Genomic DNA, 57,685 nt, shown 5'->3' on the forward strand with positions numbered 1-57,685 from the left:
ATCCATCTAAAGACTTTACGTTAATGGCTACTGGTGAGGAGATGTCTTCTGACCTCCACATGTGTGTAATGGCATGTGTACCCACAGGCAATGCACACGCGAACACCATACATGCAGCACCCCCCATGCACACACATAGTGCACATATCACATCATATTATGTCACAGAAATTTAAAACATCCCAAGTTAGCTGAGAAGTTTGAACATTTCCTTTGTGCCCTTCACAGTCTTTGGATAAACAGCTACTGTTGGGGATGGGGGAGGGGACGGACTCCTGGCCTGCCCCATGCAGCCTAACACCACAGCATCTCCATTTAGTAAACAAAAGACATCAGAGATTAAAGTACTAAAAAAACCTAAAACACCAACTGTCTTGACTCTACTGCCCCTGCCCCCAGATAGTCTAAAAACCCCACCCACGTCCCATTTCACCATCAGCTGAAACTGGACAGCATGGCCAAGCCTGCATCAGGACAATGGCTTTGGCTGAAGTTTCTTACCTCAGCCAAAAGTCAGAGAAGTGCTACCAGATTCCACGCAGAGTCTACGTGACCCAAACTCAACTCTGCTGCTCAGAAGAGAAAACCAAAGACAGGATGATCTGTTTTTATTGTAAGTCTGAGAATCTTGATCTTCACCGCCATGGTCCCATTCAATAGACTTTTCTCTGCGTGTGCTAGGAAAGCAGATTTTCATTTGACACAAGGACCAACCACAGCTTTGGGAAATTAAGGTTTAGACTGGTAATGTTTTTCATATGCTCTTCATTGTATTCTTTACATTTACACGGGAAAAGAATCTTAGTCTAGGCATCCATTATTATTCTACAGTACAGCGTACGTTTAAAAAAAATGGTTATTTGGGTAAATACATTAAGGTCTCTCTATCGCTTCCATTCTCTCTCTCGTTCTCTCTCTTATCGCCACTCTCAATTTCACAAGTAGATTGTGTAACTGCTCTTCTAATTCTGGGGGTGTAATCCTGAGGAGTGTTGCAGAGCCAGGGACTGGGAGACGACATTCGAGGGCGGCCCCGGGATCAGATTCTTGTCATTTCCTTCCACCAGGTAGTCCCACTGATTGAAGTCTTTTTGGAGTCCTATATATATATATAAAACAGGCTGTCAAGACTCTTAAACAGTTGGGTGCCGCTAGGTGGCACCATCAAATCACCAGTTACAGAACGATTACAGTGCGAACAGAACACTGGGTAGCCAGGAGTTCTGTCTGAGGTCACCAGGTTGCATTATTAGCAAATGCAGACTCTCCAGAGGGGCTTAGAGAAAAGCAAGGGGCTGTCAGCATCCCTGACATGTAAATTCACCCCACGTTCCACAGAAGGAATGTTAGGTTCAACAAGTATATATACCTATATCTACATAGATATAGATACATATATGAATGCATATATATACTAAAGATAATATACACATATTAAAGAATGCAAGGCACCATAATTCACTTTTTGAAGTGTTCCTTTTTAAGTTAATTTACTGCTTTGTCTACTAAAAACCGAATGGAAAAGCTACACTAAGGCTCAGACTGAATAAATATAAATTGAATTTGCCATGAGAATCAAGCGACTCAAGTCACAGAGGAAGGCCGTTTCTTACCTAAATGCTTCTGGAGGAAAGCTAGCGAGGCTTTATTGATGAGGTCCATGGCCACACCAGAGTCTATTTCTCCTTTTAACGTCAGCTTGTTTCCAATTATTTTGCCAGTTACAAAAGTAAAGTCGGCAAAATTCTGGTGCACCGAGCCCCTAAAAGAGAAAGATATCTATAATTCCTGTTGCTCGAAAAAAAAAATATTTTTACAAAAGTACAAAATGATTCTGGCCCAGCTAGACAATTCTCTGCAAAACAAAGAAACAGAATGTGGAATCTGGTCATTTTCGAGAGACATGAGGGTCAAAAGATGTCATTTAAGGATCCTGAACTACAATTCCTCTTCCTGCTAGGGGGGAAAATTGTGCCCTAGTTTTTACATTTCTTGTTCTGATAGACACCATAACCAAAAGCAGCTTGGGGAGGGAAGGGTTTAGCTCACTTCCGGATTATATATAGTCCTTCACTGAGTCAAGGCAAGAACAAGGCAGGAACCCAGAGGCAGGAATTGAAACAGAGACTGTGAAGGGGTGCTGCCTACTGGCTTTTTCTTATGACTTGCTCAGCCTTGGGAAGATGTAGCATCTTCCTAGGTGGGCTGGGTCCTCCCACACCAGTCATTAGAAAATGCCCCCAAAGGCAAGTCCACAGGCCAATCTGATGGAGGTAAAATCTCAGCTGAGGCTCCCTCTTCCCAGATGACTCCAGTTTGTATAAAGCTGGCAAAAATTGGCGCAACCTGCGTCTTAATTTTAGAAGAAATAAGTTACAGTCTTCCATTGACCAGAAAACTTCTGAGAAGATGGAACGTAGTGCGTGTTCAAAGTATCATCAACTCATACAGAGCCTACCACCTACCCCTGTCCCTTAGCATCCCATTATTTAATGCCAGTCAGAACAGCAAGGATTAGAGATGTTAGAAGAACGGTCCCTGTCTTTCACTGTAAGCCGCTTACACCACTTCCACGGCTCTCTAATTTACCGGCAGCAGATTACATCAGCCAGGTCAGCCATTCCGAGGGTTTGCGTCTTCATTTTCTACTCTGAAACATCAGATACTTCTTGTGTCTGCTGCACTTTGGTGTTTCCTCCACACTTGTGCCTTCCCTTCCGACCCGACACCCTGGCTCGCCACTCTCCTCCCTCTACTACCGGCATTCCTTGAGAGCCTGTTCTGAGAGCAGCTCTTCCCTCTTCAATCCCAAATAGTTACAAGAGGTGTCATGAGCCACTTGACTTGGGTGCCGGGAACCAAACTCTGGCGCCCGGCAGCAGCAAGTGCTCTCCGTTACTGAGCCATCTCCAGTGCAGGGCTCTCACAGAGAAAGAAAGATAAAGGTTAAGAGGTGAGTTCAGAAAGGAAACAAAGAGAAATCGCAGCAGGCACAGCTGAAGACCCACCCATTGCAAGACAGCATGGGATAGGGGCCCCAACCTGTGTAAGAAAGATACAGGGAGCTGGACACAAGCGTTCCCCCACCTCTGCCTCCAGACTGCTGATGGAGGCGGCGCCCGAGGGTTGAGTGCTCTGTAAGACTTCCCGTTAAGAAATAGAGACTCATACACATGCATTAACATCAAGTTTTAAACTGCCTGTGCCTCACCGGCTGTCTAAACTCTCAGTTCTATAGGACCTACTGTAGAGCCCCTTCTCCCAACAACCGGTTTCAGCTGGAAATGACTCCGCCCATTCGTTAACCTGGTTGGGGAGAGGGCTAAAGCCCTCCGGTTTCCCTTATGAGGCAGGAGAAAGTGAAACCAAAGATAGAGCCATCCCTGGGTTTTGTTTGTTTGTTTCTCTTTTTTCCTGTTCTGTCCACCTATGAAAAGTTTAATTTATGAATCAGAATAATTAAACTTTCTTTGAGACAATGTCTTAGACTAGAACTCAAGGTCCTCCTACCTCAGTCTCCCAAGTGCTGGAACTACATCTTGAAATATACAGAAAGCCTAATGCATTATAATAAAAATAATCTATGTGGGTCTGGGAGTGGTGATGTGTTTGATCCCCGAACTCAGGAGGCAGAGGCAGGCAGATCTCTATGAGTTGAGGCCAGACAGGGCTAAGAAAAGACAGAGGAAGAGCCTGTCTAGAAACAAAAACAAATCTCCGTTGTCACCATTATATGATGTGGAATCACCCAGAGACACGTGTGATCACAGACAGACAGACCCCATGTATATACTGTGGAATCACCGACAGACAGACCCTATGTATATACTGTGTGATCACCGACAGACAGACCCCATGTTTATACTATGTGATCACCGACAGACAGACCCCATGTATACACTGTGGAATCACCGACAGACAGACCCTATGTATATACTGTGTGATCACCGACAGACAGACCCCATGTTTATACTGTGTGATCACCGACAGACAGACCCCATGTATACACTGTGGAATCACCGACAGACAGACCCCATGTTTATACTGTGTGATTACCCAGAGACAGACCCCATGTATATATGTGGAATTCCCGACAGACAGGCCCCATGCATGCCTGTGGGGATTTCTCTGATGCTCCGTGACACTGACAGACTGTCACCTTGAACTGTGAGCTAACTCTTCTCAGAGTAGTTTTCTCTTTCATTTCCCTTTTAGTAGTGAGTGCTCTTTTTAACTGTTTTGATAATTTATTCATTTTCATTTTATGTGTATGAGTGTTTGCTTGAATGTGTCTGTGCACCACATGTACAGTAAGTACCCATGGAAGTCAGAATGAGGTTTCCAATGTCCACTGGAGCTGCAGATGGTTGGGAGCTGCCATGGGGGTGCTGGGAAGATCACCCAGATGCCCCAGCAGAGCAGCGGGTGCTTTTAACCGCTGAGCCTTCTCTCCAGCCCACAGAGAATCGTGTTGTTGTTGTTGTTGTCTTTAACACTAAAACAGGAAAAGTAACCAAAACAATACATTTTTTTTTTAAAAAAAAAAGGAGAAGAGAAAGGGGAAAAATGGAAATGTAATTACCTTTCTCTTTCCCTTCCTCATCATTTTACTGAACTGCACTGGATGAAGGGATGGTTCCCATCAAGCTGGGATAATACAAGATTTCACTATATTATAGAGAGCTGCTCACACTTTTAAAAGGTGGATTGTTACTTCTAGAATTTCCCGATTAATATTCCCTGACCACAACTGGCCATGGGTCACTAGAGCTGTGGAAATGGAAGCTGGAAAGTCAAAGTATGGGTAGGTGGAACTATTCTAGGAACATCCTTCCTGCCTTTTCCCCCTCCTGAATTAACCGGAGTTCAGAGAATAGAAAGGCGAGCTCTATTTCTGCATGAAAGTCTTTTTTTAAAAAAAATATTTCTTTTTATTTTTCTGTGTGTGTACGTGTTTATGTGTGTGTGTTTGTGTGCACTTGCTGACAGAGATCAGAAAAAGTCATGGAATCCCTTGGAGCTGGAGATGCAGGCATTTATTTGTGAGAGGCCTGGCATGGGAGCTAACTTTCACTAAAATTCACTCCTCTGCAAGAGCAGCAACCACTCTTACTTAACTGCTGGGCATTTCTCTAGCCCCAGTTTGAATAATATTTTTGTGATTCTAAAACCACATCAGGATATAAGCATATGGCTATCACTCAAGGGCATCTTTTTGAGCTTGGCAAAGTTCGTAAACTCACACGTTGTTCCAACAGATAAACTCAATAGATGCTCTCGCTTTTTCTTTAAAGACTTCCGTACATGGCCTAAGGATGAACTGCCGTCCCTCACTCCTACCCCCCATATATGTTGGTATGTTCAAGCCTTCAGATGAATGTAGTCAATATCTAATATATAGACTAAACTGCCAATATAAGAACTAAAAAGATTTTCATTTAAGTTTAGGGCTGAAGAGATGGCTCCATGGTTAAGGGCACTGGCCGCTCTTGCAGAGGACCTGGGTTTGGCTCTCAGTACCCAAAGCTCACAACTGTGTGCAACACCAGTTCTGGGGGATCTGATGCCCTCTGTTGGCCTCTGCAGACACTGCACACACTTGGTGCACAGACAGACAGACAGGCAGGCAAAACACATTCATCACATCAAAAAAGAAAGAGTAAGTCAGCTGTGCTAGTGAACACCTTAAATCCCAGCACCCAGGAGGCAGAGGCAGGCAGATCTCTGAGTTCGAGGCTAACCTGGTCTACAAAGTGAATTCCAGGACAGTCAGGGCTACACAGAGAAACCCTGTCCCAGGAAAAAAGAATGAGAAAAAGTCTAAGAGTACTGGAGGTGACAGAGTATATTCTCTATATTAAAATCTAACCAGCAGCACAGTCATTTTGCAAAGACTCCCCAGTGATGATATCCACTCTACCGATTTTCAAGTCTAGCATCTAGCAAGTGAGCACTCACCTGATTGTAATCATTTTTCTTTCCTTGCCAGGTTGGTAGAACTTTTTCATTTTCTCGATGGCTTTAGAAGACTGGAATTGCGCAGAGTTGATGAAGAAGAGGGGCTGGAAGATTTTGGAGTGCAGCTCCTCACTCACTGGATACATCCATGGATCGAGAGCGATCCCGCATCTGCAGACACGATAGTGATGGAGAATGTAGGCTGGCTGGCCAGCAGAGACCTTCCTACCCTACCAACCTACAATATGGCTCTCGGGAGCTACAGTCGGCTTTGGAACACTGCTGACTTGGCATTGCCAGCAGAGACCTTCCTACCCCAGCAACTTACTACACGGCTCCCGGCCATTTTCTTAAGTTTTCTATATTAATTTTTGTCACAAGGTTTCCAAAATACCTGTAAATCAGCTGCAATTACTTCAAAACCATATGAAAAATAACCATTTGCCTTACTTCTTCTGTTTTTCGTAAGTTTTTTGTTTGCTTGTCTGTTTTGTGTGTGTGTGTGTGTGTGTGTGTGTCTCTGTGTGTGTGTCTGTGTGTCTGTGTGAACATAAGGAGACAGTATATGCAGATTTCCAGAAAAGCCAGCAGATGGCACCAGATCTCCTAGAGCTGGAGTTGAGGTGGCTATGCACTGCCTGACATAGGGCTGGGAATTGATTAACCGCATGCTCTCACCTGCTGAATAATCTCTCCAGCCCATTTCCAAAGACTTAGGCGTTCCACGGTGTGTCTGCTACACTATTTCAGAGTAACAAGATACCCAGACACAGAGGACTGTGTTTACAGGGTAAAACACATGAAGTAACCCTTGAGAAAATATAACTTTGGGGACTGGAGAGATGGCTCAATGGTTAAGAGTCTTTACTGCTCTTTCAGAGGTCCACACTAGGTGGCTCACAACTACCTGTAACTCTATAATCTGACACCTCTAGCCTCCTTGTGCACTTGCACTCACACGTACACAGACACACACACACACACACACAGATACACACACACAATTTAAAATTGTGAAAATAAAATGTACAACATTAAAAATCAAGCGTTCTTCTTCCCACTCAGTTTGATCCTGCTCCCTGGCCTTTTTGGAAATCCACCATATCTAAGTAGATGACAGCAGAACATGCCCTTCTGTTGAGGGGAAACATCTCAAATGGTCCAGACCACTCCCTAGACAGCTGGGTCCATGTGAGTCTAGGATGAGTCGTTCAAGAAAGAAAATGTTTCTATATGTTAGAAAACTGGGCTCTTGTCTGGCTCTAGTCCCAATAACCATGATTTTAGATTTAGCCTCATTTTAAAGACAAAAGAAAAGAAAAGCTCATAGTAAAATTCAAAACCCAGAGTCTTAGGTAAAATGGTGGCAATACTATCACAAGCATGTCACAGTAAAAACATAAAGATAAATTTCCAAGTGAACATGTGAAGCCCTTTATAGAGAAATGAGGACAATGGGGGATGGGTAAGGGCGGGAAAACTGATTTTAAAATCAGCTTGCCAAGTGGCAGCTTTCTTCCCGGCACGCTCTGCTTACTTAGTCTGGGCTGCCCCTCCCTCCGCCCACTCAGTCTGCATGCACACATCCCACTTAAACCCTTCATGTCACGTGTGTTCTGTTACGTCCCCCACTCTCCCTCACAGCCTCTGTTCCCACTGCTCGTGAGACCCTTTCTAGTTTCCTGGTCTCTACACACATTCACCCCAACCCAGCTAAGATCCACACATGAGGAAGACATGAATATATAAGAAATGTACAAAGGACTCAGAACAACTAAACAGCAACAGGAGAAGATTGGGCCAAAATGCACCAAGTCACGAGTGCTTTGAAAGGAAAACAAATGACAAACACATATTTTGAAGAGTGCAACATTCTTAGCCAAAAGGGAGGTGCAGACTAAAACTATTTAGGGAGACAATCTCATCTCAGTGAGAATCAACAAATGCCAGCAAGGACACGGGGAAAGAGGCAGCCTTGTTTCACTGTTGGGAGGGGTGTGAACTGCTGCAGGCACTTTGGCGATCAATGTGGAGGCTTTCAGCAAGCTAGCATAGAGCTGTGTTGTGCCAGGCATCCACCCAAAGGACTGCATGTCCTACTGCAGACATGGCAGTGCATCCGTGCGCATTGCTGCTCTACTACAACGGCAAGGGAAAGGTGTTGGTAACGGGACAATAAATGGTTTCTTCCTAGGGAAATGTACAAACTTGATGAAGCAAAGAGCAACGGTAAAGCTTCAGCTGGAGAGACAGAGAGCTCAGTGGTTGAGAGCAACTGTTTCTCTGGCCAAGAATGTAGGTTCAATTCCCAGCACCCACATGGCAGCTCACAGCTATTGGTAATTACAGTTCTAGGGCCTCTGCCCTCTTCTGACCTCTTTCAACACAAAGCATGCACACAGGGCGCAGTATACATACAGGCAGGCAAAGCATCTATACATGTAAAATGAAACAAATATGGAAAAATAAAATGTACAAACCCAAAGATCCCTTAATTGGTAGAATTTCAGTTATATATATTCTCTCTTCTGTGTATTACCCTGCCTTCAATTCCAGTCATTTTGGTTATCTTGTTTTGTCTCTTACTTGAATCTCTGGTCTTCACTGAGGGTTTGAATAACTGTAGCTCCTCCAAAAGAATGTCCAATCACTGCTATTTTATCCCCATCAATAGCGCCCTGGGTGAAAACAGCAGAACAGCAAGTTACCATCTCACCTGGTGTTAGAAGATTTCATTAAACAGCTCTGTCCGTCATACAATCATTACTCACTTCAGGTCTGTTAGTACCTTGATGACATAATAGAGCACACACACATAGGCACATATGTTTTACACATACACACACACACAGAGAAAGAGAGAGAGAGGGAGACAGAGAGAGACAGAGAGAGATTTTCAGAGGTAAACTAACAGGTTTTTATCATCTACAATGAAATTGGGCCTCTCTGATTTCTGTCTTACCTCATCCCATGTTTATCAGTTTATTCAATCTAAGTATTTATTGAATGTCCCCCATGTCAGACATTGTAGTCTCATTTTCAGTGAGCACACAGCTTACCACGGAAGAACCAGATAGAGACTTTCAATACAGTAAAATGCAGCCCAGCATTTGAGGCCCTGAGGCCCAGGCGCACATATGGTAGTGTAGGAGCTAACCCAGGCTCTGCAAAAGTTCTGGAGTCCCCAGGAGCTTCTCAAAGGAGGTGATGCCTGACTTGAGTGTTGAAGATTAGACAGGAGTTAGAAAAAAAAAAAAAGGTGTTTGTGTCAGGCCAAGGGATCATGTAAGGTGGCACGAAGACAGAAGAAGGTGGCTCTTGGTTGGATCTAGAGAAGAGATCAGTATTTTATCCTCAAACTAAACAACTTCTAGTTCCTTCTACATCCTGTCCTCTCCACCCGGCAGCTCAAACCATTCACACTTGAACCACCCCAAGAAATGTCATTCAAAACATTTGGCTAAGTCTTCAAGATCAAGCTAATATGAAGCCATTCCTAACCAACTAATTATCTCCTGTGAAAGTCTGGAGCTGAACCATACGGAACTACTGTTTTCAGTTCAAAGAGGCAGTTTTATCCATAATTCATCCTGATGCAGGTTTCACTGGTGCCTATGTTGTGTGCGTGTGCACATGAGGGTATGGGGGTATGTGTACATGTACACACACATGCACACATGCACGCATGCACGCATGCAGGTTCTGGTCTAGTTTTATTTCTACTGATGTGATAAAATACTTTGGGGGAAAAAAGGGCAGCTTCGATGAGAAAGGATTTATTCTAGCTCACAGTTCCATGTTTATAGTTCACGAAGGCGTGGAAGTCAAGATGGCAGGAATTTCAAACAGCCAGTCATAGTATATCAACAATCAAGCACAGAGAGAAAAGGATGTATGCATGGTTTACTTGCTTGCTAGCTTACTCATTTGCTGGGTTTAGGTAGAGTTCTCCACTCTTCCACAGTTCAGGACCCCCTGCCTAGGGATTAGTGCTGCCCCCAGTGGACTTCCCAAGTCAATTAATTAAAACAATCCCCTACAAACATATCCACAGGCCAACCCAACATAGACCATCCCTCATTGAGTCTCTCGTGCCCGGTGATTCTAGATTGTGTCACGCTGACAACCCTAGCCATCTATCACAAAGTTTCTGATCACATACCTTGCGATGTAGCAGAAAAACAGCCAACAAGGAACAATACAAAATCACAGTCCTAGAAAGAAAGAACTCTACCATACGCCCACCTTCAGCTTCTCCAAATCAAAATCCGAATCCAGGATGTTCTCTTTTGGGTTTCCATATGCAATGTCAAGAATTGCACTGAGAGCCTGGGAGCATTCTTTCGCTCTCTGCCGCACCTAAAACAATAATCAGGGGGGGGGGGGGAAAGGATAATGAAAGACATGGTAGTGCAATAATGTTTGAGTAGGGTTGCCTGTGGGAAAATGGTTAGACACTACAAATACCTCAGGGGAAAACGACAGGATTAAAAGCAAGTGATGTGGACGGCAGTTGCAGCGAGGCTCAGCTCACCTCTTGCTTCCCTGAGGGGTGACTTGTTTGCGTTTCTAGTTATTGTATACTAATGTATACAATATGTGAACATAAAGTGTATAGCATGTGAACAAAGTCTATCCACTCCCAGAGAAGACGCCAACAGGCCAAAGAAATGAGTTCACCAAGGTCACTTCCTTGCATGGTGACACACAAAAGCCATCTCCCCCAAGCAGTAGAACAGTCAGCTAAATCCTAGCTGTGAAACCTCGGGGAGGGACCTTGTGAATCATGTAGCTTTCTGGGCTTCCTGGAAAGGAAGATTCCATAGTGATGTAGTCTACTTCAATGAAATGTGTGTGGGTCTAAGTACCATGCCACACTGAACACACCCGAGATAAAGAAGCAGTCAGTATACTTTATCTCAAGAAATGATTCCAATGACCACAACAGACAGATATTATCATTCACTATTTTGTAACACATCAAAGCACAAGGTTTACTTGCTCAGCATCTTTCTACTGTGATGGAGCCAGCATTCACAGACAGGTGCATTTTAAGGCCTGTACATTTTTTGTGGGGGTGGGGTGGGGTAGGGGAACAGGGTCTCATTATGTAGCTCTGGATGACCTGGAACTCAATAAGTAGATTAAAATGGTCTCAAACACACAGGGGTCTGCCTGCTTCTGCCTCCTGAGTTCTAGGCAAGACCTGTACATTTAGACTGCTGTAATAGGAAGAGTGGGCTGCTTGTTGTCCCGGTTAGCTTACACCTGAAATACACCCCAAATAATCACACAGAAGCTGTATCAATTAAATCACTGCCTGGCCCATTATCTCTAGCTTCTTATTGGCTAACTCTCACATCTTGATTTAACCCGATTCTGTTAATCTATAGTTTACCACGTGGTAGTGGCCTACCAGGAAAGATTCGGCATGTCTCTCTCTGCCAGCTCCATGGCAACTGAGCTCTCTTCTCTCTCTCTCTCTCTCTCTCTCTCTCTCTCTCTCTCTCTCTCTCTCTCTGTTTTCTTTCTCCCAGAATTTAGTTCTGTCTTCTCCACCTACCTAAGTTCTGCCCTATCAGGCCAAGCAGTTTCTTTATTAATTAACCAATGAAAGCAACACACAAACAGAAGGACCTCCTACACCAGACTGCTATATGCAACCTCTCCAGAACCTTTATAACAATGCTTCTAGGGTTGAAGATCTAGTTACCTTTTTTTTTTAATCAGTTTTGAGATATAAAATCCAGATACCTTAACATAAAGTAATTCTGAATGCCATTGTCATTTCTCAGAGTAATTTTGCTTGTTTTTCTGTGAAACAGACATTTTAATAAAAAGAGTTTTCTCCCCCTGGAGAGCCTCCTGACAGACCCTTGGGCAAGTGGGAGAGCTAGCAGCTAACATTAACAGACACATGCTTTCAAGGCCGCAGCACCTCTTCTCTCCCTGAACTGTACCTGCTCTTTCCGAACTCTCTCCTCCTCCTCTTGCTTTAGCATTTTCAGGTAAAGCCAAGACTTGTTGTCTGTTTTTGCAGCCATCTGGTCATCAAAATAGTAAGTTGCGGATGCGGATCCATCTCTATGACACATACAGATTAGATTATGAGTTGCGGATGCGGATCCATCTCTATGACACACACAGATTAGATATGCTCCATTCATCGGATGGTCTCCTGCAGCTCCATCCTTGCTCAGGTTTCCTCTCATCTGTTGACTTCCTGTCCCTCTTCTGCTCTACTTTCTCCCCTCCACAAACACAAGAGGACTCCAAGGGAATGCTCGGGAAAGGATCTAACCATCCACTGTCTAGAAACATGCGAATAACCCCTCTGCTTTCACAATCCTAGAAGGCAACATTGGGACCATGCCGAAAGCCATTCTTATGAGCTGAGGACAGAGCTCAGTGGTAAAGTGTTTACCTAACACACACGATGACCTGTTTCCAACACCCTGTACTACAAAAATAACACAACACAATACAAAACTCTCTGAAATTGAATTACAGCATTGGCATCTAATAACTTTAGATATTTTGGGCAAAATGACTTTGGCTAAATTGCCTCCATTTCTAGTTCGTGTGAAATGAATGAAACAACCATCACATAGAATTGTTACAAATTCTAAAGGACCAAGATAGCACCAGAAATACTGCAACTTAGTCCGGCAGACCTTTACTGTTCTCAGGGCATGAACTCTTTTGAAAGTCTTGACAATGTAATTCATTCTCTTTTTGTTCTCATCATGCAATATTCTACCCATGGCTTTTATGAGCTTATAGAATAGTTATAGGTATAGTTAAGTATGCTAACACGTTTTTTGTTTTGTTTTGTTCTTTTAATTTGACATATAAAAGAACATACCTGTGCTCTACAGCAGCTACTATGAACCCATAAGATGCCAGGCCAATGCCAATAGCAGAATAAATTGTTCTAGAAAACAAAAAAGAGGGAAGCATTACAATTACCAACAGCAATTACAAACCCAAGTCCACTAAGAAAATGAAGAACATGGAGCCCGTTACACCCTGCACCCACACATTGGGCAGCTCTGGTCTTCAAAGAGCTTACCCCTTGGGAGGCATGTGGCAGTGTCTGGAGGTGTTTTACTTCCTCTGGAGAAAGGAGGCTAGTGGCATCTATTGAGCAGAGGGACACTGCCAAGCATCCTACAGGACATAGGATAGGACCTCTAAAACAAGCCAAAATTATGTGGTCTAAACTGTCAAGAATTCTGAATTAATGAAACTCCGAGTTAATGTCACAGTGATTACAAATAATGGCTTTTGGAGTTGATGCAGATCCATGTCTATAGCGCATGCACACATACACATGCACACACATACATGAACATGTACACACACGTGCACACACACACATACACACAGAGGTTTAATTATTTTTTTCACTTCTCATTCCTCCCCTGACGGTCTTCTTCAGTTCATCCTTGACTCAATTTTCTCCTTATCTAATGACTTCCCTTTCCTCTTAGGAAGTGCTCAGAAAAGGATCTGATTGTCTATTGTCTACTGACATGCAATATACTATCTAATTATCAAAGGCAAATATGGGGGCCATATTGAAAAGCCATTCTCACAAGTTGGGGACACAGCTCAGTGCTGAAGTGAGCTGAACTTAAGCTTGAAGTTTTGAAATCTTTGTCATTTAGCAGCTATCTGATTTTTAGATTGTTACCCAATTTTGTTAACACTTAAGAAACAGAGCTAAGAACAAAGGCTTTTAGGGTTAGAGGTAAGGTTTTCTTTTTTATTTATTTATTTACTTATCTATTTATTTATTTAATTTTGGTTTTTTGAGACAGGGTTTCTCTGTAGCTTTTAGAGCCTACCCTGGAACTAGCTCTTGTAGACCAGGCTGGCCTTGAACTCATAGAGATCCACCTGCCTCTGCCTCCTGAGTGATGGGATTAAAGGTTTTCTTTTTCAAAGATTTAATTTTTTAATTTGTGTATGTGCACACATGTGCAGGTGCATGTGGAGGCCAGAAGAGGGCATTGTATCCCTTGGAGCTGGAGTCATCTGTAGCTGAGGGCTACCTGACAGGGGCTCTGGTATATGAGCTTGGGTTCTCTGAAAGAACAGGAAGTGAACCTTCTTCACAACTTTTGGCAAGGCACACTGGGAGGCTGTACATAGGAAGGTAGGTCAGGTTCCATCACTTCCTAGCTGCTTGGCCTGCTTCAGGCCCTTGAGTCTTTTCAGCTGTGGTCAAGTGAGCGTGTGTACCTTTGGTGCCTTGAGCAGTGTTACTACTTAGCACGTCTAGTGTTCCGGAAATGATCAGACTATGAGAAGAGGGCACATAACTCAGTCACAGCTACACTCTGCCACATCTCCATTTTCTATGATCTCTTTCCCATGTCCGCAGAAATAGAAAAGGGATGTTTGGGAACTGTGTTTTCCACTACTGAGGCACAGGAAGTGATGTAGTCGACGGTATAGACTTGAAGCCCCCCTTCTTCAGGTCAGAGTAGCTACTTCTGGCTGTGTGAGAAAGACATCCCAATCCCGCTGTGGCAACCATTGACAATGTGAAAGCATTGCTCCTAGACAGTTCTGCTCCTAGACAGCTGGCTAAATCGGTTTCTTGAATTCCCATCTGCCAATCACTACTGCAGCAGAAATCAAATAATTTTCTAGACTATGATTACAGTGCTGAGAAGAGATTCTACCCAACTTTCGACCAGTCCCACAGTCCGTGGGAACCCCAAGTGTCCAACATGGGTCAACATTACATTCTGAAATCTGATCCTTTGTTTGTTTGCTTGTTTTTAAAGAAATAAATCTAGGCAGTGATGGCTCGGAACTAAAACTGTCTGGTCTCCCAAGCATTACCTGAAGCCTCCAAGACCATGAGAAAAGACAATTAGTGGATATTTTTCGCCAGTCCTCAGAGGAGAATTCCAGCTTGCAGGCGTTTTCATTGAACCTGGACAACAGTAGGAGGGAAATCAGTATTTCCTCTGGCTTGAATGCTGCTAGTTAATTAATTTCTACCTTCTGGGTACAAATCCCCAACCCATAAAGTCTTAACAATGATTTTAAAAATTGGTACGCTCACTTAAAAAGCCAGATACTAGACACTCACCAACCAGGGACCTCAGTGTGTCTTTTCCCCCATGAGTACATTACTGGTCACTGTCACTGACCCCACGGGGAGAAGTTTTCCTACCTACAGTATATTCTGCAAGGACACTGCTTGCTTCTATTTTGAGGTTTTGAAATAATGTTGAACATTTAATTTAAAACTAACCATGCAGGAGACCTTAGACCATCGTACTGATAGCCAGGACCTGAGACCCAGAGACTCCTCTCATGGTGCTTCACAGTCCAGAGAAAGATGGGAGATATGGGGAATTCACACGCCAGAGTGAGCTTTGCATGAGACGGCCACTGGCTAGTTACTGACCACAGGCATGGTCCTCAGCTTCAGATTCCTCTTCGACAAAATGGTGGGAGTGATTATGATCTTAGACACTTTTAATGAAACTCGTTATCTAATTAGTTTTTTATATTAAGCACCCATTTTCTGTATATAAAATACTAGTAAAAAGCTCGAAACTGGAAAGTACCACCTCCCTTCCTTCACATCTTAGTGTTTTTATCATTCGTGTTATGATCGTTTGGATGTCATTTTCTTACAAACAAATATGTGATCATGAAGATTGAATGTGATGGCTGCTATGCTGTGCAGTAGTATTTTCTAGTTTAAGGTATCTTCCTGCTTTAAAGCAATTTCTGTGAAAACCTGAAGATAAGCTTCGAGAGAATTCCCAAAGCTGAGAAACCTGAAGTGTGAGAGTCTCCTCTGCGTGCTATGATTACTATTAATGAGTAAAGAAACTGCCTTGGCCTGTTGATAGGGCAGAATTTAGGTAGGCGGGGAGGACTGGACTGAATGCTGGGAGGAAGAAGGGTGGAATCAGAGGGAAGCCATGGAGCCTCCAGAGGCAAACATGCCGAATCTTTGCCCATAAGCCACTGTCATGTGGCAATATACAAATTAATCGAAATCGGTTAAATTAATATAAGAGTTAGCCAATAAGAAGCTAGAGCCAAGCATTGTTTTAATTAGTACAGTTTCTGGGTGATTATTTTGGTTCTGGGCGGCCAGGACCAACAAGTGGCTTCTCCAAGATTGAAGGATAATTTGAAGGTATAATTAACATAGGTTCAAATTTACACCCAATCTAACAAATGATAGGAATGGAAAGTCTCCTTGGTATAATGCGGGCATATTAAATGATGGCTGCCTTGGGCTGTAGGACAGACTGCTGGATAGCAGTGGGTTCTGTGGGTGGGTGATGGGCATGAACTAAGATCTCGTATGATAAGTGAGATGGTAGTTGGGCTTGGCTTCTGTTTTTCTATCTTTGTCTGAAACAATATGTACAGACAATGGTACCACCAGATAACTTTCTACTCTCACCATAAGATGTAAGAAGGGAAATTGTGGAGCAGGAGTAAGAAGATGTTAAGGCAAATATGATATCCCTACCCCATCCCATCCCATTCAAATCAGAATTCGCAAAAGGATAAAGAACACTTGATTCTCTCAATGTTGCTTAATTTCTTAGGAAATCCTGTCTCTCTGGCTAGGGAGATCTCTCAGCTGTTAAAGTGTTGGCCTTGCATGTGGTATAAAAATATGAGGCACATGCCTGTAATCCCAGTGCTGTGGAGGCTGAGAAGGGGAATCCCTGGGGCTCGCCAATGAGCCATCCTAGCGTAACTGGTGAGCCCCAGATTACTGGGAAGTGGACAGCGTTCCTGAGAAATAACACCTCAGGCTGTCCTCTAACCTTCACATGAATGCACTCGTGTGCATAAGAACACACATATACACATACCGTACACACAGTTAGAAAAGGAAAAAGAGATTCCATCCTTACTATCGGAGGAGAAAATCAACCGTAGTCTTATTGCTTCTAACTTTTATTCTTATGTACATATATACATACACACATACACATATACACATACACACATACATACACATATACACATACACACATACATACACATACACATGTATACACATACGCACATACATACACATACACTCATGCATACACATATACACATACATACACATACACACATATATACACATACACACATATATACACATACACACATACATACACATACACACATACATACACATACACATACATGCATACACATACACACATAATACACATACACAAATACAGACATACACACATAATACACAGACACATAATACACAGACACATACACACATACACATTACACACATACATACACATACACACATACATACACATACATGCATACACATACACACATAATACACATATACATAGACATACACATACACACATAATACACATACACAAATACATAGACATACACACATAATACACAGACACATACACACATACACATTACACACATACATACACATACACACATACGTACACATACACACATACATACACATATACACATACACATAATATACATACACACATACATACACATACACACATAATACACATACACAAATACATAGACATACACACATAATACACAGACACATACACACATACACATTACACACATACATACACATACACACATACGTACACATACACACATACATACACATATACACATACACATAATATACATACACACATACATACACATACACACATACATACCCATACACACATACATACATATACACACACATACACATACACACATACATACACATAATACACATATACACATACATACACATACACACATACATACACATACACACATACACATACACACATACATACACATACACACACATACACACATACATACACATAATACACATATATACACATACACACATACATACACATACACATACACACATACGCACATACATACACATAATACACATATATACACATACACACATACATACACATACACATACATACCCATACACACATACATACCCATACACACACATACACATATACACATACATACACTATGCATATAACTTCAGAACAGGACCAATAGAAATCTTACCATATAAGAAGTTCAAAAATTTGCCTATAAAATGGGGTGTTCCAAGAAATTTACTAAGACCAAAAAAATATTCTTTGTTTGGGATCCAAACAGTGTCCAAGCGTTCTTGATCCTCAGATGGGTAATACAACCGCAAGAAGACGCTCTGTTGGAAAAAGAAAGGAACAGACTCAGTCAAACACAGTCCAGGTGCAGCACCTTGAATGTGTTCATCACCAGGGCCCAGACCCCTGTCTTTCCTTAAGAAGCCTAGGGAAGTGTTCAAGCTGCCGAAGAGAAGCTTGACGATAGAAGAGCCTTATTCTGACTAGAAGAAGAATCTGAGATAAAGTAGGACTCGTCAGTACATTAATCAGCAGATAATAAACAATAAACTTCCTTCCTGTGAAGGAAGACACAGTAGCAAGCGTGTCGCAACAGGAACAGCCAATTAGTCGTTCCCAGGTGAGTGCAAGATCAAGTCATCCCATGTGCGCGTGCGAGAGAGCAAGGGCAAGGCCTTAGAATTTCAGGTTAAGGCAAAGGAAGGCATTACCTCATTAGTATAACCGAACATCAAGTCTGCAGAGCCGACGGGGTAAGATCCATTTCCTTTGGGGATTTTACTAGTGCCAGAGCTGGCAGCAGACATCACCGCTTGGATCTTATGGAACCATGCTGAAAAATAGGTTCAGGTAATGTAAGCACACGGCAGCAGCCCAGTCCTCCGCGACTTCCAAGGCAACAAGTACTGCTCATAGCTTCTGGCCGTGTGTGTGTGTGTGTGTGTGTGTGTGTGTGTGTGTATGTGTGTGTGTGTGTGTGAGAGAGAGAGTGTGTGAGAGAGAGAGAGAGAGAGACAGAGAGAGAGAGAGAGAGAGAGGGAGAGAATGTGGAGACCAGAGGTCTATGTCAGCTGTTCTCCTCAATTGCTCTCCACCCCATTTTTTGTAGACAGAATCCTCACTGAACCTGGAGCTGATTATGGGACAGGGTGTGGCATGATGGCCTGTTTGTTGGGGTTTCTGTCCTGCCCAGTTCCCACAGTCTTTAGGTCCCAAAGAAAATCACACAGAGGTCTCCAGAAGATTATAAACTGATTGGTCCATTAGCTCAACTCAGGCTTCTTGTCAACTCTTACAACTTATATTATTAACCCATCATTCTTATCTATGTCAGCCACATGGCTCAGTACCTTTTTCAGCGGGGCAGGTCACATCCTGCTTCTTCGGTAATCTGAGCAGGACTCCGGGAAGGAATGGGCTTCTTCCTTCCTAGAATTCTCCTGTTCTCATCGCCCCGCTTCTACTTTCTGTCTGGTTGACCCACCTATACTTCCTGTCTGGCCAATCAGCATTTATTTAAAACATGATTGACAGAATACAGACAATTCTCCCACACCAACAGAGTGACAGGCCAATGAGCTCCACAGATTCAGCTGTTCCCACCTCCCCAGCATGGGCAGTTACAGGCATGTGCCCGGATTTTACATGGGTGCTGTCTGAGATCTGATCTTCATACTTGTGTGACAAGCTCATTGCCGATTGACTCACTTCCCCAGCACCCTCTCGTTTCTCACCCCACTCGAGGGCCTGCTTTATACAAACCATGTATGGGGCTTTTGGAAATAAAAAGGTGGAGGTAGACAGGTGTCTTCTGATTAGTGTTTACACTCTGTGTGTGTGTGTATGTGTGTGTGTGTGTGTGTGTGTGTGTGTGTGTGTGAGAGAGAGAGAGAGAGAGAGAGAGAGAGAGAGAGAGAAGGAAGACAGGACTTCTCAGTGTAGCCCTAGGTGTTCTGAAACTCACTCTGTAGATCAAGCTGGCCTCAGCCTCACAAAGATCTGCCTGCTGGCCTCTGCCTCCTCAGTGCTAGGGTTAAAGGCATGCTCCACAGTGCACAGCATGCTTACACTTCTGTCCATCTGGACCTGACATGTTCCATAGCAATATCAAGGCCGATGGCCAAGATGAAACTAAATGACCATCTCCCAATTCCCTTTTCTCACTCTGCAACAGTCCAGCCCTATCCTAAACCAACCCTAGAATCTCTATCTTGTGAATTACAGGCCAGAATCCTGCAAGCCAAGCAAGTCTTTATATAATATCTATGATTTGCTCTTATTTGGGAGTTATCTCCAATCCCAGACACAAACATTTCTTCTTCAGAATCAAGAATTCCGTAGGTGTGGAATATTCCGTATGATCACAAGAATGAGGACAGTAGCCCAGACTAGCTACTGCTCAAGAGCTGGCCCCTCAAGTCTAAACACAGCCACTGGTGAGTTAGGCTCAGTACAATTTTGTGCAAAGGAGGGCACTAAGATGAAACACCACCAACCTCTCTTGTCCTGCAATCAAACCCATCATGTGTTCTCTGACCCACCCACTCTTTTTTTCTCTGAGTTTTCCAAACCCTTCCATATTTCTGCAACTGCCCTCCCTTCTAAACCTCAATCAAATCCATGCTTTGCTTTTACATGTTGGGCCCATGGGCTGGAGAGATGGCTCAGTGGTTAAGAGCACCGACTTGCTCTTCCAGAAGTCCTAAGTTCAATTGCTAGCACCCACATGGCGGCTCACAACCATCTTCAATAGGATCTGATGCCCTCTTCCGGCACGCAGGTGTGCGTGCAGAACACTAATACATCTAATACAATAAAATTTTTTAAAAAAATAGATGTTAGGTTCAAATAACAACAAATCGAGACTCATACTTTTCTTCATACACTAAGTCTGCCCTCAGCGTGCACTTTGTTGAACTATGGGAGCTGATTATTCTGCTGCACAGACTCTGCGTTTTGCACTGCAGGCTCTGCCAAACACCCAGAGCCTATGTGAAGTGTGGCACCCGCCTCGTTATCGTGCGGCATTGCTCAGCACGGCTTTGCATCTTGGCAGTGATCTTCTTCACATCCTCCACCGATGACTCAGATGTGAAGCACCGGCCGGTTGACGGAGGCTTCAATACACAAGGCCTCCTACGCGAAGCTGATCCTCACGCCAGCATCATGGGTATCACCCAGAGCTTACCCAGGCAGATCCCGGTCCTCACGCCAATTCAACTGAACCAAAAAGATTCAAAATAGGCTGACTCAAATTGAAGAAATGTTGTGTCGTGGTCCAGACCTCTTGGTCCACCACCCTGATTAAGCAATGGTAGGAGGCAATTTCAAGAAAGACAGGGTAAAGTAGAGTGAAGTCCAGTGTTGGACCCATCGGTCCTGTTTCACATACTGAGCTATGGTGCTCTGGCCTAAGCAATTCAACTCCTCTCTCTGGTGCCTTTGGTAAAGCAGGCAATAAAGGCCCTTAACCAGCCTCCAGACAGCTGTGCAGATGAAGGCAGATGAAAGGAATGTATTTGTTGCGTGCCTAAAACCGACTGTAGCATGTAACTGGTAGCCAACTGCCGTTACTTCTTCCCTTCTCCAGAGCTGGTAACCTCTCATCACTCAAAGGATGGGGAGTCCTTAAAAGGGCTTAGCAGATCTACCCTAGGGCTTCCACTCTCCTTCAGGACACATTCAAAATTCCAGGCATTTCCCCATAGACCTTTTTATTTTTTTTTCTTTTTGCCTCCTCTTGGTGAACATTCCGGGAGCTTCTTTAGAATTACAAAAGCTTCTTCCTCTCCCGTGTAAGGTTATCTGTAGAGTCGGGCTTGGTGTAGCTGGGAGGCGACAAGTCTAGAGAGTAACGGGGTAGAAGACCCCCTCAGCCTCTCCTGTGGTGAGCAGCCAGTGTGCGGCTGTACCCCACCCATAGGCAGCCATAGCAGGGCTGGACCAGTGGGGAGACCACTGGCTCTCATAGCTCGGCACGGAGCCCCAGAGACCTCTTAGCTGCTCTGGAGACCTTCCTATCAGTAGAGTTCCACAGCCCACACGTGAGATCTTAATTCTACTGAAACCATGGGAACCTCTTCAAACAACTGATGGTTCTCCAAGACCTTCTCTGCTTTAGGAGCCTGTTCACCCAAAATCTAGGAGCCACAAGTACCGGGTGCAGCAAAGGGTGCCTTACAGCTGACACATCACATGAGCCTGCATCTTCATCCTCGTAGCTATTTGGAATCATCACAAGAAGGAAGAAAGAGATATTGGAACACCCTCATCTTGGATGTTATAGCCTGTGGCTCAGAATTCATCTTTTCCCAATCTTCAACTTTATTTGACCTGGAACTTTGAACTCTTAGGATGCTACTTGGTATATATTTTTGTTAGTCAAAAATCCTAGATCTTGGGATGTATACATTCTGGAAAAAAAATGCATTCTCTTTTATACTTTCATTGTCCTTCATCAGCATGTAGTGTATCTCTAGCCCGTACTGGTAAGCTTTCCCGGGTATGGGAGCACATACATGCCTGGAATATCATTGCTAGCAAAGAGAACAGGATAAATAATTCAAGGCTAGCATTTGCTGTCTAGTGAGTTAGAGATCAGCCTGGGCTACATAAGGCTGTACCAAACAACCAACAGAGGGTGTGGGGAGATGAGTTAATGTGTTCGTTGCACAAACATGAGGACCCAAGTTAAATCTGCAGCACCACACAAAACAGTAGACATGGCTGCATGGACCTGAAACCCCAGCGCTGAGGCAGAAAGACAGGAGGATCTCTGCGGCTTGCTGACTGTCAGTCTAGTTTCAGGTTCAGTGTGAGACCCTGTCTCCAGAGAATGAGGTGGGAAACACTAGAACAGGACCCTGGACATTTTCCTCTGGCTTTTGCCTGTGTATACAGATGTGGACACTCACACACACACAGGCACCTATAACAGAAACACACACTCACAAGTAAACATCATCACCTGAATTAACTATATTTTCTATGTCTTCCTTTAACAAGAAACTAATCATCTACTGTTTTAATCTATTATAATTTAAAAATATTCACCGACCCACTTGAGCATCTAGAATGAGTATGGCATTAGGCTAACACATGTCCCAGGAAGATAAATGATTAGTAGCCCTGTGCTCAAAAAACAGATTTCCAGTGATGTTAAAAGATAAGAGGATAGAAAACATGTCTCACCCTGTACCGTAAGAGTAAACGATATAAAATGTTCCCATCCTGTGACCTGTTTCCAGTTCCTGAAACTGATACTCGGAAAGGTTCCCTGAGGACAAGCTTATCTCACCTTAGTCACCGCCGTATTCATAGGCCTTCACTTCCTAAGAGGGGTTGAGGGATGAATGAACCCCTGAGATATTATTTAATTACCTGTGCAAATATCAATATAAGGCCAGTCCTTTTCCTATGGATTCATTCATTTTCCCAATTATGAAGTAGGGCAAAGTGTATCTCAATGACACGGAGTTATGCAAGCCCTTTTGTAGATACCATGGGAAGGAGTCACCCAACCAGCCCAAACAGCTAGATCCAAAGTGAGTATTCAGGTATATAGATCTGTGGGTGTAGACAGTGTGACATCATTCCCTAGCCGCCTCCTGCTGTGCTCTCCCCAAGACATGGATTGAGACTACCTGTGTCACAGTTCTTTAAGATGAACGGGCATTCACAATGCTCCAGAAGCAATGTCCCTGCAAGATAGGTCCTTCTTGGTGACAGGAGATATACCTGCTCCACACTGGCTACTCTTCCTCATATGGTCTAAACCTTCTTCCTCTTTTATCCCTTCTTCACACAAAGAGAGAAAGTGACCACATCCGTTCTTCTCTAGAGTACCAGGCATCTACTTGCTTCCACTTCTCCTCATACCTAGGTAGAAAAGGTCCTGTCCCTTTGGACCTCAAGAGTCTAGATTGTTATCTTCTCATATACCTCGCCACCTCCCCAGGACTAAGCTTGTTTGTCAAGACACGAGCAGGGATGAAGACTGCCTTGTAAATGCCAAAGGCAAGTGTTCTCCTGCACCTGGGAGGCGGTGAATAGGAGCAGAAAAAGGGGAGGCGGAGGTATTTCGGGCATTTCTCCATGATCATAACAAGCTGACAAGAAAACACACGCTTGTTCGGTTTGGGTCATAGAGAGGAGAGAGGCCCCTCCCTATGGCAGAATAAATATTTCCCTGAAGATATTTACATGCACATGTGCATATTCATGTGCATGTGTGGTAAATCCTTGATAGTGTGTGCATGCCCACATGCATGTTCTGGTGCACATGCATATGTGTAAACATGATTGTAGAAGCCAGAGGTCGATGAACAGTATCTTTTACGATCAGCCTCCATCTTTGCTTTTTTGAGGCAGGATCTCTCACTGAACCTGATGCTCATCCAGTCGTCTCGGATGGCTTGGCAGTAAGTTGCAGGTTTCTCCCATCTCTGCCCACCCCCCACCCCACTGGGAACTTCTTACATCAGTGTTGGGGGTCCAATCTCAGCTCCCCAAGCTTACACAGCAATTACTAATCTGGGCCATCTCCCCAGCCCCCGGGGAGCACTTCCTAAGAGAACTTTCTCACACAGCAAAACATGCAGCATCTTGAAGTCACTTGGAGTTTGACGTCTCTTACCTGGGGACCTAAAGTCAAAAGGAGGGGGGTCTTGCCGGTGAAAAGGATGCACCTGGGGGAGGCAGCAGAAGAGGCAGAAGAGGACGTGCAGTTTGGGTGGTGTCATCGTGGGAGCTGAGCAGCGGCTTCCGTGTAAGGTTCTGCAGAGCAGATAATCAAAGGGAAAGAGAAAAAGAAAACATGCAATGAATGAACCAAAGAGGATTTATGTGGCTGCCAATCAGTGAGCCTGAGTTTCCAGCAATGTTGGTTAACAATGAAACATTTCTTTTCAGAGCTGGCTTTTAGATAGGTACTGAACTGGCAGAATCCTTTACGCTGACGGATGGCAGAACATATCTGTAACATTTCGAGACAGTTAAATATTTTCTCTGATTTTATTACAGTGCCATTTGTTGGAAAAACATTAAATCATAATTATTATCATGAATGTGTCCACATCATCACTATGCTCAAAGGCGTGTCTTGTATGGATGACAAAGAGCAGTTAGTGGGCTCTGGATAATGTCCCATAACAGGTACCATTGTGATTATAATGCTCTGCTGTGGTTAGTTTTGATGTTAAGTGGTACTACTGGGTGGTTTTGTGTGTGTGGGTGTGCGCGCGTGCGCGTCCTACCACACTAAATTTCTGAAAAGCAGAGGTCTGGTTTAAATAGTTGGCCTCTGGAACCTGCTGATATTGGAGAAATATTTCCTAAACTAATGGATTGATGAAACAATAGAATATCAGAATTGAGGTAGTAAAAGTAACACTGCAGTTAGACTCACATTTTTGAAAAGAGAGAGAGAAATTTATGCCCTGGCAATGCTGAAACATGCATAGGCAGCCCGTATGTGGCGGTGCTGTTGAACTTGTCCATATTGGGTTTCATGGTCTAAGTTGATGAGGACGACTAAGAGGGTCTTTTCCTCAAGAGGACACCAGATCTCATTACAGATGGTTGTGAGACACTATGTGGTTGCTGGGAATCAAACTCAGGACCGTTGAAAGAGCAGACAGTGCTCTTAACTGTTGAGCCATCTCAAAAGGTATAGCCTTGCTATGGTGGCTCACGCCTTTAATCCCAGCACTTGGGAAGCAAAGGCAGGTGGATCTCTGTGAGTTCGAGGCCAGCCTGGACTACAAAATGAGTTCCAGGACTGCCAGAGCTGTTTTACAGAAAAATCCTATCTCATAAAAAGCAACAGACAAAATAAAACGAAATAAGAAAAACGTTACTCATTTGTGTGTAATAATTTTTCCCTTTAATGTGAATCTCTCCAGACAAGGGATTTAGCTCAGTTGGCAGAGTGCTTGCTTGGAATTCCTGAAGCTCTGGGTCCAGTCCCCAGCACTAGTGACACATGTTGGTAATCCTAGTACGTGGGAGGTATAGGCAGGAGAAGATCAAGGTCATTCTTAGCTACATCTCAAGTTCAGCACCAGCTCGGATGATATGAGACTCTGTCTCAAAAATAAGCAGATAGATAGATAGATAGATAGATAGATAGATAGATAGATAGATAGATAGATAGACAGACAGACAGACAGACAAACATATAGCTATTTAAAAAAAACTAGAAATAAAATGTATTCCTTCAACTTTGGGGGGGGGGGGCTTGACGGAAATGATCCAAGCCCCCATTGCCTCTCATTTCAATCTTGGGAATAACTGTTTCTCTGCTTTTGTCCCAACCTCAAAGTCTAAACGCAATATAATTACAGATGTCTGTATTACTCCTCAGCCCCCAAACCTCATTGGCTTCATACGTCATAGAACAAAGTAGCATACATGGTTGTCGCTGGTCTCTACTCAGTGGACTTGAAATCTTACCTCTGTCCTCTCTAATTGCACACCTGCTGTCACCACCCTGACTTCCCTGCCACCTGCCAACATTCCAGGTATCCTGACCTCCCAACCCCACCCCAAAGTCTGTGCATATTTCAACAGCGAGGCTCTTCGCCTTGACACCCGAATGACGCTCCTCTCCAGGTTCTCAGCACAACGTTAACCTCCACAGTGAGTTGTTCTTGATCTACTCACTTAAAACAGGGCTTCACTGGCACAGGTCCTTTAATCCCAGCACTGGGAAGGCAGAGGCAGGTGGATCTCTGTGAGTTCAAGGCCACCCTGGTCTAAAAAGCTAGTTCCAGGACAGTCAGGGATGTTTCACAGAGAAACCCTGTCCAAAATAAAAACCCAAAAATCCAAACCAAACCAAACCAACAAACAAACAACAAATAGCACTTCACACTACTGCCACACAGCAGTACAGATCCAATGCCCCGTGTATGTGTCTCCAATATTTGTTACCAAATGCCATACTCTGCATTATCAGTTTATTATCTTGCTCTATAAATTTAGCTCTTGCAGTGTCAGAAGTCTGGACTCAATCCCCCTACTGTTTTTCAAAGTCATAAAATAGTACCTGGTATAGTAAGCATTAAATAAATGTCTGCTTAAACAAATATGAATCCTTAAACAAACATGATTTCTAGCACACACTGAAACAAGCCCCAGAGCCCACACGTGTGTCGGTCGATTTCGCTGATGTGAAGGAGGCGCTAACTAGATGGCACGGTTATACCCAGAGGTATAGCACAGAGATGCGGCGTAGACAACCATCACTTCTGCGTGTTCCTGTGTCCCCTGCACACCCCAGTCTCTCTTATGGTTGAAGTCCAGTCTCCACACTAATTCCTGATTAATGGAAACCTGAAAAAAAGTATTCTCAGACACTGGAGACAATTTATCTCCTCTCCTTTTTCCCATACAAAACTCAGAAGTCAGGTCATAACCGTGGAGGCCCCAGCCTGAGAAGTCTAGACCCCTAACCGCTATGCAAAAAGAGCTCTTCCAATGTGTTCAGCCTTCCGTGGATACACTTTTGTTGCATAAAAGCATTGAAATTTCTAGGTTGTTCTAGGTTGTTAATGTTCTTTTTTTGCAGCATCAAATGGCTTTATTGTAATACTAGACCCCAGCCATTTGATCCAAGGGTATGTATCAAGCAAATACTGTATATATGTTCCATGATGGGAGCAATTGGGAATCCTGAAGAATTTGACACAATCATTGGCCTACAATGGCTTATAAACGGGACTCAAAAGCAAGATGAGCACATTCGCATAGGAAGGGAACAAAAGGGTCAGAGACATTCAAAATTCCTTAGATGCCAAGGAACCAATTCAGAGCAAAAGGAATCCAGAAGGATTCTAGGCCGTGAGTTGCAGTAAAATCAGATCTTACCACCAAAAGCTAACAACAAGCCTATGCCAATCAGCTGGGAAAGGTGTCTCTGGAGTTTCTTACAGAGTGACTGTATTTGTTGATTCAACTCATCTCTTTTTCAGATAAGGATAAGTATAAGATAAGGATAAGATAAGTATGCTTATAATGTTGTTTATAATGTTGACTGATTTTGTTTTGTCTTATTTCAGTCTTATCAATTCATCAGAAAATTAACACATAATTTAAAAAGCTATAACAGGATAAAAAAATAAAAGAATAAGTTTGTCCTCTTTATAAAATGATTTGCTAACAGTCTCTTTCCAGATGTATTTCTGTGGCTAAATTAAAGTACACATACAAAACATACATGGATATAAACACAGACATACATGTAGAGCTTTATTATACATGAATACAAACACATTTAGTTTTAAATTTTGTTTATAAAATTTTATGTTTCAGTTTTAATTTGAAAACATAGGTACCTTTTCATGCTAGTACACAGCACAACAACATCATTGTTTAATATCATAAAGATTTTTTAAATTAAAGATTTATTTATGTTACATGTTTCAGCAAATGTTTCGCCCTTGTGCGCGCGCGTGCGTGTGTGCGTGCGTGCGTGCGTGCGTGTGTGTGTGTGTGTGTGTACCACATGTGTGACTGGACCTTGACCAGGCTAGAGGACAGCATCTCACCTCTTGGAACTGGGGTTATGAGCTTATGGTTGTGAGCAGTCATGTGGGTGCAGGGACTGAACCCAGGCCCTGAGCAAGAACAATCAACATCTTACTCACCGAGTCATCTCTCCAGCCCCAACACTGCTAAGTCATGAAGGCTTACAATATTCCCAGCATGTTTGCACCGTTCCCAAAACAAAGCATCCTATTTAGTCACCACCAAAACATTTGCCAGTTCCGCATTCCATGGATGAGGAACCAGGCAAAGAGGATTTGACTGACTTGTGCAAATCACTTAGCTAGGAAGTGCTGGGGGACAGGTCACTCCCTGAAGGCCAAAGTTCTTTTTTTTAATTTTGAAGTGTGTGTGTGTGTGTGTGTGTGTGTGTGTGTGTGTGTGTGTGTTACAGGCGGTAGCGCATTGGCTAACCGGAGTTCTGAGAACTGAACTAGAGTTCAGTGGACGAGCAGCAAGTGCTCTTAAGCACTGAGTCATCCCTCCAGCCCTTACTCTTTGGTTTTAACTAAAACATCCAAACTTGGTAGGCCCAACTGGTTTACTCTAAGCCATAATCTCCTAAAATGAAGGAAGAAAACAACCACTTTAAGGATGTTTTCATCCTTTCATGAGCTGACCCCAGACAGACAGCTGCCTCGGTTAGAAGTGAGTCATGCTCTAATGAGGATGAAACTCAATCTCATTATATTTGGAGCAATGTGTTGAGACCCTTAGAAACTGCGATATCCATGAGTCTTCCAATTAGCAACCAAGGGGTTGACACGAAGCCAGGGCACGGCTCAGCTTGCCATCTCCTACAAACAGCCTGTGTCACAGCATCTAGCTTGTAAATGGTGGGGAAAATTGTCACTGGAGTTCTAAGTGTCTTGATCTACTTGAATTAAAAAGCTCTAGAATATTCCACCCCTCACGTATGCTTGATTTTTGTTTGTTTGCTCGCTGGTTTTGGATTTTGTTTGTTTATTTGTTTGTTGGGTTTTCGAGACAGGGTTTCTCTATAGCTTTAGAGCCTGTCCTGGAACTCACTCTGTAGACCAGGCTGGCCTCGAACTCACAGAGATCCACCTGTCTCTGCCTCCCAAGTGCTGGGATTAAAGGCCTACACCACCACTGCTCAGCCACCCCTCATGTTTTTAGCTTAACTAAGAAAGAGAGGGTCATTAAATCCATTTGGAAGATCACTGGGATGGGGAGGAGAAAGAGGAAGATGGATCATGTGGATGTCTGTTGACGGAGGCTGCTTGTTCCCTTCCCAGCTGCCCAGACCGAAAATACACAGAAACTGTATTATTACAACACTGCTTGGTCTATTAGCCCATGTTTCTTATCAGTTAGCTTTTATATCCTAAATTAACCCATTTCTATTAATCTGTGTATTGCCATGTGGTTATAGCCTATTGGTAAGGTTCCCTCTGGCATCTGGTGTTTGTCTCCTGTGGCGGCTACGTGGCATCTCATTGACTTTACCTACTCTCTCCTCCTCTATCTGCTTGGAACTCCCACCTTGGGCTTCAATGGAAACACCTACTCTGTGCTTCAATAAAGCAGCTTCTTTATTAACCAACAGTATTCACAGCATCCAGAGAAGACTCCTACATCAGAGGTCAGTGTGCTGGGGGCAAGGAAACTACCCTAGGCAAAAGCCCGCCTGCACACAGTGCCTTGATCTCTACTACCTACTCCCACCAACAACTAAAAGAAGCATCAGAGATAGCAAATGCTGCTCTTCAGAGTCCTCAGGCCGGGTGGGGATGCTCCCCTCTCTAGGGCCATCACCTAAGGTGATGTGCACAATGAGCAAGGCAGAAGCAAAACACAAAGCTGCAGAGGTTCTTGGGAGCCCTCCCCAGGACCTCTGTCCTTCAGAGGCGGCCTAGGCATCTGACACAGCCACCCCACCCACCAGGGCAGTGACGGGAAACGGCTGCAATGGGACAATAGTACCATCTGTTTGTTAACATAGATTGCCCCTTACCCCCTCGCACCGGACCTCTAATTGTATCCTCAGAGCACCGATCCTTTCACTAAAGCTTGACCAACTCACTCCTTTTCACTCCTTATAGTCACTTGTTCAGTTTCATTTACCCAATTTGAGAGAAATCTTTCCAATTAGTAGTAATCACACCTTAGATAAATCTAATTGGTTACAGCGCCGCCACCGTGTGAGGTGTTCAGTTTTAAGAACACCTCTCAATCAAGGCTGGTAGAGTAGCTCCACTGTCACGTTCCTGCCCTGCAACCACAGCGACCCGAGTTTGATCCTAAGCACCTACATAACCGCACAGTGACTGTGCTGGCTGGTTTTTATCAACTTGACGCAAAAGCTAGACATAGCTGGGAGAAGGGCATCGTAATTGAGTAAATGTCTCCATAACATTAACTGTAGAAAAGTCTGTGGGGTACGGTCTTGATTAATGATGTAGGGGAAGGGTCACTTGGCCTGTTGTGGGTGGTGGCGCCCTGGAGCAGGTGGTCCTGGGGCATATAAGCAAGTAGACTGAGCAAGTCAGGAGATGCAAGGCAGTATGCAGTGTTCCTCTGTGGCCCATGAATCTCCTGTCTTGTCCCCTGAGTTCCTGCCCTGGTTTCCCTCAATGGACTGTGATCTGGGATATCTAAGCCTGATGATCTCTTTCCTCTCCACACTGCTTTTAGTTATATCACATAGAACCCATGGCCAAGACATTAATAAACCATGTGATCCTAACACTGGGGCGATAGAGCAAAGACAGGTAGATTCCTGCCGGGTGGTGGTGGCACACGCTTTTAATCCCAGCACTCTGAAGGCAGAGGCGGGTGGATCTCTGTGAGTTCGAGGCCAGCCGATTCCAGGGCAGGCTCCAAAGCTACAGAGAAACCCTGTCTCAAAAAATAAAAAGACAGGTAGATTCCTGGAGCTGGCTGACCAGTCAGTCTAGCCAATCAGCAGATGCAATTTGTGGGAAGATGTCTAAAGAAAAAAATGTAGACAGTGATAGGGCAGACATCTGAGGTTCACCTCTGGCTCACACACACATGCATACACACATGCACATACACACACACATGCACCTTCTTCAGCAACTTTCAAAACCCCACTTTAACCCTAGCCTAGACACCTAGAGGTACTACACTAAAGCTTCCAGAAGTTTTCTTCGAAGGAAAAGAATCCCCGGCCAGTGGGGAGAGTTGTTTTAGAGTGAACAGGAATGTGTTTTGTTTTGAGACTATGCCACATAGGGTGGCCTTGTACCCCTCCTAGCTCGGCTTCCCGAGTCCTGGGCTTGCAGGCGTGTGAATGGTGAAGAGGACTTTTAATGTCCCATAAATCAGCCCCGTGCAGCAATCCACTCTGGCCGCCCCAGTGTCCCTGGCTGCTAAGCTTCAGACGGGGTGACGGGACAACTGTGAGGGGGCGGCTGTCCACTCTCCGTGCTGTCCTTGAGGGCTCAGAGGCTTCTTTGATATCCTGCCGCAGCTTCAGTTCATGGGAGACAGACCGGAAAGGCTCACTTTGGAGAGCATGCTTCAGGCGGAGAGACGGCAGAGGAGGCTGTCTGCTCTTAGCACATTGTTCTCGTGACAGTGACAAGGAACAAGGGCAAGACTGTTCTGCTGCAGAGCACAGTGTTCCCTGATGGCCTGGTGGCACAGAGGGGTGGCAGTGAGGCACCCCTAAAATCCTGTCAGGGCTAAACCTCTGCTTCTTTCTGAAACTGACCTGTGCTCTTGGGACAGACTGCTAAAAAAATGAGAATAAAACATTATAAAATAAGACATAATGTCTCATTATAAAATGAGACACTCTCTACTTTTGCTCTTTTTCTGGGGTGGAAGTAAGAAAGAGTCTCACGTACCCAGGCTGACCAGGAACTTTGCTGTGTGGCCAAGGATGACCTTGAACCTCTACCTCCACCTTCCAAGTGCTAGAATTACAGGTATCACCTACATAGAACCCCCCCAGGAGGGGCTCAGAAGATGGCTCAGTGGGTAAAGACCTACCGTGCAAGTGAGAAGACCTGGGTTCAGATCCCCAGAACCAACATGAGGATGGACGTCCTAGTGTGTGTCTACGGTTCCAGTCCTCCTGACGTCTGATTGGAAGAGACGGGAGAATCCTGAGAAGCGTAAAGGCCAGCTAGGCTGGCACAGGCAGAGGTGAAGAGGCCCTCTCTCAAACCAAGAGGAACGTGAGGAGCCACACCCAAACCTGTCCTCCAACCTCCATACACACCCATGGTAGCACACATGTACACATCTACACAAATGGATACACACATACCACACAGAGGCAGACTTAAAAACTTCAGTGAGAGCCCCACGGAGCAGGATGTGAAGAAGTCTGCTGCCTGTTTCCGGAAAGACCGACCATGTTTTGATGAAGACAGCACAGGCGTCTGAGGAGATGTGGGCTGGATTTCCGCGTATCTCAACTTGTTGGTTGGGTTTTGCTTTGCTTTCAGGGAAGACAGGAACTCCACAAGCAAAGAAGCATTTTGCCTTCCATTTAGACTTCTAGAACCCCAAATTTGCTAAGTCGTTATGAAACTTGAAAATGTCATGTGATATGTAAATGCCTGGTGTCTTCTCAGTGCCTGCTTGGTTTTCTTTGCTTTTTGTTTTAACTTGGCGCTCCCTGTCTCCTGGCAAGTTGTGGCAAGCAAGAAAAGAGTGTCCCCATCTGAGACTCTGCAGGCAGCATTAAAAACAAAACAGCACAGGTAACGGTACCAATGGGATGAAAACACACACTGGGAAATGAAGAGGGTTGAAAACTACCAGGAAAATAACAACCTGGGCCAACATGCTTTCCGTATCCAGCTCTCAGGAGGCTGAGGCAGGAGGACTGCCCCGAGTTCAAGGCCAACCTAGGCTATGTAGTGAGTTCTAAGCTAGCCTAGAGTATATAGTGAGATCCTGCATAAAAAACATAAAAAAACAAAGAGCAATAACTTGGGGCACTAGGGCAGACACCCTTCATCCCAATTCTTGGGAGGTAGACGTGGGAAGATTGGGAGTTCAATGCCATCCTTATCTGTATATTTAGTTCCCAAGACCAACCTATGCTACCTGAGAGGCTGTCTTAGCAACAACAGACACACTCGGGGCGGGGTGGGGGGGGAGAGAGGAGAAGAGAAAGCTAAACCATAAGCTCTTTCACTAAGCATATAGTTTTAGCTGACATTACAGGGAAGATTTTGTTGTGGTTTTAGGTTTACCAAAATGCATGGTTTCATCAATAAAGCATCCACCTTCTAAAACTTACACACCACATTTGCATTCAACGTACAACGTACGACCCGATCGGTGAAGTTGGTGCTTTTCTCCTAGCTTCCCTGATTGGAGCCCCTGCCTCACCGTCCACCGTGCCTGCTGCAGTGTGTCCATCCCTCTGTTGATTCTTCTCTCATCGTGTGTGCACACGTCTCTCATGATGGGTAGTAACCATGGTACCCATGGACCACATTACTCATCTCACATACTCAGCACCCTCTTCCTGTAATGCTCCGAGTACTAAAACTGTGGCTGGCTTCTGTGGGAACACTAAATCCCAGGGAGGGAAATGACAACAAGAATCTGCTAGACTTTTGTCCCGAAGCTAGCGTGTTTTCCACTACAATGGGATAGTGATGGCTTTTCGCCGATCAGGTGTAGCATGTATATTTACTGGGCTAACACAAGAATGACTTCTGCCCTGCGGAATGGTGTCTGTGTCTTTACTCCAGCGCTGTGTGCACGCTCCAGCCTTAGGGGTATGAGATGGACATTTGAGCAGCATGTCGCCTCTGCCCTGAGTGCTCCTCACTACAGGCTCCATCTGTGTCACGGGGAGCTCAGGGCAGCCTTCCTGACTCATGAGCTCCCATTTCCCTGCTCAGCCGCTCTCTCCCTTCTTTCCACAGGACCGTTCATCCCTTGCAAACGAAACCATTACCCTCTCCTTAGACAAGGACTGGGACTGTGGGAACCACAGACCTCATGTGACCCTTGCTCCAAGTTGTCTCCTCTCTCGCCATCCCTGTGCCCTATGTTTGGGGATCGTGAGCTCCTTGTCCCTAACTTCAGCTTCCTCTACAGCCCCTCCAGGCCATTCTCAATCCATACTTTTACTCTGCATTAATTTAAGCACACTTAAAGAGGGCTGGGGCTATAGTTCTGTGGAAAACTACATGGTTCTGGCTTTCAGCCCCACCATCATAAAGGAATCTTTTTCCGGTCCATTCCCTGACTTGGGTCTAATAAACTTTATATTTTAAAATCTCTTGATGTTCTATACCTGGGGAGGGTTGGCACTTACAACACATTCCTCTGGCTTCTGGTCTGTTTTCCTATCTTATTTGGTCTGTCAGCTGTGTTCCTGTCCGCGTGATTTCACCCTAAGGCACCGCCAATCCCTTTGAAGGTATTATATATTTTAAATAAACACAACCCAAATTTCCCTAGGCTACAAAGAGGAAAACAGAGCTTCCTGCTGTTCTGAACACAGCACTCGCGTAAACACCAGATGTCCTTGGCCTCCCTGGACACAGGCTGCTTCAGCCTTCCAAAGATCACTGAAATGTGTGGGAGAGAAGCCGCAACCCCCAAGGAACACAGTGGAACCCTTCGTAGGAGGCTGTAACTCCCAAAGTGTCCTCAAGCCTTCTGTCTGCAGATAAGAGTTGACTAAAAATCCATTTACATCTCAGGTGGTGACTTTGGACATTCTTTTAGAACTAGAGAGTACAAGACGTCTATTTTTAGTTGTTCAACAGTGATGGGAATGGAATTGGGGGCCTCTTGCCTGTAAGGCGAGATCTCTTCCACTGAGCTCTAACCCCCGCCCACAAAACGATCACTTGGCAATCCTCAAAGTCACAGCATACAGAAGCCTTTTTCTACAGCCACCACCACCACAGGCCAACACAACACAAAAATGCAGCTTGTTCTTGGAGAAAGAAGGAACTAGGTTCACAGACATCAACGGATAGATCAAACTCCAGAAACAGAGCATCCCCTTAAACTTTGAAATAGAAACAAGGTCAACTATGTTGGCAAATAAACCTTTACAAAGCAATTTGGGGACTGGAGGTAGGCTCAGAGGGTAAGAGCACTTGCTGTGAAAGAGTGGGGGCCCAAGTTTTGATTCTCACACCTATGTAAGAAGCCTAGTGTGGCAATGTACGAGCCTGTAACGCCAGCACTGTCTGAGGCAGAGACAGGAGGATCACTGGGACTTGTAAAACATTTCCTTTATAAATAATGCTTTTATCAATTCTTTGAGAATTTCAGTCTATGTATTCTGATCATTTTTGCTCCTCTTCCCTCCTAACACCCAACTTTATCTGTCTTTCTATGTATCTATTTACCTACCTATCTACTTCTATCTATCTGTCTGTCTGTCTGTCTATCTATCTATCTATCTATCTATCTATCTATCTATCTATCTATCTATCTCTACATCTATCTATCTATCTCTACATCTATCTATCTATCTATCTATCTATCTATCTATCTATCTATCTATCTCTATCTCCCCATCTCTCTCATCAAGTCCATAAAAATATTTCTAAACAAACTCCAACTTTCTTAAAAAAAATAAAAGATGTGTATCATTTTACAATAAAATATGTTGCTTTGATAAGAATTCACTTAAAAGGATATGGGTTTATATGATCATAGAGTGTTTATGTTTAACTTAAAGTAAGATATCAGAAGAGAATAGTCTCTGATTTCAGACAAAACAATGTATGAAACAGATGGGGGAGGCCGTCCATATCATAGTGGATCAGGAAGTCAGGAGTGAGAGAAGAAGCGGAAGATAGCAGCCTCCCCAAGTCCACCCTTGTGAGCAATTTCTTCTGTCTAAGCTCCGCCTCCTAAATGTTCCACAGCCTTCCAAAACAGCAACATCAGCTGGAAAGGAGCCTTCAAAAGACAAACCTATGGGGAACATTTCACAACCCATCCAGAACATGCTCTGAACCACTAAATGGCAAATTGTTATGACGGCCACAGAAAACTAATATGGAGCTTGTAAAACTGCCGGACAGGATGTATGAGCAGATAATAGGCAGACTTGGTAAGGCCTAATTGAAGACCAAAGTCTATTAAAGCAGTTTAACTGTCTCAAAAGGTGATTCAGTATCAGGCTGACTAGTCAAGAAAGATAAGAATCTTCTCCTTTGAATATGATGATGTAAACAGTCCTTCTAGTAATTGAAACTCAGGTGATTTTGTTTCCCCAAAGACACTTGGAAATATCAAGAGATGGCTTCTATTGCCTCAGTTGTAAGGGGGTTGCTACTGACATCGAATGAATGGGTAGAGGCCCAGTAGGCTGCTAAAAATTCTCAATGTACAGACTGTCCCCCACTATATACAGACACCCTAAATCATCAGTGGTACTAAGGTTAAGGACCCCTCGTTCAGGAGAATGTGGTGGCGCACGTCTTTAATCCCAGCACTAGGGAAACAGAGTGGAGGAGGGGATCTCTTGAGTTCAAGGCCAGCCTGGTTTACAGAGTGAATTCCAGTGTGGCCAGGGCTACACAAGGAAGCCCTGTCTCAAAACAAACAAACAGAACTTCTGATCCACAAGAAAGGAGAAATACTGGCTAAGGAGATGGCTCAGCAGGCAGATCGCTTGTCTGACAAGCACAAGGACTGGAGCTTGATCCCAGGGGCTGTCTGTGAACACTAAGGGCACACTGGCCTTGTAAGCCCACACCACAGAGGGAGAGACAGGAAGATGTCGGAGGACCACAATCACCCAGCTGAACCTAGATCAATGAACTCCAAGCTAAGGAGACCTGTCTTAAAGCACAAGGTGTATGGCTTACAGAATGATACCTGAAGTTGGTCTCTGGTCTCTCCTTGCTTGAGTTCACACGTGTCAATGGACCTCACACTTACACACTTACATTAAGTGCACATACACACAAAAGAAAGAAATGATGTATTTCATATTGTCCGGGTACCTGGACAAAAGGAAAACATATTGATAACTGGTTCATTTATTTTTACTATTCTATAACTATTAATTAATTAATCACACGATTAATTACTAATTACTCAACTAATTAATTTTTCTGAGACAAAGTTTTTCCTCCGTGCAATAATTCTGGCTAGAACTTTTCTGTAGATTTGGCCTCGAACTCAGAGATCTGCTTACCTCTTCCTCCCAAGAACTGGGATTAAAGGCATGCGCCACCATATCTGGCTTTTTTTTAAAAAATCTTGTGTGTGCATTGGTGTTTTACCTGCATGTATGTCTATGAGAGGGTGTCAGAAGCCCTAGAGCTAAAGTCACAGACAGCTGTGAGCTGCCATGTGGGTGTTGGGAATTGAACCCCAGTACTCTGAAGAGTAGCCAGTGTTCTTAACCACTGAACCATCTCTCCAGCCCCAATAACTGGTTCATTTAAAATAGCTACCTCAACTGACACTTGGAATTGAACACTGATAACTAGTCCCCTTATAGGAGTGCTAAAACAAGAACAGGTTGAAGCACGATTAATAAAAGCTCAGAGAGAGAAATTGGGGCTCAACCTGAAGATCTAAAAAGCAAAGCAGCCAGCCACTGGCTCTTACCTCGACCTCAGTCTGAAAATGGTGATCCTGCCTCCAGGAATCTTGGAATGAGACTGTGTCTGAGAACTGTCTCCTCCTGTTTTATAATCCTTTCTAGTTCTGGGATTTAAGGGGTGCACCGCTGGGATTCAAGGCATGCACCTCCCAGTTTCTATGGCAACTTGTGTGACTACTGGGATTTTAAAGGTGTGTGTTACCACTGCCTGGTCTGTAAGGCTGACCAGTGGGGCTGTTTTACTCTCTGATCTTCAGGCAAGCTTTGGTTATTGAAATACAAATGAAACATCACTACAACAGTTTGTGAATGAGATCGGGCTTTCTTGTCCACCTTTATCAAACACCTTGTGTGTGTTCTAAATCAGCAAAACAATTCTTACTCGATATGGGCTAATATTAACTAAGAAAAGATCGGTTACCTTCTCTCTTAACACTATGCCCATCCCTATCTCAGTAGCTCATGAACTCAGAACTTAGTGTTCTTATTCAAAAGTATAAGAATCTTGAAACTTCTGCAGAAGTGTCTACCCACACTTTGGGGACAGTTCATAGGATTCTTGTGCAATCATTTCACAACATCAGAGAACTGGGGTCAAGAAAAGGAGACTGAAATATGGTTTGCTGTTATGAGAACAACACAGCTACTTATGGTAAAACCTACACCCAGGGGCTGGAGAGATGGCTCAGCAGTTCAGAGCACTGGCTGCTTCTCCAGAGGACCCAGATTGGATTCCTACCACCCATATGGTACTCACAACTGTCTGAACTTCGTTCCTCAGGGAACCTGGTGCCCTCTTCAAAATCCCACAGGCATCAGGCATGCACATGGTACACAGGCATACATGTACACAAAACACCCATACACATAAAATAAGATTATGTAAATTTTAAAAAATTAAAAATCTTGTGTCCAATGTGTAATGGTCTGTTCTGTCCCTTTAAGAGGCAAGCCCCACCCACTCCCTACACCATCCTTTGAGGCAGGCAGATCTTCCTTCCATTTCCAGCCTGGGTTCTTTTCTTTCCATCTCTCATCTCTCTCCTGAAGAGGCAGCTTCTGCCTCTCTCCTTTCTCCCTACTTCTCCCCACTTCTTCCCCCATTTCTCTCTCTCTCTTTCTCTCTCTCTCTCTCTCTCCCCCTGCTCTTCTTCCTTCTCCCCTTTCCCCTTTTCCCCTCCATAACCCACGAAATAAATATCCAGCCTCACTCTGCAAGGCGTGTGCCTATCCATATATCCCATCTTGGTCTCTCACCTGCCACGCGGCTCCCTGCCTGGGACTTGCTGCCCCTCGTGGCCGGCTACCCACTGCTGCCACTTGGGGAATGGCACCATTTTACTTTTGCCATAACACAATGTGCAAATGTTCCAGTTTGTTCACTCTGCCACAGGAGGAGATCACACAACAGCAGAGTTAATCTATCCTTCCACGTTTCATGTGCTGGTTCCCCTTTGGGGCCATCATGAGTAAGATCAGAGTTCCTTAAACACGTGACGGTTAATCTCAAAACCATGAAAGCTGCTAAGTGATTAATGGGCAGGTAGCATACACAGTGCAGACACCCTAGATAAGAGCGTGTTCACATTCTGAGCAGGCTGGGATGGAGGAGAGTAGAATCTCATGGTGTTTCATTAGGCTACTCAGAATGGTGTATAACTTAACATTCACACATTGTTTATTTGGGGAATTTTCTACTTAATACTCCCTGGCCTTCGTTAGAGCATGAATGACTGAGAGGGCAGTCTGGGAGGGTGCTGCTAGAATGGGGGGTCATTAAGGGAAGGCAGTTGTGTGATCTCTCAAGAGAGCCTTAACATACTTAAGTGCGCAGATGAATAACTGCTAGATGAAGTTAAAAAAAATAAGTGCCCACCCCAAACTTTACCAGCACTTCTTGCTGATGGCTTATACATGAAACAAACTGAGAGAAAGAAAACTATGCTATACGGTTATATATATAACCGTAGGCAGTAATGACAATTGATAATACCATGCAACATCCTAAGTATTTTATCTGCTGACCTCATCTGGTCAGCAGAGCTCAACAGATAGAGAGAGAGAGAGAGAGATGGATGGATACATAGAAATAGAGAAACACATATACTGAGAAATGCACACACACACATGCATGCACGCATGCACACACACACATGCATGCACGCATGCACACACACACATGCATGCACGCATGCACACACACACACACACACACACACACACACACACAGAGACGCAGTAGAGAGGGGCTAAATGATGTGTCCAACATCACAGAGATAGGAAACAGTTATGCCAGAATCTGAATATTAGGCCCCAATTCTAAAACAGGACTTTTTAACCTTCTCATGCCGGGCATTCCAGGCTGACAAATTTGGTTTTAGGAGGGACCTGTGCCTCATAGGATGTTCACAGCAGCATCTCTGACCTCTACCTACTAGATGTCAACAGCATACTGTACTTGTGGCAACCAGACATGTGTTCATGCACTGTCAACTATCCCACAGGGAAGCAAGAATCAGTTGAAAGTCACCATATACTTCGTTCTGCTTAGGACACAGGAACAATCAAGCTGGAAAAGAAGCCCTAAAGGTGAGCCAAAAAAGAATAAGGAATTGGCCAAAATAAACCAATCCAGTACAACCTAAAGACATCCCAGACTGCAAGACCGAAGCATAATAACATCTTCGAGAGAGGAATCACCCTCCCAATGTGCCCTGTACCTTGTAGTCTACATCAGACGAATCAGGTGGGACTTTTAGGAGGGGTTACCAATGAAAATTTATGCACAGATACAATAACCTGAATGGCCAAGGGTCAGGGTGACAAGTCACAGGAGGAGTTGCTGAAGCGATACGGGACGCTCACGCGGTTCATGACAGATACGGTTCTGCACAGAATGTCTTAGCCATTTCCTGGGTGGAGTCAGACTCCATTAACTGACTAATGGAGCCTTTCAAATGTTAGCAAGGCACAGTCTGTGCTCTGCTGACTGCACTCAAGGAGGTAAGATGCACTAGACAGCCCTGACCTGAGGTCAGACTTAGACGTCCACAGGTAACTTAAATGAGGACAAGAGACTAATGCAATAGAATAGGAATTGGGGCAAACTGAACTAGCCACAAAGGGGCATCACTATTCCATTCCAGTAGACTGCTTTGTTGTAGGAATGAGAGCTGAATGCCACTACATCTTTTAACTGTTTTCAAGGAAAAGGGTGACTACATTTGCCTGTAACAGTCAGTAATTTTTGAAGGACAGCAAGAGATTGAACCTTTCAAAACACCGTATGAGTCAAGCAAAAATAGCTCTACAGCCCTCGAGGCTGAGATGATGACTCGGTTGTAACTTTCTTGCAGCACAAGCATGAGTCTAGGTGGAAGAGACAAAGCAGGGACCCTGAAGGATTGGTTCCTGGGGATGCTGTTAACAGCCACTCTGGTCTTGGGGGGAAAACCAGAGCAGTAGCTTTGGGCAGGTAGTGATTCTATGTCCTTGGAGATCTGGGAATATCTTGGATGTAATGCTTTAGCGCATGGACCCTAAACATTGACCAATGCCTGCTGATAAAGATAATTGCAGGAAGGCAGATCTCTGTGCTTACCTAGAAGAGAAGAACAAGGCCTGGCAGTGGGAAACTGTTCTGAACTAGGGAATTACTTCCCAAGTATGTAACAGAAAAGTTCAGCTACAGCGAAAAATCTCCAGCAAAGGACAGCGACTTTATTCACAAAGTAATAATACCAAAAAGCCTTGCCTTTTGCTTTAGCCTTTACTAGATCCTTGTTTCTGCTAAGTCCCTCGTGAAAAGATAGCTGAGTAATTACTGTATAATGTTGCGGCTTGCAGCACGTGAGGACCCAGGTTCAGATCCCCAGAACTCTTATACAGAGCAGGGTGTGCTGGCAAGCACCTGCAGTCTCAATGCTGGAAGGGAGAAGCAGGAGGGTTTGGGAGACTGCCTGGTCAGTCAGTCTAACTAAACAAGGGCATTGTGGGTTCAGCAAGAGATAGACTCAAAAAAAAGTGTGGTATAACATTGGAAGACATGCAACACTGCTTCTGGTGTCCACATGTGCTTGCGCAGGTGAGCACACGTGAACATACACACATATGCCACACACAAATTAAGAGAAAGAGAGAGAGAGAGAGAGAGAGAGATAACCAGCAGAAGATGTATGACCAAAGAAGAGACTATATGTAACCTCTCCCTTAAAGATGCTCCACGAACCCTCACTTGATCCTCAGGAAATACCGTGGACATGTCCCAGAATCACTGTCACATCGTGTCATCAATTTGAATCAGCAGACTGCTTCAGAATCAAATGCAGACATCAACTCACTGACTAATTAACAGCATCTGGCGAGAGAATGTAGCCCACAGGCTATCATGAGAGCTAAAATTTCCACAGCATACAATGAAAATAAGGAAGGGGCCCCCTCTTCTTCTAAACTAGGACATTTCATTCTTGTAAGCTGAACCTCAAAGTAAGCGAGGAAGCAGAAGTGGGGTTGCCTCACGCAGTGTGCTGTCCTGTCACGGGAGGGTCATCCCTTCTCTAGATGGTAAACAACTTCAAAACCCTTATCACTACCTTAGTCAGCAAATAGCCAGGGAAGCTGCAGAGCCTCCTCTGAGAGAGAATGCTTCACTAAGGGAAAGCTATTCAGGGCTCAGCAAGGCCCCCTGGTGAATTCTGCTGCCCCATCTGGATTTCCATTCAGCAGACTGGGCGCCCTTGGACACTGGCACAGTCCTAGCCAGGACAAAGACCCATTTGTTCTGTGGAAAGGTTTTAGACTTTTTTTTCCCAATTCCCCGTTTTAAATGTTACAGCTTTGTATTTTACTTGAGCACATCCAGCTTTTAAGACTAAATTAGCTGTTAGTTTAGCCTTCGCATTACTATACTCTATCGTGGTTCGTCTAATGGTTTCTGATGTTCCAGAGAGAACAAATGTTGTATTGTATTATGCTGTGCTGCAGTGTGTGTGTGAATTAAAATTACGCATTATTAGCAAATAGTATTAGTAGTAAGATCTTACATGCTCTTAGGAGCACATTCGTAATATTTTTTAAAAGCACACTATTAGCTTGTTTTTTAACACGCCCAGGGGTAGCAATGACAGATCCCTTTTGTAGGTGGGAAATTTGAACCACAAACGTTACGTAACTTTTCACTGTACCTTCAAAAACTACCCCGTGCCCACCTGTCACCTTCACCCTTGACTAGACTCCCAGCAGCAAACCTAAAGCAGCATCCTCTCCTGCTTTTTCCATATAAACCATCCTCCACACCGCACCCGGACCAGTCTCACAAAACGGAAGTCTCTGAATTCACACCTCTGCTTAGAATACATCCAACTTCCTGCTGTCCTATTTGGAGAGAGATCTAAATTGTTGGATTTGATCTATGAGACTCCAGGTGACCTGGCACCCTGCCCCACTTTCTACTTCCTCCTTGCATCCCGTTCTCCTCTCCCCTGCCTGCTTCAGCCACTCTGGCCTTCCAACTGTGCCTTTTATAGATTGCACTGGATTCCCCACACACCTGTACACTAGGCCCCTCTGCCAAAAGTTCTTCTGTCACAGGGGTCCCAGAGCTGAAGGGATGGCTCGGTGGTTAAGAGTCCTCACTTTTCGTGGAGGGGACAATGGTTCAATCCCAGAACCCACACAGTAGCTCACAACCATCACTAAACCTGGTTCCAGGGAATTTGATTCCGTCCTCTTGCCTCCAAGAGTACCAGGCACATCCATGATGCACATACATGCACACAGGCAAATATTAATAAATAAAAAATAAAAATAAATAAATCTAAAAAGAAGGGGGTGAATCCAAGAAGGTCCCTGCTATTTGCCTGACACATGTCTACACATTCAAACCCATACCAATAGCTCTTGGCATTTCATCCAAACTTTCAGTACTCTCTGAACTCACTCTGATCATTCCTTGATTCTTGCTCATATCTTGACTTCCGGATTCTTTGACACTAGAAAGTATTTCTAACTTACACCTGGTTCACAGTAGTATCTATCTATCTATCTATCTATCTATCTATCTATCTATCTATCTATCTATCTATCTATCTATTCATCTATCTGTCTATCCATCTATCTATCAGTCTATCTGGCTGGCTGGCTGGCTGTACCACCTACTTGTTGTCTGTTCCAGAGTTTAGAACTGAACCAGGCTTTTGCACATTCTAGGCAAGTTCTCTACCACTAAGCTACACGCCCGCCTGTGGTTACTGAGACAAGCTATTTCTGTCTAACGCCAGCTGGTCTTAAACCCACAACACAGCCCAAGTTGGCCTTGAACGTGTGAGGCTGCCCCGCTTCAGCTTCCCTAGCACGTCAGCACCCAGGCACGGATGTTTTGACATGGATGAATGAAAGAATGAAGGAGCACAGCTTCTGCTAGGAAGAAACTAGCAATTCAGTGAGTGTTCTCATAGCAATGTCCCTGCTCAGCTGCTGAGTTCACCTACAACAAAAGCCGGACAAGTCTGTGTGAGTCTGTACTGCCACTGTGTTTTATGCGGCTTTCAGAAAACCTTTCACCGCAGCAGTGATGGCGCCCACAGGTGGCTCACACTTCACAGAGAAATGCCTTTCACATGCTAGATAGGAGCCTTCTGTCATGCCAGCAGACCACAGAGCTTCCTTGGAATCCTGGAACAATGTGATGTAGAATGAAACACTCCCTCATTCAGTTTCTCTCTATTTAATACTTCCTTCCCCAGGCTTTACTTAATGGAAATGCCTCTGAGTTTGTTAGGGTCAGTCAGGCTCGTCATAGTGAATCATGAGTCATGAAAAAGAAAGGCAGGTTTAAGGCAGAGAGCACATGGGGCGAGGGTGGGGGGCTCTTGAGAGATGGCTCCTCGATTAAGAGCACTGGGCTGCTCTTCTAGAGGACCCAAGTTAATTCCCGGTATTCACATGGCAGCTCCCAATCATCTGAGACTTCAGTTCCGGGGGATCTGGTGCCTTCTTCTGCCCCTCTTAGGCACCAGGCACACATATGGTGCACAGACTTACAGGCAGCATCCAATATACAAAAATAAAATATTCCAAAAATACATGGCTGGGGATGCCGCTTAGATGGTAGAGTGTTTGCCCAGCATGACCTGGGCTTGATCCCCAGTGCCTCAAAGAGCAGGTTGGTTGCTTCAGGCCAGTGATCTCACAATACAGGGACTGAGACACCAAAGGTCAAAGGTCAAGGTCCTTAGCTATATAGCAAGTGGGAAGCCAGCCTGGACCACAGGTGACTTTTCACATTAGAATGAAAAGATAAGAGCAAGAGGGACCCCCTTGAAGAAGTCCTTTCCAGAGACCCGCATTCCAAGTACCTCATTGTCTCTTCTCTTAATGCTCTATGCTGAGGTAGTCTCAAAGTGGATGTTAATTTTTATTTACTTACAAACAAAACTAGTTGGGAGATTGACTTAGGCTCCCTAGGAGTTCCTTATGACTAGAGAGCACCACAGAGAAGAGTTCAAAAACCGGACCTTCACACCTCACTCTGAATAGCTTAAAAGAGTGGCTGAGTCTCATTAACATCCCTCCTCACCCTCAGTAGCTCAGCGTGTTGAGCCTTCTGCCTCAGTGTTACTGAGATCAGCGACAGTCAGCGGATCAAGGGTGGAATCAGCACACGGAGGGAAGGACCTGTGCACAACCATCCAGGGAAGGAAAAACACTCTCAATCCTGAGGACAGAGAACTGAAGCTGGCAAGCCAAGGATGTCAACAAGCGGTCTCCTTCATAAGGCTCCCAGGGTTCCCTGGGTGAGAAAAACCTGTCCCAGTGCTGACGGCTCTCCGGTGCGCTGTTGCCAGAAGGTCTTCTCTTTATTTTGATTCTGGTGCCCTGACCCAGCAACTCAGTTTTACTCCAAGATTTGCTTGCTAGTCTCTGGCATTATCCTTGCTTCAGGGAGCACATTTTCCTACCCCTGCTCATACACCACCTGTCTCCTAACTCTGCATTCTCATTTGGGTCAAAGATAATTTGAGCAAGTCTGATGTGGTAACACGTCCAAACCAGAATCGGTGCGCCCTTTAGAGGTGACAGCTCCCGTGTGTGTAAGAACCTGACACGCCACCCCTTCCTTACCCGGACCTGACAGGGATTCCCATGGTCCGAATGAAAGCCTCAAGAAGACCATGTTCTCTGCTTTGTGGCTTTGTAAAAATCCAGCCTAAAGGTGAAATAACCAACATTTTATCTGGCCAGCAGCAGGATGCTCCAAGCCGGGGTGATAATACTCTATTTTTATTATTCTATTCACAGACTTCTTAAATCTCGGCTATTCCTCACAAGGAAGTGTGCGTGAGCGTTCCACAGTGAGATCTACAGACAAAACACTTCCCTGCAGTTCCAGGTTCACCTGCCGCCCAGTTGGCATTGAATTCTTAGGGTGACTTTCTCGGAAGCAATCAGTCCTATCTTTCCTTAACAATTCTGGAGTCCTGTTCCTGGGGGCCTCCGAGGTCAGTTCAGCATCAAACAGGAGAGCACCGCGGTCCCAGCCTGCCCTCCCTGAACGTCCTTCCTTGACCGTTCTCCCCCTTGGGCGCTCCTGTGTCCCCGCCACAACCTGGTAACAGCGCCACAAGCCCAAGGCTCAAGACCCTCTCTGTCCCGTGGCTCCTTACCTAGGCACTGAGCTGAGTTTTTCCGGGGTACCCGGGGCCCTCCCTGAGTACACCGATGCCACCAGCGCGATTCAGATCCAATTGCCTCTCGCAGCCAACAGAGCAGGCTTCCGGACAGTCGTTCTCAGTCGGGGGGATGGGGTATCTCTAAGGTGGGTTGAGCAGGCGGCCGCTGAAGATCTACCCTTAGGCTCGACCCTCCCCTCCTGAGGTTGTTGTGGAGGAGGAACAGGGGAGGAGCGTTTGGCCTGGCCTCCCGCCAGTTCTGAGCTGCTGCGGCTGTGGCTCTCACAGTGCTCGCCCCAGGGCGGGCCACTAAGAGCCTACGCGTGGATCCTACCTGCCTGAAGCTGTGATGGACTCTTAGGTTCCTAGTTAGACACCCAAGTCTTGCCAGGTCTGTTACGCGATGAGCTGTGTGCCACCCCCAGGCGTATTTTGTTAGTTTCATCCTGTTCTCCAAATCCACAAAGAGCACGGGAATCGCTAAGCACCAGTTTAGAATCTGAAATATTCTGCACAGTCCGCATTTTGATACTTTGTACCCGGAACCCCTGTTCACTCCTTTGTAGACTCTGTTCCAGACGAAAAGGCCTGACGCTGAGTAGCCTCCTTCCTTTGCTGATATTGAGGGACATCGTATTTAAGGTTCTGTCTCATAGTTCAGTCTAACTCGGTCATTACCGCTTATGGTAAAGGCGCTTCCCTCCACATAGAACATTCCCTCCGTGAGTGAAGCAGCCGGTAAGTGGGGGAGGCTCCGGAGCCTCGGGAGGTAAACAAAAGTCACATGTCTGGGGGAACAGAAACTTGGAAGATTCTTGAGGGCCCCTCCACAGCAGTATAAAAAAAAAAGGCAGCAAACAATGGCGGTGGGGGTAGGTGGCAGTTAGAGACTTTTAACCACAGAAGAGCGGAAGAGAGAGATTTGACTGGTGGAGGTGCCTGCAGCTATGCTGAGGGCGACAGTGATGCAGCTTTAATTGCTCTTCTGCCTGTCCCCAGCCCCCACCTCATTCTGTCCCTCCGCCACGCCCCCTGTTGTGTGGCCTTTTCAGTGACGGGGTTGCTCGTTCCTGCTCCTTATGAGTAACCCTTCACCCCATACTCCTGTGAGGAGCCCCAATCAGAACTCATTGGTTGACGAAGAAGGACATTGCGGAAATTGTTGTATGGATTGGTCTGGGTTCCCTTCCTGGGGTGTATAGACACATGTTGCATCTCCCTACAAACTCTGTCACACAACCTCTTTGCCCTGATATGTCATCCTTCATTTTTCAGAGTTTTCTCCTCGAACTCATTTTCCAACCATTTTTAAAAATCTTCATCTAAAACTACTTAGGAACTTAAGGGATAGTAAGTTGAAACTTTTATGTAGTATTACAATATTATATTTTTTGACCTTTTGAATAGATTGAATTTCATTTTGTCTTTATGAACTTTGAATAATTTTCTGCAGGCGTGAGAGTGGAGAGACAGTATGAAGTGGCCACGAAGATGCAAACACAGGAGGTAACTGAGAACTGCTTCTAAGATATTTATGGAGGCCGGCAGATACCAGTTCAGTGGTAGCATACAAGGCTAGTATGCATGAGGCCCTCAGGACCAAAAAATAACATCTGTGGAGTTTAAACAACTCAAACCCAAAGAAGCAAACAATTATAAGATATGGCTGTAGCATGAATAGGAGAAAACAAGGAGGGTAAGAACCTGGGAGTGATGTGGGAATCTGCCCAGATTTGTGGGAGGCGTTGTAAATTCACATAGTCAATGATAGTTAAACTGGCTTAATAGCAGTGGAGTCCAGCCATGTGGTGATACACCTTTCCTGGTGACATCATCTCCAGGGGTGGAGCCCAGTCATGTGGTGATAAACCTTTCTTGGTGACATCATCTCCAGGGCTGGAGCCCAGCCATGTGGTGATAAACCTTTCTTGGTGACATCATCTCCAGGGCTGGAGCCCAGCCATGGGTGATACACCTTTCCTGGGAACAGAGAGGAAGTATAAGGACCCCCAAGACCAAGCTCTCGGCACAAAGGAGATTTATTTGCCCCAGAGGGGCAGAGGGCAGGGAATAAAAGACAAAGACAGGAGACAGAGGGCGGGGGAGAAGGGAATGGGGGGGAGGGGCAGGGATATTTGTCCTGAAGTGGGACAAAGGGCTGCCTCTGAATAGAGAGAGGAGACAGACGTGGCCCATAGACAAATGGCTGTTTATAAAGGGAAGTTGGGAAACCTCCTGATAGGATGAGATGTTTAATAGAGAATTTAATTAGGGCAGCTAACAGGGGCTTTTGATTGCTATTGGCCTCAGGAGGAAGAAATGGTCTTATAAGGGAATAGATTTGGCATAGATTTAGCATAAGTAACATATTCTAAAAGTTTTTAGCGAGGCAGAGAGAATGGAGAGAAAGACAAGGCCTGCTACAGCCATGTTTGCCAGGCCCAGACTGGCCAGAGTCCCTTCAGGAAGGTCACCTGTGCTTAGAGATGATTAAGGGAGGTAGATTAAGAAAATTCAAAGTTGACAGTAACTTTAAGTAACTTGATTTTCATAGTCAATACCCATAGATTAATGCATCACTTAACCCTTAGCAGAGAAACTTTCACTTGCAACATACGGTGGCGATTAACACAGAGACCCATAACTGCTCAAGGAACAGAGAATGCTTAGCCCTGATTGGAACATCTACTGCACCCTCTACTCCCAAGGCTCAGGGACCATTGTGGAATGGGGGTGGGGGAGCAGAAAACTCTAAGAGCCAGAGGTAGAAGGTGAACACAAGGAAACAGTGTCTGCTGGACACAACAGGACAACTCCACATACTAAATCACAGCAGTAGACAGAATGCACAGGCTCCCCAAGAGCTCAAGCCTAGTCAAACATCCTCCTGGAGAGGGGAGGTCGACAGGAAGTCCCTCCCCTAGCAAGGAGCTCTTGCTAGCTTCTGAGAGGAAGTGCCCACTTTCCTTAAGAGTGTTTCTTATTGGTAGGAGGATTGGTGCTCCAGAGGAAGGCCACACACCCATGAGTATATAGGCAGCACAAATGGACTTGATGTACAAGGAAAAAAGATACAAAGTTGGGCGGTAGGGAAAGGGGAGAGTCTTCGCCAGAGAAGACTGCTTAGACATGAGGTTAAGTCAATTGAAAGTCTCTATTAGCTGGCCGGCAACTACACTGGGTGTTCAGGATCCCAGTAGCACTGAGCCTTTCTCAGGGTGAACTTAAATACAAAAGCCATGTTCTGGGTTGACATGTTTCAGTTATCAAGGACAGTTAGCCAGAAGCAGAGCTGCAGAAGTCAAAGCATAAGAGTCATAACATACCAAGAGACTTTCTCAGAACTATGGACATTGATGGATTAGGCCTTTGTTTTTGTTTTGGCAAATAGTACTGTCTATGTGCTGATTTTATGGCGTGAATGATATTTCCATCATGGAGTCAGTTATGCTAAGGTCTGGGAGCCTACTAAGGTCTAGAACCCTGCTACAAGCCCAGTTCCATCAGACACTTATTTAACAATTTGGTACAATATTACAGACAAGTTTCAGATACAAATGCAGTGATTAAAAACACAGAGTCGCTGGGTGGTGATTGAAATGGATTAAATAAAAAAAGCTGCAGGATCCCTGGCAGCTGCAGCTGCAGAAATGCTAAAGGTCCCTGAGTGGTGGCAAGCCCCGGGTCCTGAGAGCAACCAGTCCCAGGCAGGGATGGTGCAGTTTTCCAAGTGGTTGTAGCAGACCACGAGGAGATACAGACAGATGGGCACGTCATGAGACCACACCACAGGTCTCCGAAGGCTGCTGGTCTTGGGCAGGGAGACATGCAGCAGTGGGCGAGAGACAGAGACATGGATAGGCATGCCATGCAGAGTGAGGTTGGACATTTATTTAGTTCATTATGGAGGGGGAAGGAAGGGGAGAAGAGCAGAGAGAGAGAGACAGAGAGAGAGAGAGAGACAGAGAGAGAGAGACAGAGAGAGAGAGACAGAGAGAGAGAGAGAGAGAGAGAGAGAGAGAGAGAGAGAGAGAGAAGGGAAAGACAAAAGCTGCCTCTTTGGGAGGGAGATAGAAAAGGAAGGAACTTAGGCTGCAAGCAAGAAGGAAGATCTGCCTGCTTCAGCATATGGGGGAGGGAGTGGGCGTGGCTTGTTTCTTAAAGGGACAGAACAGATCATTACAGTGGTGGCACACACTTTATTTAATCCCAAAACTTTGGAGACAGAGGCAGGTAGATCTCTGTGAGTCTGAGGCCAGCCTGGCCTACAGAGAAAGTTCCAGGACAACCATAGTTACACAGAGAAACCCTGTCTCAAAGATAGATAGATAGATAGATAGATAGACAGACAGACAGACAGATAGAAGCACTGGGCTTGAATCCTGCTCACCGAGTCTACTTCCAAGGCCTTGGGCAAGTATGACAGGCTTTGAATCCCCCAGTTTCATAATTTATAATCTGAAAATAACAATAGCGCCTGACTGTCTGTATTGAGAATTAAAAGGGATAACTCAGCCAAAGGTGAAAATGTACAACTATATTTCAGACAATAGGGGGTGTGGATATAGGAGGATCAAGCATTCAAGGCTAACTTTGGCTCCAAAGCAGGGCCAGTCTGAGCCATGTGAATGAGATTTTATCTCAGTAAATAAATAAATAAACAGATAAACAGAACAATATGTGTAAATGCTTGGGACAATGTGTGGCAACCAAAGAGAGCTCTTGATAGATGTTAGCAATCTATATATAGGTAATGTATGCATATTTATAAAATATATAGGAGAGCTAGTTCATTTATAAGTGATTATGAATTCCTAGGAAAAGCTGAAAGATGCCTATGTTGCGTCTTCGGAGAACATGCATAGAGGCAGAGTGACAGGAGACACTAAACAGAATGTCAAGTCAGAGAATGGAGCCTGAGGTCCATGAGTTGAAAGGTGAAGCAATTCCAAGGGACAAGAAGTCCAGAACAGTAGTTCTCCTGAGTTTCTAGAACAGAGAGCTTGAAAAATCTCCTATTCAGAATTTCAGTCAGGTCTCAGCTTGGTTATCCCACACAGGACTGACTTGTGTTTCTGACTGGCAATGACTTAACATCGTTTGAGGATTTCATTTTCTCTGTTTGCTTAGGGACTCCAGAACTGCGGATGTCAAAAACTCTTATGCTTTCGGTACGTGTGTGTGTGTGTGTGTGTGTGTGTGTGTGTGTGTGTGTGTGTTGCATATACTGTCTAACTGTTCTCCGGGGTACTGGGGTATACCCTTGAAAACACCCCTGCTGATTCAATACAGATATAGGAAACCTCTTGTCAAGTCCAGAGCATTGTCATTGTGACTGAGTCGCCTAGCCCTTCACCTAGCTGTGAGTTATTTGATTCTACATGCAGAGCATCGTTCGTTTACCTCACTAAGAGCTCAGAAGCTACCCAATGCTTGTTGGTATGAATTATACATGCTTATGGGGAAATGGTATTTATTACTAATTCAATGCACAGTTTTTCTTTCTCCTTACTCTATGGATATAAATGAATATAATAAGCATTGAAGTTGTTTAAAGTGTTTATAATGTACTTTTTCATTTAGCAATACAACACTAACGTCCTTCCAAGCTAATGTAAATACATCCACAATATCGGTTTTAAAGGTTAGAGATTTCTTCCTTATTAGTAAAACTTGGGTTTAAGTTTTGCTATGGCCCTTCAGTGAACATCCTTGCAGACAAATCTTTACTCGTGTTTATAATTTTTTTCTTTGTGAATAACTAGGAATGGACTGTATGAGGCAGAATGTGTGTGTTACTTTCTTTAGTTTCTCCATCATCCAATTCAGCCCAAAATAGATTGTATGTTATTATGGAAAAGTCACTTCTCCAAAAATGAGAGCTCTGTACTGATTCGACTTCCTCATTCTGAAACGGTCCATGTTTTTCACTGCACACAGCGAGAAATCAGTCGACTCACGCTGATGCGGCATTCGTGTCCTTTGCAGCCTGACCGCAACCACCTCCTGGAAGCCTTCCATCTTCAGCTCAGTTTACATTCTGCCGCCCTGGATGCCATGCCGCAGCATCTCCTTCGCTGGTGGGATTTACCTTTTTGGCTGTCGTTCAGGTCCTGGTGAACAGTCCCGTGGCTTATTTGTTGAGTGCTTAATAAAAGGACTGTTGATAGACTTAGAAACAGAATCCAGGGAGCACAGTCAATGGAGCATAGTATATTGTTTCTGACCAAGCAGCACTGAGAGCCCCGACCAGCCATTCACTTGAAGGAGCAAGTCCAGAAAGCCATGGCTGGGACTCAGCAAGGGATTCTCTGTGGAGAAAACCACCCCACAAGTCTGTGACCTTCACAGTCAGGCTGACAGGCCACCCAAGGGAGTCAGCTTCCTAACCCATTCTTCATAGTCTCCCCAACATAGATGCAAGTAGTTGGCATGAGAGTCAATGGGCAGAACAATGGGGGTGAGGTGGACCTGATGAGACAAATAGAGAAGTTCCAACTTACTCCACAATGCTGGGTCTCAAAGTAGTTTGTGCTCTTCTTAGGCCATCTCACATGACTAGAATTACACTTCATTTGTGCAATATTTCACTTCCTCAAATATACTAACACCCACATAAAGAGAGTTCTGACATTTTTCTTTTTTTTTTGAAAGTAATTTTATTAAATTATAAAAGTTTCCATTTACGCCCCTCTTCCCAACACCCTCCCACTCCCACCACTCCCTCTCCATCCCTAAGAGCAGTCAGGGTTTCCTGCCCTGTGGAAAGTTCAAGTTCCTCCCCCCTCCCTCCAGGTCCAGGAAGGTGAGTATCCAAACAGACTGGATCCCAAAAATCCAGTATATGCAGAGGAAACTAGTCCCAGTGTCATTGTCAATGGCTTCTCAGAAAGACTCCGGGCCAGCCACATTCAGAGAATCCGGCCACCTTCAGAGAATCTGGTTGGATCACGTGCTCCTTCAGTCGCAGTCCAACTGCCCTTGGTAAACTCTCATTAGATCCGACCCCTTGTATCAGTGGGTGATCGCATCCCTCGCAGTCCTTCGTCATTTTCTTCGTCCTTCTGCTCCTCATTTGGACCTTGGGGGGCTCAGTCCAGTGCTCCAATGTGGGTCTCCGTCTGTATCGCCATCCATCGCCAGATGAAGGATCTCCTGGCGGATAGGTAAATAGTCTTCATCAGGTTCGTCTTCTTATTTAGCTTCTCTAGGATCACGAATAATAGGCTCAAAGACCTTTAATTATGGTTAGAATCCACTTATGAGTGAATACATACCGTGTTCCTCTTTTTGGGTCTGGCTTACCTCACTCAGTAAAGCGTTTTCTATGTCCATCCATTTGCATGCAAAATTCAAGATGTCATTATTTTTTACCGATGAGTAAAATTCTAATGTGTATATGTTCCACACCTTTTTTAACCATTCTTCTATTGAGGGGCACCTAGGCTGTTTCCAGGTTCTGGCTATTACAAATAGTGCTGCTATGAACATAGTTGAACAAATGCTTTTGTAGTATGCTAGGGAATTTCTAGGGTATATTCCCAAGAGTGGAATTGCTGGGTCCTGAGGGAGGTTGACTCCCAGTTTCCTGAGAAACCGCCACACTGATTTCCACAGTGGCTGCACAAGTTTCATTCCCACCAACAATGGATGAGTGTTCCCCTCACCCCACATCCTCTCCAGCATAGGCTATCATTGGTGTTTTTGACTTTAGCTATTCTGACAGGTGTAAGATGGTATCTCAAAGTGGTTTTGATTTGCATTTCCCTGATCGCTAAGGAGGTTGAGCATGACCTTAAGTGTCTTCTGGCCATTTGAAGTTCATCTGTTGTGAATTCTCTGTTCAGTTCAGTACCCCATTTTTTAATTGGGTTAATTAGAGTTTTAGTGCCTAGTTTCTTGAGTTCTTTGTATATTTTGGAGATCAGACCTTTGTCTGATGAGGGGTTGGTGAAGATCTTCTCTCAGTCAGAAGGCAGCCTTTTTGTCTTACTGACAGTGTCCTTTGCTTTACAGAAGCGTCTCAGTTTCAGTAGATCCCATTTATTCATTGTTTCTCTTATTGACTGTGCTGCTGGGGTCCTACTTAGGAAGAGGCCTCCTGTGCCTATATCTTGTAGACTACTTCCCACTTTCTCTTCTATCAAAGTTCAAAGTGGACGGCTTAATGTTGATGTCTTTAATCCATTTGGACCTGAGTTTTGTGCATGGTGATAGGTATGGATCTACTTTCATCCTTCTACAAGTTGACATCCAGTTATGCCAGCACCATTTGTTAAAGATGCTTTCCTTCTTCCATTGTATACCTTTAGCTCCCTTGTCAAAAATTAGGTGCTCATAGGTTTGTGGGTTAATATCCGGGTCTTCTATTCGATTCCAAAGGTCGATTTCTCTGTTCTTATGCCAATACCAAGCTGTTTTCAATACTGTAGCTCTGTAATAGAGTTTGAAGTCAGGGATGGTAATGCCTCCTGAAGTTCCTTTATTGTATAAGATTGTTTTGGCTATCCTGGGTTTTTTGTTTTGCCATATAAACTTGATTATTGTTTTCTCAAGGTCTGTGAAGAAGTTTGATGGGATTTTGATGGGGATTGCATTGAATCTATAGATTGCTTTTGGTAGAATTGCCATTTTTACTATGTTCATCCTCCCAATCCAAGAACAAGGGAGATCTTTCCATTTTCTGGTATCCTCCTCAATTTCTTTCTTCAAGGACTTAAAGTTCTTGTCAAATAGGTCTTTCACTTCCTTGGTTAGAGTAACCCCAAGATATTTTATGCTATTTGTGGCTATCGTGAAAGGTGATGTTTCTCTGATTTCCCTCTCTGCTTCTTTATCCTTTGTGTATAGGAGGGCCACTGATTTTTTTGGAGTTGATCTTGTATCCTGCCACGTTACTAAAGGTGTTTATCAGCTGTAGGAGTTCTTTGGTAGAGTTTTTGGGGTCACTTATGTACACTATCATATCGTCAGCAAATAACGAAAGTTTAACTTCATCCTTTCCAATTCGAATCCCCTTGATCTCCTTGTGTTGTCTTATTGCTATTGCTAGAACTTCAAGCACTATATTGAAGAGGTATGGAGAGAGTGGACAGCCTAGTCGTGTTCCTGATTTTAGTGGAAAGGCTTTGAGTTTCTCTCCATTCAATTTGATGTTAGCTGTCGGCTTGCTGTATATTGCTTTTATTATATTTAGGTATGATCCTTGTATCCCCAGTCTCTCCATCACCTTTATCATAAATGGGTGTTGAATTTTGTCAAATGCTTTCTCAGCATCCAATGAAATGATCATATGGTTTTTTTTCTTTCAGTTTATTTATATGATGGATTACATTGATAGATTTGCGTATGTTGAACCAGCCCTGCATCTCTGGGATGAAGCCCACTTGATCATAATGGATAATTTTTCTAATGTGTTCCTGGATTCGGTTTGCCAGGATTTTATTGAGAATTTTCGCGTCGATGTTCATGAGTGAGATTGGCCTGTAATTCTCTTTCTTGGTTGTGTCTTTATGTGGTTTTGGTATTAAGGTAACTGTAGCTTCATAAAAGGAGTTTGGCAATGACTCTTCTGTTTCTATATTATTGAATACATTAAGGAGTATAGGTATTAGCTCTTCCTGGAAGTTCTGGTAGAATTCTGCATTGAAACCATCTGGTCCTGGGCTTTTTTTGGCAGGGAGATTTCTGATAACAGCTTCTAATTCTTCACGACTAACAGGTCTATTTAGATTATTCACCTGGTCTTGGTTCAACTTTGGTATATGGTACTTATCTAAAAAAAAGTCCATTTCTTTTACATTTTCCAACTTTGTGGCATATAAACTTTCGTAGTAAGATCTAATGATTCTCTGTATTTCCTCTGTGTCTGTGGTTATGTCCCCCTTTTCATTTCTGATCCTATTAATTTGCATGTGCTCTCTCTGCCGTTTGATTAGTTTGGATAGGGGTTTGTCAATCTTGTTGATTTTCTCCAAGAACCAGCTTTTTGATTCATTGATTCTTTGGATTGTTTTCTCTATTTCTATTTTGTTGATTTCAGCCCTCAGTTTGATTATTTCCAGTCTTCTGCTCCTCCTGGGTGAGTCAGCTTCTTTTTTTTCTAGAGCTTTCAAGTGTGTTGTTAGGTATCCAATGTGTGCTTTCTCCGTTTTCTTTATTTGGGCACCTATTGCTATGAACTTTCCTCTTAGCACTGCTTTCATAGTGTCCCATAGGTTTGAGTATGTTGTGTCTTTGTTTTCATTAAATTCAAGGAAGACTTTAATTTCTTTCTTAATTTCGTCCTTGACCCAGGGGTGATTTAGTAGTTGACTGTTCAACTTCCATGAGTTTGTTGACTTCCTGGGGGTAGCATTGTTGTTGAATTCTAATTTTAATCCATGGTGATCTGACAAGACACAGGTGGTTACTAATATTTTTTTGTATCTGTGGGAGTTTGCTTTGTTACCGAGTATGTGGTCAATCTTCGAGAAGGTTCCATGAACTGCAGAGAAGAAGGTATATTCTTTCCTATTTGGGTGGAGTGTTTATAGATGTCTGTTAAGTCCATTTGCTTCAATACCTCCAATAAATCTCTTAATTCTCTGTTTGGTTTCTGTCTGATTGACCTGTCCATTGGTGAGAGAGGAGTGTTGAAGTCTCCTACTATTAGCGTGTGTGGTTTGATGACTGCCTTGAGTTCTAGAAGAGTTTCTTTTACATATGTGGGTGCCTTTACATTAGGGGCATAGATATTCAGGATTGAGACTTCTTCCTGATGAGTTGTTCCTGTTATGAGTATGAAATGTCCATCTCCATCTCTTCTGATTGATTTTAGTTTGAAGTCGATTTTGTTAGATATTAGAATGGCCACACCCGCTTGTTTCTTAGGTCCATTTGCTTGGAAAACCTTTTCCCAACCCTTTACTCTGAGTAGGTGTCTGTCTTTGTGGTTGAGGTGTGTTTCTTGTAAACAGCAGAATGTTGGATCCTGTTTTCTTATCCAATCTCTAAGTCTGTGCCTCTTTATAGGTGAATTGAGTCCATTGATATTA

At 44.3% G+C, this 57,685-nt stretch overlaps 1 protein-coding gene and 1 long non-coding RNA gene across 4 annotated transcripts; one reads left to right on the forward strand and one right to left on the reverse strand.

The window, feature by feature from the left end:
- Positions 1-591: 591 nt before the first annotated feature.
- On the reverse strand, positions 592-46,805 carry Pla2g7 (phospholipase A2 group VII). 2 transcript variants are annotated; one of them, XM_048445202.3, is made up of 12 exons: positions 46,644-46,805; positions 24,520-24,659; positions 18,596-18,717; positions 18,061-18,205; positions 14,815-14,908; positions 12,824-12,892; positions 11,919-12,042; positions 10,204-10,317; positions 8,545-8,636; positions 5,959-6,129; positions 1,614-1,762; positions 592-1,099 (listed from the first exon to the last, which is right to left on the reverse strand). In XM_048445202.3, the coding sequence occupies exons 2-12, from the start codon at positions 24,623-24,625 to the stop codon at positions 963-965; spliced, it is 1,323 nt and encodes a 440-aa protein (XP_048301159.2). In that variant the 5' UTR covers positions 24,626-24,659; positions 46,644-46,805; the 3' UTR covers positions 592-962. The 2 variants fall into 2 exon arrangements, with proteins under 2 accessions (XP_048301159.2, XP_085535482.2); XM_085679356.2 differs by lacking the exon at positions 46,644-46,805 and adding an exon at positions 32,695-32,717.
- Positions 46,806-47,061: 256 nt separating this feature from the next.
- LOC125407584 (uncharacterized) lies at positions 47,062-53,348 on the forward strand. 2 transcript variants are annotated; one of them, XR_007234260.3, is made up of 5 exons: positions 47,062-47,387; positions 47,925-47,999; positions 48,103-48,155; positions 51,780-51,820; positions 52,590-53,348. It is a non-coding gene; the product is annotated as an uncharacterized LOC125407584 (long non-coding RNA). The 2 variants fall into 2 exon arrangements; XR_014998232.2 differs by lacking the exon at positions 47,925-47,999.
- The last annotated feature ends 4,337 nt before the right edge of the window (positions 53,349-57,685 follow it).

This window comes from Myodes glareolus, chromosome 18 (genome assembly GCF_982192425.1).
Source record: "Myodes glareolus chromosome 18, mMyoGla1.1, whole genome shotgun sequence".
In the NCBI taxonomy this organism is placed as follows: Eukaryota; Metazoa; Chordata; class Mammalia; order Rodentia; family Cricetidae; genus Myodes; species Myodes glareolus.

Coding starts and splice junctions, on each gene's coding strand:
- Pla2g7 (XM_048445202.3), bottom strand. CDS start 24,625: ATGACACCACCCAAACTGCACGTCCTCTTCTGCCTCTTCTGCTGCCTC. Junction 12,043..12,823: donor GTAGCTGCTGTAGAGCACAG/GTATGTTCTTTT, acceptor TATGTGTCATAG/AGATGGATCCGCATCCGCAA. Junction 1,100..1,613: donor TTTCCTCCAGAAGCATTTAG/GTAAGAAACGGC, acceptor ATATATATATAG/GACTCCAAAAAGACTTCAAT.